Genomic DNA, 72,089 nt, shown 5'->3' with positions numbered 1-72,089 from the left:
TGTCCACAAGTGTCTGCAGAAAATCTAAATCTCCCCTGTCCTATAGACACCTTGTACCTTGTTTTACATTACTATAAAGTTTGTTGGATTTTGTCTACATTTCTACCAAAAATGAGGAAGGCTGGTGGAAGAGGCCATGGAATTGGGCGGGGGTTGGCAGCTGGTAATGATGGTGTTGGTGGTGGATCTGATGGTAGTGGCAAAAGCAAAATAGGACTGAATGCAGGAGGTGTTGAGCCTGCGTCATCGTCTGGCTCCATAAGGCTTCGAAGGCTTAGTTTTCTAGGAGTTGGCAAACCGCTTTTAACGCCAGAGCATCAGGAAAAAGTTTTGTCTTACATTGCTTACTCAGCCTCCAGCTGTCATGATCACGTGTGTCCGGACGCAGATGATACCGCAAGGCTGACCCATAACACACGTGACCCTGGATACACCGCCTCCAGTGGGGCGAATTTAAATAATAGAACGTGCAGGTGGATACGCCGCCTCCACCTGGCGAATTTAGGTATTACACGTTATACATACAATAATCAAATAATAAAGGGGGAACCTGGGAAACTTTAACAATGGTGGGCCCTGCGATAGGGAATGGGGACATGGAGACCTCCTAAGCTCCCCTGAGCCAGTGTCCCTGCACTCCTGACATTCCCTAAACAGGCTCCACACCTGTCGCCGCACGCGTACCTTAACGCCCTTGCTCACCCTGACCCTAAACCCTCACTAGGGAATGGGTCGGTGCGGAGACTAATCCCACCACTGCACTAATAACACACATGAGGAAAGAGACAATACAGGGGAAACACCACTTAGCTTTGCTCTGTTGCGTGCGCTCCTATCAACAGATCCCTCCACCTGAGTGCATCTTCTCCTCCACCTGGATCCATCACCATAACAGGATCCTCCACCTTAGTGCAGCCTTGGAGCAGAGTCCAACACCAGTTGCAGCTGCTTAGTACCAGAGTCCCAAGGAAGTGTTCAGCTTCTGCCACGGAGTCAAGCATGCTTGAGTCCAGCTCAGCGGCCAAGTCCCACATGGTGAGTGCCACTCTCCATAGTAGCCACTCCACCAGACCATGCAGACACCTCCCGCTGACACCATCACTGCGACTCCACCACGCCATGCCAGCCCTTCGTCCAGACAGCATAGCTGAAACACATCCCCCCTGGCTAAGCTGCGCAGGACTCCTCACCAGCTCCATCCTTCCTCCAGGCTCTCCAAAAACAGAGTGAACACACTCTCACAATATCACAGGCAGTGAGTGAACACCCTGAGCACACCTTTATAGGGTGTCACACCTGATCCATAATTAAGTGAACATTAACCTAAAGTGCGATACCATTCCCCACCACCGGGCAACTTAGAATGAACGACACCACGTGATGATTCTAATGGCCACCGGGGGCAATCACGACACACTTTGGAACCAAGGGAAAAAAAGTTCACTTAATGCATTTAATACCGCCAGATCCAACACTGGATCATGACACCAGCTCTATCGCCTCCTCTTCTGAAGTTGTAAAAAGTAAAAGCACTGAGTCGTCATTGGAGGCTCATGTTCATGAACCACACCTTTCCTTGTGTCCTTCACCCCAACCAAGATTGAAGGATGACGCAGGCCATACTACTGATTACTCCATGGAGCTGTTTTCACATACCATGCCTGGATTATCAAGTGAAATGGTGAATTACCCAGGCCAAGATGAATCTGACATGGAGTGCACTGATGCACAGCCGCTGATAGATGATTCTGCTGGTACATTCACTCAGAGCACTACATTGTCCTCGCAGTATACAGAGCCAGATTCTGACCCTGATGAGACTCAGGTGCCCCTTCCCGCACACTATACCACCATACACGGTGACACAGAGGAAGGTGCACATGACATTGAAGAGGAGGTGATGGATGACCCAGTTGTTGACCCAGATTGGCATCCATTGGGGGAAGAGGGTGCTGCTTCCAATAGCTCAGATGAGGAGCATCCACAGCAGACATCGACATCGCAACAGCTGTTATCTGGCAGGCCCGGAGCACTCCAAAGACAGGTTCCAAAAATCAAAAGAGTTGCTGGACAGCTTGTCCAGAGGGTCAAAACATCACAGCGTGCTAGGCCGCAAAATGTCTGCCAAAGTAGGAAGAGTGCAGTGTGGCACTTTTTTGAACAAAATCCTCATGATCAGGCCAAGGTTATCTGTAAGAAGTGCGCAAAGACCTTTATCCGAGGGAAAAATCTGAAAAATTTGAATACCAGTTGCATGCTTAGACATTTAACCAGCATGCACTTGCAAGCGTGGACACAACACCAAACCTCAAGTGCCACATGTGCAATTGATCACAAAGAAGGTAGTCAGCAACGCTACATTGTTTCCCCCACTGTAAGCCCACCGTTTAGCACAGCAGCAAATGTTGAGGTGTCGTTGCAAGGCCACAGCAGTCAGGGAATCCCACTGTTATATCAACGAAATACTGAATCTAGGCCATCAGAAAGAACACCAACTCCATCACCATCATCAACCCTCTCTTAGTCCGCCCTGTCCACCGCTACTTCCACCATATGCAGCTCTCAAGTCCAGCTCACCCTCCCAGACACTATGAGTAGGTCAAGAAAGTACTCAGTCTCTCATCCGCGTACACTGGGTTTGAACGCCCACATTGCCAAACTAATCTCGTTTGAGATGATGCCCTATCGGTTGGTGGAAAGCGCAGCTTTCCGCGAACTCATGGCCTATGCAGTACCACGCTATGACCTACCCAGTCGCCACTTCTTCTCTCGCAAAGCCATCCCAGCCCTCCACCATCATGTGAAAGACCGCATTGTCCTTGCACTCAAGCAGTCAGTGAGTGGAAAGGTGCACCTCATAACTGATGCATGGTCCAGTCGGCATGGCCAGGGCCGTTACGTGTCCATCACTGCGCACTGGGTTAATGTGGTGGATGCAGGGTCCACAGGGGACAGCGGTGGTGGGACAGTGCTGCCTAGCCCACAGTATAGGAAACAGTTGGCTGTAGGCGTTCCACCCTCCTCCTCCAGAAGCGAAAGCTCGTCCACAGAGCGCAGTCGTACGAGCACTCCATCTGCAGCTGCCACTGTTGCACACGAGGTGTCCCCCTATCGAGCAGCTAGTGGAAAGCGTCAGCAGGCTGTGTTGCAGATGATGTGTTTGGGCGACAGACACACCGCCGAGGTGCTGGCCGAGTACTTGAAGCGACAAACTAAGTCATGGCTGGGCAGTGTACATCTTGAGGCAGGCAAGGTAGTTAGTGATAACGGCCGTAATTTTGTGGCAGCCATAGCCCTTTCAAAACTCAGCCACATACCATGATCTAACCTTCATTAAAATGAACCACGCATGGGTTTCCAAGGATTTTGTCCCACCTTCCCCTGATGACACATAGGGTGACAGAAAAATGGCTTGCTTTGGTCCACCTCTTCCTGGGACTTGACCTATTTCACCTTTTGCATCAGCTGAATGTCCAAAATCAACATATGCCACTTTCTAAAACTCCCTAACTGTGCTGCCTCCCCCCCCCATGGCCGGGGTCACCACCTAGCGCACGACACCGTGCGAGTGCCGTTGCCCTGGACAGGTGGGTAGGCCGACTCTTGGGCGCGGGCACTGGCACAGGGTCCCTCATAGTGCAATCAAGTGTCTCTGACGGTGGTGGTGCACACCCGCCGTCAGACACACCGCCGTACTATGAGGGGCCCAGTGCCAGTACCGACGCCCACGAGTGGGCCCCCCTTGCTTGGGCAGGGCCCCAGCATTTGCAATCTTTACCTCTCCCTGCTCCTCCGCTGTGTAGTCTGGGCCGTCAAATCCATACTGTGCCTGACACCGTTTGAGCCTGCCTCCTGATGTATAGACATATATTTTGAATGTGTACGCTATCCATACATGTTATCTGGGGACACTGTACCCTTTCTAACCTTTGTGCAATCACGTGCAATCCATACTGGGCCTAACACCGTCTGAGCCTGCCTCCTGATGTATAGACATATATTTTGAATGTGTACGCTATCCATACATGTTATCTGGGGATACCGTACCCTTTCTCACCTTTGTGCAATCACGTGCAATCCATACTGGGCCTAACACCGTCTGAGCCTGCCTCCTGATGTATAGACATATATTTTGAATGTGTACGCTATCCATACATGTTATCTGGGGATACAGTACCCTTTCTAACCTTTTGTGCAATCACGTGCAATCCATACTGGGCCTAACACCGTCTGAGCCTGACTCCTGATGTATAGACATATATTTTGAATGTGTACGCTATCCATACATGTTATCTGGGGATACAGTACCCTTTCTAACCTTTGTGCAATCACGTGCAATCCATAGAATCATAGAATCGTAGAGTTGGAAGGGACCTCCTGGGCCATCTGGTCCAACCCCCTGATCAAAGCGGGATTCGCTAAATCATCCCAGTCAGATGTCTGTCCAGCCTCTGTTTGAAGACTTCCATTGAAGGAGAACTCACCACTTCTCGTGGCAGCCTGTTCCACTCATTGATCACTCTAACTGTCAAAAAGTTTTTTCTAATATCTAATCTGTGTCTCCTCCCATTCAGTTTCATCCCATTGCTTCTAGTCTTTCCTTGTGCAAATGAGAATAAAGTTGATCCTTCTACAATGTGACAGCCCTCTAGATATTTGTAGACAGCTATTAAGTCTCCTCTCAGTCTTCTCTTTTGCAAACTAAACAATCCCAAATCCTGCAACCTTTCCTCATAAGACAGGGTTTGCAGACCGGTCACCATTCTGGTCGCTCTTTTCTGAACTTGCTCCAGTTTGTTGATGTCTTTTTTAAAATGTGGTGCCCAAAACTGGACACAATATTCCAGATGAGGTCTGACCAAAGAGGAGTAGAGGGAAATAATGACTTCACGTGATCTAGACTGTATGCTTCTGTTAATACATCCTAGAATTGCATTTGCCTTTTTTGCTGCTGCATCATACTGTTGACTCATATTCAGTCTGTGATCTATTAGTATACCCAAGTCTTTTTCACATGTGCTGTCACTTAGCCCTATTCCTCCCATTCTATATATGCTTTTTTCATTTTTATTGCCCAGATGTAGTACTTTGCATTTCTCCCTGTTAAAAACCATTCTGTTAGTTGCTGCCCACTTCTCCAGTTTATTTAAATCTTTTTGAATCCTCTCTCTCTCTTCTCTAGTATTAGCTATCCCTCCTAGCTTTGTGTCATCAGCAAATTTAATCAGTTTACCCTCAATTCCTTCATCTAAATCGTTGATAAAGATGTTGAACAATACAGGGCCCAGGACAGAGCCCTGTGGTACCCCACTTGAGACATTCTTCCAACTGGATGTGCAGCCATTTACGACCACTCTTTGGGTCCGATCACTAAGCCAGTTATGAATCCACCTAACAGTTGCCTTGTCCATTCCATACTTAGTCATTTATTCAATAAGGATTGTATGAGAGACTTTGTCAAATGCTTTGCTGAAGTCAAGATATACTATATCTACAGCATTTCCTTGATCCACCCAATCAGTGATACCGTCATAGAAGGAAATTAAGTTAGTCTGACATGACTTATTAGTTGCAAACCCATGCTGACTCTGTTTAATCACTTCATTCTTATCCAGGTATTGACATACATGTTGTTTAATAATTTGTTCAAAGATCTTTCCTGGTATAGAAGTCAGACTCACCGGCCTATAGTTGCCTGGGTCCACCTTCTTCCCCTTTTTGAAGATAGGAACAATATTTGCTCTTCTCCAGTCTTCTGGCACTTATCCTGTTCTCCAAGAATTTTCAAAGATTATGGAGAGGGGTTCAAAAATTTCTTCTGCTATGTCCTTCAGTACTCTGGGGTGTAATTCATCTGGACCTGGAGACTTGAATTCATTTAGGTTAGCTAAGTGTTTCCTCACTATCTTTCTGTTTATAGATATCCTGGATTCTTCTATTCCCTTAATAGGACAGTGAATAACAGTTGATGTTACATTTCCTTTCTGAGAGAAAACAGATGCAAAATAGGAATTTAAAAGTTCAGCCTTCTCAACATCCTGTCTTACCATTTCATCATTTTCATCCTGTAAAAATCCTATAGCATCTTTGACTTTTCTTTTACTTTTGACATATCCCCAAAATCCTTTATTATTGCTTTTGACATCTCTTGCAAGCCTCAATTCATTTTCAGCTTTAGCTAATCTGATTTGTGCCCTGCAGGTTCTGCAGACAGCATTATATTCTTCTTTAGATATGCCTCCCTCTTTCCATTTTATAAACATTTTTTTCTTCCTTTTTAGCATGTGCTTAAGTTCTGTGTTCATCCATCCTGGTTTCCTTAAATGCTTCCTATTCTTCCCTCTTTTCGGAATTGTTAAAAACTTTGCTTTGAGAATTTCATTTTTCAAGATTTCCCATCCTTCCTGGACATTTTTGTCTTTAAGGATATCCAGCCATTGGATCCCTCCAATTCTCTTTCTGAATCCCTTAAAATCTGCCTTTCTGAAATCTAACCTTGACGTCTGAGTCTTCACAGGTCTTCTGCCTCTAGTTATCCAAAACTCTAAAATAGCATGGTCGCTACCTCCTAGGGTCCCAGCCACTTTTACCTCCTCAACCATTTCCTCCCTGTTTATAAGGATTAGATCCAAGGTAGCAGTTCCCCTTGTTTTCTCCCTTACCTTTTGGAAGATAAAGTTGTCAGCAAGAGAGGATAAGAATTTCCTTGACCTGTTAGTTTTGCCTGAGAGAGATTCCCAACAAATGTCTGGATAGTTGAAATCTCCCATGACAACTATGTCATATTTTTTGGAGAACTTGGCCATTTGATGCATAAAGAGTTCATCCATATCTTCAGCTTGCACAGGCGGCCTGTAGTAAATGCCTACAATGGTGTCCTTTCCATTGTTCTGTCCTTGTATTCTTACCCAAACAGTTTCCACAGAACTCCCAGTCTCTGAAGCTTCAATCTCTGTGCAGATATACGCGTTTCTAACATACAATGCGACACCCCCTCCTCGTTTATCAAGTCTGTTTCTTGCAAATAAGTTGTATCCTTTTAGTCTTGTATTCCAATCATGTGTATTGTCCCACCAAGTTTCAGTGATTCCAATGACATCATATTTCTTTTCCTGTGTTAGTAGTTCCAATTCTCCTTGTTTGTTGCCCATGCTTTGTGCATTAGTATAGAAACACTTTAGTTTGTGATTGGTTTCTCTTTCTCCAATATTTTTATTAATTAGATTCTTTCGTCTTTGTTCTTCCTTTCCACTTCTAATAGCAGAGTTCTCAATAGCATTTGTCAGGTGTATGGCTTTTTCTGGTCTTTTGCTTCCCTTCCCATGTTGTTCTAGTTTAAAGCTCTCCTTACAAGTGTAGCAAGGCGACTTCCAAATACATGCTTTCCAGTCTTCGTAAGGTGCACCCCATCTCTAGCAAGTAGTCCATCGTATAAGTAGTTCACTCCGTGATCCAGAAATCCAAATCGTTGCTGACGGCACCATCGACATAGCCAGTTGTTCACCTGCAGAATCTTATTGCACCTCCTTGTTCCATGGCCATCCACTGGGAGGATGGAAGAGAAGACCACCTGCGCTCCCAGTTCTTTCACTTTCTTGCCTAAGTCTTCAAAGTCTCTGCAGATGGTTTCCAGGTCGCTTCTTGCAGTGTCATTTGTCCCCACATGTAGTAGCAGGAAAGGGTAGTCATCTGTAGGTCTGAAGAGTCCTGATATCCTGTCAGACACATCTTTAATTTTTGCACCTGGAAGACAGCACATTTCTCTTGAAGTTATATCCGGTCTGCAGATAGCGGCCTCTGTTCCTCTCAACAGGGAATCCCCCATGACCACCACTCTCTGTTTCTACTTCACAACATTTTTCTTTCTCCATCCAGGAGGACTCTGAAGGCGTACAAGGTTGCTGTTTGTTGGCAAAGTCTTATCCTGATGTATTTCTTCATCGTTTTCCTGCGTGAGAGCCTGGTACTGGTTCCTGAGCAGTATGGGTGCTGACTGCCTCCTGATCCTCCTGCTTCTCTGGGTCACATGTCTCCAGGGGTGGATTAAGGGTAGCCAGGGCCCGGGGCAGTTCAGACTCTGTGGGCCCCCCTCGTCACGTGACGGGGGTCACGAATCGTAGAGCCACACTCTACATAGAGAATAATGGGGCCTCCAGCACCGACCTCCACCCGCAGAGCCGCACTCCACATAGAGAATAATGGAGCCTCCAGCACCGACCTCCACCTGCAGAGCCCCACTCCACATAGAGAATAATGGAGCCTCCAGCACCGACCTCCACCTGCAGAGCCCCACTCCACATAGAGAATAATGGAGCCTCCAGCACCGACCTCCACCCGCAGAGCCCCACTCCACATAGAGGATAATGGAGCCTCCAGCACCGACCTCCACCCGCAGAGCCGCACTCCACATAGAGAATAATGGAGCCTCCAGCACCGACCTCCACCCGCAGAGCCGCACTCCACATAGAGAATAATGGAGCCTCCAGATCCGACCTCCACCCGCAGAGCCCCACTCCACATAGAGAATAATGGAGCCTCCAGCACCGACCTCCACCCGCACTCCACATAGAGAATAATGGGGACTCCAGCACCGACCTCCACCCGCAGAGCCACACTCCACATAGAGAATAATGGAGCCTCCAGCACCTACCTCCACCCGCAGAGCCACACTCCACATAGAGAATAATGGAGCCTCCAGCACCGACCTCCACCCGCAGAGCCACACTCCACATAGAGAATAATGGAGCCTCCAGCACCTACCTCCACCTGCAGAGCCACACTCCACATCGAGAATAATGGAACCTCCCGCACCGACCTCCACCCGCAGAGCCACACTCCACATAGAGAATAATGGAGCCTCCAGCACCGACCTCCACCCGCAGAGCTGCACTCCACATAGAGAATAATGGAGCCTCCAGCACCGACCTCCACCCGCAGAGCCGCACTCCACATAGAGAATAATGGAGCCTCCAGCACTGACCTCCACCCGCAGAGCCGCACTCCACATAGAGAATAATGGAGCCTCCAGCACCGACCACCACACGCAGAGCCGCACTCCACATAGAGAATAATGGAGCCTCCAGCACCGACCTCCACCCACAGAGCCGCACTCCACATAGAGAATAATGGGGCCTCCAGCACCGACCTCCACCTGCAGAGCCGCACTCCACATAGAGAATAATGGAGCCTCCAGCACCTACCTCCACCCGCAGAGCCGCACTCCACATAGAGAATAAGAGAATAATGGAGCCTCCAGCACCGACCTCCACCCGCAGAGCCACACTCCACATAGAGAATAATGGAGCCTCCGGCACTGACCTCCACCCACAGAGCTGCACTCCACATAGAGAATAATGGAGCCTCAAGCACCTACCTCCACCCGCAGAGCCGCACTCCACATAGAGAATAATGGAACCTCCAGCACCGACCTCCACCCGCAGAGCCGCACTCCACATAGAGAATAATGGAGCCTCCAGCACCGACCTCCACCCGCAGAGCCGCACTCCACATAGAGAATAATGGAGCCTCCAGATCCGACCTCCACCCACAGAGCCACACTCCACATAGAGAATAATGGAGCCTCCAGCACCGACCTCCACCTGCATAGCCGCACTCCACATAGAGAATAATGGAGCCTCCAGCACTGACCTCCACCCACAGAGCTGCACTCCACATAGAGAATAATGGAGCCTCCAGCACCGACCTCCACCCGCAGAGCCCCACTCCACATAGAGAATAATGGAGCCTCCAGCACCGACCTCCACCCGCAGAGCCGCACTCCACATAGAGAATAATGGAGCCTCCAGCACCGACCTCCACCCGCAGAGCCGCACTCCACATAGAGAATAATGGAGCCTCCAGCACCGACCTCCACCCGCAGAGCCGCACTCCACATAGAGAATAATGGGGCCTCCAGCACCTACCTCCACCCGCAGAGCCGCACTCCACATAGAGAATAATGGAGCCTCCGGCACCGACCTCCACCCGCAGATCCGCACTCCACATAGAGAATAATGGGGCCTCCAGCACCTACCTCCACCCGCAGAGCCGCACTCCACATAGAGAATAATGGAGCCTCCAGCACCGACCTCCACCCGCAGAGCCGCACTCCCCATAGAGAATAATGGGGCCTCCAGCACCAACCTCCACCCGCAGAGCCGCACTCCACATAGAGAATAATGGGGCCTCCAGCACCGACCTCCACCCGCAGAGCCACACTCCACATAGAGAATAATGTAGCCTCCAGCACCGACCTCCACCCGCAGAGCCGCACTCCACATAGAGAATAATGGAGTCTCCAGCACCGACCTCCACCAGCAGAGCCGCACTCCACATAGAGAATAATGGAGCCTCCAGCACCGACCTCCACCCGCAGAGCCGCACTCCACATACATGGCTGCTCTCAGTGCTCTGTGCGCACAGGACCTGTGATGAGGTCACAGGAGGGGAGGAGTCAGGGGTCACATGACACCTTACCTCCTGTGATCTCATCACAAGCCTTTGCACGCTACCAGCAGCATCAGCGTTCACGCTACTTGTAGATGCTGCTGGTAGCAGAGCACATAATGCCGCCCCCACGGTCACTCACTTTTAGGTGGGGAGAAGATGGAGTGCCATTGCAGCAGCCAGCAGGAATGTGGTGGGGGCCCCCTTAGAAGCTCTTGTGGTGGGGGCCCCGGGGCTGAAGCCCCGCCTGCCCTGCCTTTAATCCGGCCCTGCGCGGTGGCGGATTATAATGGGGCAATTTACTGGCCTGGGCTGTGGGCCCCTTAACCCCACTGGGCCCAGGGCAACTGCCCAAATTGACCTCATTATAATCCGCCACTGCATGTCTCCATTCCTCTGTTTCTTCAGGTGCACTTCGAATTTCTTCTCTTTCTGTAACATGAAGAGATAATTCCGCTCTGTCCAAGAACTCTTCACCTTCCTTAATGATCTTCAACGTAGCTAACCTCTCTTCGAGATTTTGCAACTTTTCCTCCAAAAGGGACACAAGCTTGCATTTGTGGCATGTGAAGTTTGGCTTTTCCACTGGTAAATCTGTGAACATGTAGCAAGAAATGAAGCTCACCAAATGGCTCCTGGCCTCTTCCATCTTGAGATTTCTTAAAAACGATGAAAGATGAGCCAAAATTTGCGCGCCGACAGGCGCGGTCTTTCCGATTTCCTCTTTTCAGCTGCAACGGCCAAAACCCAGTGATCGTTGAGCTTGCGGAGACTCTTCACTTATCCCAGAAGGCACTGGGAATATGCAAATGATCTCCTCAAGACTCTTCCCCTGGTATTCCGATTTCCTCTTTTCAGCTGCAACGGCCAAAACCCAGTGATCGTTGAGCTTGCGGAGACTCTTCACTTATCCCAGAAGGCACTGGGAATATGCAAATGATCTCCTCAAGACTCTTCCCCTGGTTTTCCGATTTCCTCTTTTCAGCTGCAACGGCCAAAACCCAGTGATCGTTGAGCTTGCGGAGACTCTTCACTTATCCCAGAGGGCACTGGGAATATGCAAATGATCTCCTCAAGACTCTTCCCCATACTGGGCCTAACACCGTCTGAGCCTGCCTCCTGATGTATAGACATATATTTTGAATGTGTACGCTATCCATACATGTTATCTGGGGATACGGTACCCTTTCTAACCTTTGTGCAATCACGTGCAATCCATATTGGGCCTAACACCGTCTGAGCCTGCCTCCTGATGTATAGACATATACTTTGAATGTGTACACTATCCATACATGTTATCCGGGGATACGGTACCCTTTCTAACCTTTGTGCAATCACGTGCAATCCATACTGGGCTTAACACCGTCTGAGCCTGCCTCCTGATGTATAGACATATATTTTGAATGTGTACGCTATCCATACATGTTATCCGGGGATACGGTACCCTTTCTAACCTTTGTGCAATCCATACTGGGCCTAACACCGTCTGAGCCTGCCTCCTGATGTATAGATATATATTTTGAATGTGTACGCTATCCATACATGTTATCCGGGGATACGGTACCCTTTCTAACCTTTGTGCAATCACGTGCAATCCATACTGGGCCTAACACCGTCTGAGCCTGCCTCCTGATGTATAGACATATATTTTGAATGTGTACGCTATCCATACATGTTATCCGGGGATACGGTACCCTTTCTAACCTTTGTGCAATCACGTGCAATCCATACTGGGCCTAACACCGTCTGAGCCTGCCTCCTGATGTATAGACATATATTTTGAATGTGTACGCTATCCATACATGTTATCCGGGGATACGGTACCCTTTCTAACCTTTGTGCAATCACGTGCAATCCATACTGGGCCTAACACCATCTGAGCCTGCCTCCTGATGTATAGACATATATTTTGAATGTGTACGCTATCCATACATGTTATCCGGGGATACGGTACCCTTTCTAACCTTTGTGCAATCACGTGCAATCCATACTGGGCCTAACACCGTCTGAGCCTGCCTCCTGATGTATAGACATATATTTTGAATGTGTACGCTATCCATACATGTTATCCGGGGATACGGTACCCTTTCTAACCTTTGTGCAATCACGTGCAATCCATACTGGGCCTAACACCGTCTGAGCCTGCCTCCTGATGTATAGACATATATTTTGAATGTGTACGCTATCCATACATGTTATCCAGGGATACGGTACCCTTTCTCACCTTTGTGCAATCACGTGCAATCCATACTGGGCCTAACACCGTCTGAGCCTGCCTCCTGATGTATAGACATATATTTTGAATGTGTACGCTATCCATACATGTTATCTGGGGATACGGTACCCTTTCTCACCTTTGTGCAATCACGTGTAATCCATACTGGGCGTGAGAACGGCTGGCGAGCTGTTAAGCAAGCTACAGCACCTGTGGTTTGCACACGTAAGTTTTTCATTTTTTCAGGAATGACGGTTAGGCCTAATTCCGGAACTGCGGTTGACCTGCACTTACTGGGAAATCATTGTTCGCGGGTAATAATTGTAATCAGTGATCCCCATCACTAACGTTGTTCAGCGGGTTATCTGCACCTGTAAGCGACAAACGCTGGCCTTTTCAGTGTAGCGCACATGCAGCCACGGACATGTAAGGGCATGACACACCAGTTATTGGCCAATCTCATGTGCCAGAGCCTCACGTGTGCCTCTAGTAAGCCGGACTCGGACCGCGGGGCATGACGGAGTCTCGTTCGTTAACGGAATTAAGCTTGCAATGTGTGCATCTGTTCTGTAGCTGGCATGGTTGAGGTTTCCCAGGTGGAGTCGAATTTAACCGTAGGCTCCACTCCTGGTGGTGCCCTTCTGGACATTCCTTTAAGGTTCAGCTTTGCAACCATACTGCCCACGTAAAACAAACAATTTGCCTTCATGAACGCTGTTTGGAGGGTCATGACTCGTGGGAATAACGCCGCCCAATCAGTTAACCTGCTAGAGAGATCCTTCGTTGCTCCCAAGCATGACATCACACTCCCTAGGAAGGTAATGCCACTGTGGCGACCGTACTCCTGGGGGCGACACAAGTGCACTGATGCCCAGCCACTGCTCGATGAATCTGCTGGTACATTGACCCAGACCACTACATTCCCCTCGCACGCTACACGGCCTGAATCTGACCCTGATGAAACTCAGGTTACCCTTCCCATATACAGTTCCATCTTACACGGTGACAAAGAGGAAGCTGCAGATGAAAGTGCAGGTTCGGCCCACCCGCCATCAGACACACCACCGTACTATCAGGGGCCCTGTGCCAGTGCCGTCGCCAACGAGTGGGCCCCCCCTGCTTGCTCAGGATCACAGCACTTGCAAAGTTGAAATACTGTGCAGTGAGATGGAAGATGGGGACGACGAGGAGTCCAGACTAGTACAGGGATTCCCTAGCGAGGAGACTTATTTGATTGTTTTCAATGTTGGGACAGCAATTTTTGGGGAGCACTATACTCTGGAGAATGATAGATGGGGTCCACCATACACTGGAACATTCCAAAGGTGAACATCAGACACTGGAGCAGCATTTACAGGGCCCATTATACACTAGAGCATTAGAAATGGGGCCCATTATGTTTGGAGCATTATTTGGGCCCATAAGACAGTGGAGCTTCATCCATGGGGACCAACATATACTGTAGCATTATGTGGAGCTCATCATATACTGTTTCAAACATTATATGGGACCAATGATTCTGTATGGAGAAATAGATGGGCCTCGTCATGAGATGTAAAAAGTGAAGTATTTTTCATTGTACTATACCGCTATTTCTCTGCCGTATCGGAGCATGATGAGTTGTGGTATGTGTTAAAGGGGCGCTCTTTCGCCCAGGGCACATGAATACCTGGAGCCAGCCCTCCCCCCCCACAGTCTGTAGCCAAATAACCCCCATTTTTCAGTGCGTAACTTGTATTATGAAGTTAATTAAGGTTGACAAGCTTAAGTAAGAAGAATTGATGCTTTTGGCATTCAAATGGGCACAGTTGGTGTGTTTCCTGTCCTCCTCTCACTGCCGACTTTTATTCCCCATTGACTTACATTGGGTTTCGTGTTTCGGGACGACCCCGACTTTTCCCTATAATCGGACGATCTTGCTCGACCCGACTTTTGGAAAAGTCGGGTTTCACGAAACGAAACGCGACCCTAAAAAACCAAAAGTCGCTCAACTCTACTCAACACTACTCATTGCTGTACTAGCACAAAAGGTGCGTCTACTCAATACTGAGCAAAGGGTCTGAATACTTATGACCATGTGATATTTCAGTTTTTCTTTTTTAATAAATTTGCAAATATTTCTACATTTCTGTTTTTTTTCAGTCATGATGGGGTGCAGAGTGTACATTAATGAGAAAAAATGAACTTTTATGAATTTACCAAATGGCTGCAATGAAACAAAGAGTGAAAAAATTAAAGGGGTCTGAATACTTTCCGCACCCACTGTATATAATCCTGAAGAATGTTTCTTTGAAGAACTATATGTAAATGACAGAGAATTACGCTATGAAACAGCTCATGTTAAAATCGCATTGCAATCAGATCACATTCGCATAAAAATCGCATGAAACTCATCAAACTCAGGGCTGTGGAGTCGGTAAGCCAAATCTGCGACTCCGACTCCTCAATTTCCCTTACACCGACTCCCACATATATTGCTTATATTTAAGTGAAAAATTTATTGTAGTACAATGTGAACATCAGACATTTAATCATTTCTATGATCCAATAATCAAGATATTTAGACACAACATAATATATATTTATTGGAATACAACTTTAGAACACAAAAAACTGTAAAAAATTGTAAATATGTAATACACTGTGTTATATCGATTACATATATACATTACAGACAAAAGTTTGGACACACCTTCTCATTCACAGAGTTTTCTTTATTTTCATTACTATGAAAATTGTAGATTCACTCTGAAGGCATCAAAACTATGAATTGACACATGTGGAATTATATAATTAACTAAAAAGTGTGAAACAACTGAAAATATGTCTTATATTCTAGGTTCTTCAAAGGAGTCACCTTTTGCTTTGATTACTGCTTTGCACACTCTTGGCATTCTCTTGATGAGCTTCAAGAGGTAGTCACCGGAAATGGTCTTCCAACAGTCTTGAAGGAGTTCCCAGAGATGCTTAGCACTTGTTGGCCCTTTTGCCTTCACTCTGCGGTCCAGCTCACCCCAAACCATCTCGATTGGGTGCAGGTCTGGTGACTCTGGAGGCCAGGTCATCTGGCGCAGCACCCCATCACTCTCCTTCTTGGTCAAATAGCCCTTACACAGCCTGGAGGTGTGTTTGGGGTCATTGACCTGTTGAAAAATAAATGATGTTCCAACTAAACGCATACCGGATGGAATAGCATGCCGCTGCAAGATGCTGTGGTAGCCATGCTGGTTCAGTATGCCTTCAATTTTTAATAAATCCCCAACAGTGTCACCAGCAAAGCACCCCCACACCATCACACCTCCTCCTCCATGGTTCATGGTGGGAACCAGGCATGTAGAGTCCATCCGTTCACCTTTTCTGCGTTGCACAAAGACACGGTGTTTGGAACCAAAGATCTCAAATTTGGACTCATCAGACCAAAGCACAGATTTCCACTGGTCTAATGTCCATTCCTTGTGTTCTTTAGCCCAAACAAGTCTCTTCTGCTTGTTGCCTGTCCTTAGCAGTGTTTTCCTAGCAGCTATTTTACCATGAAGGCCTGCTGCACAAAGTCTCCTCTTAAGGCTCTGTGCACACGGTGCGGTTTCTATTGCGGATCTGCAGCAGAACTGCAGGTGATGCACAGTACCATTGTAGCCTATGTAAAAAAAAAAAAAAACGCTGTGCACACACTGCGGATTTTTCCGCGCGGTTTTTGTGCGGGAAAAAAAAAAGCAGCATGTCACTTCTTTTGTACGGTTTTGCTGCAGTTTTCCACCAGCTCCATTCTACAAATCCGCAGGTGGAAAACCGCAGTGGAAAACCGCACAAAAAAGACAGTAAAACCGCAAAAAAAAGGAAGAAATCCGCAGGAAAAATGCAGGTCATTTGACCTGCGAATTTCGTAAAATCCGAGCGGAAAAATCCGCGGGAGGATCCGCACCGTGTGCACATAGCCTAACAGTTGTTGTAGAGATGTGTCTACTGCTAGAACTCTGTGTGGCATTGACCTGGTCTCTAATCTGAGCTACTGTTAACCTGCGATTTCTGAGGCTGGTGACTCGGATGAACTTATCTTCTGCAGCAGAGGTGACTCTTGCCTTCCTTTCCTGGGGCGGTCCTCATGTGAGCCAGTTTCTTTGTAGCGCTTGATGGTTTTTGCCACTGCACTTGGGGACACTTTCAAAGCTTTCCCAAATTTTCGGACTGACTGACCTTCATTTCTTAACCCCTTCACGACCTTTGACGCCACATAGGCATCATGAAAAGTCGTGCCAGAACGACCCATGACGCCTATGTGGCGTCATGACTTTAAAGCCCCCCTGCGGGTCGGGTGACCTAGGTCACTGAAATGTCACCCGACCCGCAGATACAGGGGGCTTTGTTCTTCGCCACAGGGGGCGTGGCTTCGCCCCCACGTGGCTACGATCGCTCTGATTGGCTGTTAAAAGTGAAACAGCCAATCAGAGCGATAGTAATATTTCATCAATGAAAATTGATGAAATATTACAATCTAGCCATGGCCGATGCTGCTGTAGCATCGGACATGGCTGGAGACACCGATTCCACCCCCCCCACAGGCGATCCCCCCCACGCAACTGAATGACAGCGGCGATCTGCCACCGCTGTCATGATCTGCCCCCCCTACCATTCCCTTCGCTCCCCGCCAGCTTCCGATCCCCCCCTCACCCCATCTCACCTCCCCCGGCACCTTCTAAGTCCCCCCGTCGCTCCCGGTGTCCGGCGGGTCCGGTTCATGGGCGCCGCCATCTTAGAAAATGGCGGGCGCATGCGCAGTGCGCCCGCCCGAATCTGCCGGCTGCAGATTCAATTCTTTCATTTTGATCACTCTCACAGTGATCAAAATGAAAGAAAAAGTAAATAAACCCCCCGATTATCACCCCCATAGGTAGGCACCACTAATAAAATAAAGAAAATATTTTTATTTTTATTTTTCCATTAGGGTTAGGGTTAGGGTTGAAAAGAGGGTTAGGGTTAGGGTTGAAAAGAGGGTTAGGGTTAGGGTTGGAAAGAGGGTTAGGGTTGGAAAGAGGGTTAGGGTTGGAAAGAGGGTTAGGGTTGGAAAGAGGGTTAGGGTTAGGGTTGGAAAGAGGGTTAGGGTTGGAAAGAGGGTTAGGGTTGGAAAGAGGGTTAGGGTTGGAAAGAGGGTTAGGGTTAGGATTGGAAAGAGGGTTAGGGTTGGAAAGAGGGTTAGGGTTGGAATTAGGGTTAGCGTTGGAATTAGGGTTAGGCTTGTGGTTAGGGATGTGTTAGGGTTAGGGCTGTGGTTAGGGGTGTGTTGGGGTTAGGGTTGGAGTTAGAATTGAGGGGTTTCCACTGTTTAGGCACATCAGGGGGTCGCCAAACGCGACATGGTGCAACCATTGATTCCAGCCAATTTTGCGTTCAAAAAGTCAAACGGTGCTCCCTCCCTTCCAAGCCCTGACGTGTGCCCAAACAGTGGTTTACCCCAACATATGAGGTATCAGCGTACTCAGGAAAAATTGCACAACAACTTTTGCGGACTAATTTCTCGTGTTACCCTTGGGAAAATAAAAAATTGGGGGCTAAAAAATTATTTTTGTGGAAAAAAATGATTTTTTCATTTTCACGTCTCTGCATTATAAACTTCTGTGAAGCACTTGGGGGTTCAAAGTGCTCACAGCACATCTTACATACGTTCCTTGGAAGGTCTAGTTTCCAAAATGGGGTCACTTGTGGGGGGTTTCCACTGTTTAGGCACATCAGGGGCTCTGCAAATGTAACATGATGCCCGCAGACCATTCCATCAAAGTCTGCATTCCAAAACGTCACTACTTCCCTTCTGAGCCCTGACGTGTGCCCATACAGCGGTCATCCCCCACATATGGGGTATCAGCGTACTCAGGACAAACTGGACAACAACTTTTGGGGTCCAATTTCTCCTGTTACCCTTGTGAAAAAAAAATTGCGTGCTAAAATTCATTTTTTTTTAGGGAAAAAAAATGATTTTTTATTTTCACGGCTCTGCATTATAAACTTCTGTGAAGCACTTGGGGGTTCAAGGTGCTCACCACACATCTAGATAAGTTCCTTGGGGGGTCTAGTTTCCAAAATGGGGTCACTTGTGGGGGGTTTCTACTGTTTAGGCACACAGGGGCTCAGCAAATGTAACATGACGCCCGCAGACCATTCCATCAAAGTCAGCATTTCAAAATGTCACTACTTCCCTGCTGAGCCCCAACGTGTGCCAAAACAGTGGTTCCCCCCCACATATGGGGTACCAGCGTACTCAGGACAAACTGGACAACAACTTTTGGGGTCCAATTTATCCTAGTACCCTTGTGAAAATAAAAAATTGCCAACTAAAAAAAATTTTTTTAGGGAAAAAAAAAGATTTTTTATTTTCACTGCTCTGCATTATAAACTTCTGTGAATCACCTGGGGGTTCAAAGTGCTCACTATGCATCTAGATAAGTTCCTTAGGGGGTCTAGTTTCCAAAATGGGGTCATTTGTGGGGGAGCTCCAAAGTTTAGGCACACAGGGGCTCTCCAAACACGACATGGTGTCCGCTAACGATTGGAGCTAATTTTCATTTCAAAAAGTCAAATGGCGCTCATTTCCTTCTGCGCCCTGCCGTGCACCCAAACAGTGCCCCCCCCCACATATGGGGTACCAGCGTACTCAGGACAATCTGGACAACAACTTTTTTGGTTCAATTTCTCCTGTTACCCTTGTGAAAATAAAAAATAGCGTGCTAAAAAATCATTTTTGAGGAAAAAAAATGATTTTTTATTTTCACTGCTCTATGTTATAAACTTTTGTGAAGCACTTGGGGGTTCAAAGTGCTCACTACACATCTAGATAAGTTCCTTAAGGGGTCTAGGTTCCAAAATTGTGTCACTTGTGGGGGAGCTCCAATGTTTAGGTACACAGGGGCTCTCCAAACGCGACATGGTGTCCGATAACGATTGGAGCTAATTTTCCATTCAAAAAGTCAAATGGCGCTCCTTCCCTTCCGGGCCCTGCCGTGCACCCAAACAGTGGTTTATGACCACATATGAGGTATCGGTGTACTCAGGAGAAATTGCCCAACAAATTTTAGGATCCATTTTATCCTGTTGCCCATGTGAAAATGAAAAAACTGAGGCTAAAAGATAATTTTTGTGAAAAAAGGTACTTTTTTTTTTTTTTAAGGATCAATTTGAGAAGCACCTGGGGGTTCAAAGTGATCACTATGCATCTAGATAAGTTCCTTGGGGGGTCTAGTTTCCAAAATGGGGTCACTTGTGGGGGAGCTCCAGTGTTTAGGCACACAGCGACTCTCCAAACGCGACATGGCAAGCGCTAAATATTCCAGCATATTTTCCATTCAAAAAGTCAAATGGCGCTCCTTCCCTTCTGAGCCCTGCCGTGCGCCCAAACAGTGGTTTTTGACCACATATGAGGTATCGGTGTACTCAGGGGAAATTGCCCAACAAATTTTAGGATCCATTTTATCCTGTTGCCCATGTGAAAAATGAAAAAATTGATGCTGAAAGAAAATTTTTGTTGGAAAAATTAAAATGTCCTTTTTTTCCTTCCATGTTGCTTTAGTTCCTGTGAAACACCTAAAAGGTTAATAATCTTCTTGAATGTAGTTTTGAGTAGCTTGAGGGGTGCAGTTTTTAGAATGGTGTCACTTTTGGGTATTTTCTACCATATAGACCCCTCAAAGTAACTTCAAATGTGAGGTGGTCCCTAAAAAAAATGGATTTGTAAATTTTGTTGTAAAAATGAGAAATCGCTGGTCAACTTTTAACCCTTATAACTTCCTAACAAAAAAATATTTTGCTTCCAAAATTGTGCTGATGTAAAGTAGACATGTGGGAAATGTTATTTAGTAACTATTTTGTGTCACATAACTCTCTAGTTTAACAGAATAAAAATTCAAAATTTGAAAATTGCGAAATTTTCACAATTTTCACCAAATTTCTGATTTTTTCACAAATAAACGCAAAAATTATCGATCTAAATTTACCACTAACATGAAGCCCAATATGTCACGAAAAAACAATCTCAGAATCGCTAGGATGCGTTGAAGCATTCCAGAGTTATTACCTCATAAAAGGACACTGGTCAGAATTGCAAAAAATGGCCAGGTCATTAAGGTCAAAATAGGCTGGGTCATGAAGGGGTTAAAGTAATGATGGCCACTCGTTTTTCTTTACTTAGCTGCTTTTTTATTGCCATATTACAAATTCTAACTGTCTATTAAGTAGTACTATCAGCTGTGTATCCACCAGACTTCTGCACAACACAACTGATGGTCCCAACCCCATTTATAAGGCAAGAAATCCCACTTATTAAACCTGACAGGGCACACCTGTGAAGTGAAAACCATTTCCGGTGACTACCTTTTGAAGCTCATCAAGAGAATGCCAAGAGTGTGCAAAGCAGTAATCAAAGCAAAAGGTGGCTACTTTGAAGAACCTAGAATATAAGACATATTTTCAGCTGTTAATTATATAATTCCACATGTGTTAATTCATAGTTTTGATGCCTTCAGAGCGAATCTACAATTTTCATAGTCATGAAAATCAAGAAAACTCTTTGAATGAGGTGTGTCCAAACTTTTGGTCTGTACTGTATATATATATATATATATATATATATATATATATATATATATATAAAAGAAGAAGCGGGCGGCACCGCTGTTACCGTGCTAGGATCCGTGGCTTGCAGCAGGCGGTGAGCTCACATGGAGGATTCCCGGGTGCTTGACCTCATAACAAATCACTTGTGGTTTCCAAAGTAAAAAGGTCGCACTCTGCGAGATAATAGTGAAGATTTATTGACACATAATTACATGTCACGTCGGGGATGTGATAACAAGAGTGTCAAATGGCTGACAACGGCCGTTTCGCGCTACTCGAGCGCTTCCACGGGTCAAAGTGCAGGGGGAAATGACGGATTCTTAAGCAAATCATGTCATCCAGTCACTCCTCCTACCTCAGCCGCTGTATAACTAACAAGTAAAACAGACAGGTGCTCAGTGCAAACATATAAAAAACACACATATTTCACCGCTGCAGCGGGAACAATAATCTTACATATAAAGACAAATATTACAAGGACTATTGAGTGATTATCATAGGGGTCCTTTAGTTATGTTGATAATCACTCAATAGTCCTTGTAATATTCAATCCACAGACCACCTCCAAAGACCTGCAGCATCATCTTGCTGCAGATGGTGTCACTGTGCATCGGTCAACAATACAGCACATGCATAACGCCTTTTTGTATGACCAAACAACTCAATCTTTGTTTCATCAGTCCACAGGACCTTCTTCCAAAATGTAACTGGCTTGTCCAAATGTGCTTTTGCATACCTCAGGCGACTCTGTTTGTGGCGTGCTTGCAGAAACAGCTTCTTTCGCATCACTCTCCCATACAGCTTCTCCTTGTGCAAAGTGCGCTGTATTGTTGACCGATGCACAGTGACACCATCTGCAGCAAGATGATGCTGCAGGTCTTTGGAGGTGGTCTGTGGATTGTCCTTGACTGTTCTCACCATTCTTCTTCTCTGCCTTTCTGATATCTTTCTTGGCCTGCCACTTCTGGGCTTAACAAGAACTGTACCTGTGTTCTTCCATTTCCTTACTATGTTCCTCACAGTGGAAACTAACAGGTTAAATCTCTGAGACAACTTTTTGTATCCTTCCCCTGAAAAGCTATGTTGAATAATCTTTGTTTTCAGATCATTTGAGAGTTGTTTTGAGGAGCCCATGATGCCACTCTTCATAGGAGAGTCAAATAGGAGAACTACTTGCAAGTGGCCACTTTAAATACCTTTTCTCATGATTTGATACACCTGGCTATGAAGTTCAAAGCTCAATGAGGTTACAAAACCAATTTAGTGCTTCAGGAAGTCAGTAAAAAGTAGTTAGGAGTGTTCAAATCAAGAAAATGATAAGGGTGCCCATACTTTTGCACCGGTCAAATTTTGTTTAAATGCAGATTGCACATTTTCTGTTAGTACAATAAACCTCATTTGAATCCAGAAATATAACTGAGTCCATCAGTTATTAGATATATGAAACTGAAATACCTGTTGCAAAAAACAAAATTGTTATAAAGAAAAAAGGTTAACATTAATAGGGGTGCCCAAACTTTTACATATGACTGTATATGTTCTATCAAACTATGAACAACAGTGATAAGCAGTTCTGCTGGAGATAGAGACATTTCTTACTTCTTGTGTGTCACTGTTCTCCACTGCCCTTATCTAATCTTATACTTGGTTAACCTCATGCTGCCCCAACCCCCCTACTTACAATGTATGAAACTGAAAGTGAAAATGTGTTGCAAATTCTTAGTAGTAAAGCTCCTCCTCTAGACTAGATCATACTAGGTGTGCGTCTTCCAAACTGAAAGTGAAAATGTGTTGCAAATTCTTAGTAGTAAAGCTCCTCCTCTAGACTAGATCATACTAGGTGTGCGTCTTCCAAGCATCTCACAGCTGCCTGCTACTCAGAAGATGAAGACTGTAAGAAGTATTATCCTTTCAACAAACTTTGCATCAGTTAACTGTGAGTACATGAGGAATAATAACAGTATTAGGCCGGTTTCACATTTGCGCTTTTGTGCGCAGCGCATCGTGCGCACCAGTGCGCATGCGCACTGCGCACCTATGTTTAACATGACGTGCGCATGTTTTTGCGCACACTTGCGTTTTCGTGCGCATGCGTTTTTTTGTCTTTTGCGCCAGGTGCGCCAGACGCAACATGTTGGATTTTTTGGTGCGCCCTGTCTCGGCAAAAAAACGCATGCGCACGCTTGCGCACGGAATGCGCAAAAACAACACATTGAAGTCTATGGTAACGCATGCGTGCGCATGGTCTTGCGCACGGTTGCGTTTTTTTACGCATGCGTTTTTGAGTGAAACAAGTCTAGAATGTTCTCTAGACAATGGAAAAAATGTCACACCTAAAAACGCATGTGCATAAAAAAACGCAGACGCATGCAAAAACGCATGCAAAACGCAAGCAACGCTGCGTTTTTTTGACGCATCAGCATGCGCATGACGTTAAAAAAACGCGCGTTTGTTTTGCGTTTTTCTTTGCGTTTTTTATGCGCACGATGCGCTGCGCAAAAAAACGCTAATGTGAAACTAGCCTTACTGACCACTATATCAGTTGTACGACCTGGCAATAATTTTGTACAATTGTTTTTAGGAAAAACAATTGTCATTTGGATTGTGAATGCAGAATTAAAAACCTGAGAATGTCAAATAAGCATCACATTAAATCAGCTGTATTTGAACATTTCACCATCACTCAAGATAGAAAACATTATGTCTGTCAGTGTATGACAAATGATCCAGACGAAAACAAATGCTGTGAAGCCAAGATGAGTGCATATTCAGGCAAAGATAAAAATGCTCCTACCAGAGCTTCTAATCTAAAGAGACATTTACAGCGCTTTCATCCAGAAGTACTGAAAGCAGTGGATGAGAAAGACTGCATCCAAACCAATGAACCAGTGCCCAGCTCTTCCAGCCAAACAAAGGAGCAGAGAACTTTGCAGCCATCAGTTGCAAGATATTTTGTCAGTGACAAAGTTACTGTGACAATGACAGTAGATACATTTAAAAAACAGATCATAGAGCTTGTTGTAAAGGATAGTGTGCCTATTTCATTATTTTCACTACCAGCTTTTATGTGTCTGAATGGGGAAATGGCCCGCAAGCTTGGTGTTTCTCTGGAGAGAGAGAATATTAGAAAATTAGTAATCGAAGAAGCTTTTAAACAAAAGGAAGAACTTAAAAAAACTCTCAAGGGACGCTTTCTGTTTCTTAAAATGGATGCCTGCACACGTCACAGAGTGAACTATTTTGCCATCAATGTCCGATTTGTTTGTGACAAAAATGAAATAGTTACCAAGACATTGGCAGTAAAAGACACCAAAGCTCATCACACCAGTGAGTTTCTCCAGGTCTTGGTGGAAAAGGTTCTGCAAGACTATGAACTTAAAAAAGAGCAAGTTCTTTCTGTCGTAACTGACAATGCTTCAAATATGATAAGTACTATTAAGCTAATGAATGAGAGTAATGATGGTGACCAGCAGCTAGAAGAACATTCTGGGTCCACAGACACAGAAATGTTTGAAATAAAGGAACACAGTATTGTAACTGAGGAGCAAACTGAAGTTGCTTCAGATGAACAGCAACATGATAGTTTAGATGATCTTGTTGAAACTGTGTCAATATGTTCTTTCATTCATCACATGCGCTGTGTTGTGCATACGCTACAGCTGGCTATAAGAGACAGTCTGCAAGAAGGACATGCTGCTGCACTGATTGGCAAGGTGAGAAAATTGGCTACTGTTGCCAGAACCCCTAAAGTTGACTCAATTTTGAAGAGACGTGCTGGAAAAGGGGAAATTATTGATCAAGCCACACGATGGGGCAGTACTTACTTAATGATTCAGCGCTTGGTTGAACTGAAAACCTTTCTTGTAGACATGGCTAACCCTCAACTGACGCTAAAGGAAAGTCAGTGGAATCAGGTGACTGAGCTGGAAAAATTGCTAGAGCACCCATTTACAGTGACAAAAAATTACAAGCAGAGGACTTAACTCCAGGTATTTTCTTAAAGGAGTGGAAGAACCTGATGTTTCGCCTGTCCCAAAGAGGAGGGTTAATTGCAAGTGGCATTGCTACATCAATGAAACGGAGAGAGGAGCTACTATTACAAAATAACATTCTTTTGGCAGCTGTTTATGTAGACCCAATGCATCGGATTCTTCTAGATGATTAACAGCTAAGTAAAGGAAAAGAAGCTCTGTTTGAAATAGCAGTAAGGATGAAAGGGTTGCAGAACAGGAGGAACAAGAAGAATTTGGTCGTCCTGCCACATCTTCACCCTCATCATCAACTGACGAAGAATTTAATTTTCGAAAAATATTTGGATCACAAGGACCGTGCAAAGCGTTCCCGCATAGAAGAAGAGTCATCCCCATCAAGGAACACAGCCAGTACATTTCAGCAGAATTTTTCATGTGCACTAAAAGAAATTGAGAAATTTGACCGTTCATCAAAAATAACAGTGCAACAAGCGATTCCTCTGTATCCTGACATTGTCAGAGATGTTGCCCGAGTGGTTACTGCTTTGCCACCAACACAAGTTAGTGTAGAGAGGTTGTTCTCTGCTCTCAAAATAATTAGATCAGATTTGAGGGCATCCATGAAGGAGGATCTGACAGAGGCAATACTTTTTCTGAGGACAAATTTATAGATTTCTTCTTATTAACTGCATAAAAGTGTTTATTGCATATTTACTTACAGTTTAGAAAAGTTTATAAAAGTTATTTGCTATATTCTAATTGTATTCTAATAAATGTAGTTTTTGCTCTAAGTGGTCTGATTACTTATATGATGGTGAGAAACTGAATAAGCACGATGTTTAATATTTTACAACAGTAAATTTGTTGTTATGAATTGGCCATTTATGAAGGAGTCGGAGCCGGAGTCGGAGCCTGATAAAATCCAGGAGTCGGAGTTGGAGTCGCAACTGTGGCTTACCGACTCCACAGCCCTGGATAAATGGATATATAGATAGAGCAGATTTCTAATCTGCTTTTGCTATTGAAAACATTATCTATGAGCTCAGAAACCTTTTAGGTGATGCGGTTTTTTAAAGTGTTGATCGGCTTTTGCAACTGAAAAACGTATCCTCAAAAAACGCTGTGTGAATGTAGCCTTAGATCAGGAATAGAACAGCCATTTATAGGACATTTCATAACTTTCCCAAATTCCTATGAAAAAATATTCAGCACATTCTGCATTGAATTACTGTACCCAATTTATTATATATTTTAGGAGTTGGAGTCGGTCCATTTTATACCGACTCCAACTCCGACTCCACAGCCCTGGTCAGACTTTTCAGGACCAAAATCAGACCATTTTTTTCTTCATGGTGATGGGTACGAGCCTAGGGTGTTTCCACAGTCAGTAAATGTTCAATGATCACATGCAGAATCACCGCGCGTACAAAAGCTGGCAGCGCTTTGGATGGAGCGGACATGTGTTGCGTCCAAAGCGCTGCCAATACTGATCGTGGAAACATACGCTTGTACTGAATTTATTACTTTTATCTAGTGCCAGTCTATGGGCAGGAGAACATTTCAATGAGAAATCCATTTTAAAAGACTTGATTGGCTTTAAAACAAACAGTGCCTTGCTTACCCTCCCCAGGTCTGACAGAAAGCCACTAATCTGAGTGATTGGCTGCAGCGCTGTTGACGTTACGTCATCAATATAGCCAAACAACTGGAAACAGGGCACTTGGGGGAAACACGGTGCTGGACCTGGAGAGGGTAAGTAAAGCCCTTTTTGTTTGGATTTTTTAAAGCTAATGGAATCATGACTCCCCAGGTCAGTACGAATACGGCAATACAAAACTAGTATAGGATTCCATTTAAGTGGAAAAAGCAAATATTCCCACTGACATCTCCAAAATCTTGCAGAAAGTGTTTCCAGAAGAGTGGAGGCGGCGATATCTGCAGACTGGAGATCAGCTCCATATTAATGTCTGCTGATCTACTGTACAATGGAAGGACATAAAAACGTATAATGTGTAGGCGTCCCAATACTTTTGTCCATATAGTGCATGTTCTGAATGGAGATTACTGCACCAAACCCTACACTGTGCACTTGTAGCGTGGCACGGGGCAGTAGCCGTGGGAGAGGTACTCATCTCTTACTCCCCAACACGTTACATGTGGGTGGAGGACCTGGCTGGGTGTGTGGACTTGTGCTGTGGAGACGCTACATGCTTGCAGGCTGCATGTAACTGATGATACCGGTTGGCCAGGACCAGATGTTTGACAGTTCAATGCGGGAGACCACCAGTCACAAATAAACTTTGCACTCAACAGTAACTTTGGAGGGGTTATAATCAGGAGATAGCGGGCACGTAACTTGATGAACCTTTCCTATACAATATGGAGCATTTCCACACGATATCAATTCCTTCCTCTTCTCTCTTACCCTCTATCTTCCAAGTTCCTTTACACTTCACCACGGCCCAGCTCAGTACTCCGACCAGTTAGTAAGAGTCCTATTCTCATCCAGCTGTTCCGCATCTTCTTTACTCCCTAGGGAACTATAATGCCAGGATGGCCAGTACTCAGCTGTTCTGTCTCTGACGCTTTGGATCTCCTGCCCAGGGTATCTCTTTGTCCTACATACTCTCTCCCATTACTTCTGTGGCCGTACTGATAGACGGCAACTCCTCTCGATCACTCTGTTCTTTCGGTCACTTCTCTCTCCCTCCGCTAGGATCTCACTATCTTCCGTCTCTGGCTGCTTGAACACCCACATCATGTGGCACTGATCAAACTAGACATTAGGTCTTTTCTCTAAGCACACTAGGACCTTTCTGACTTCCTGACAGGAAACTACCTCTGTTGCTTCAGCTTAGCTCCTTCTACTCTGGGCTAGTCCCAACCATTAACTCTTACTTTCCCTGCTGTCAAACAATTCCCAATGTAGAAGAGAAAATAACCAGCTCAACCAGACTCAGGCGTCCAGAAGCACGGAACTCAAGGGACCACTACAGCAACTAGTAAGGAAAGCCTTCTAGCTTCTTGAATTTTGCAAAAAGTTTGTTCCAGTAAAAAGGATTCCATGATCACAGTGGATACAGAAACGCATTTCATCCGTCTCCTTACACACTATAATGAGTTCCCAATCATATGGACTACGACCTGGCTTCTTGGGTCTCATAGAAAATATGACTATCCACAACCTGTCTCCTCCATACATCTGTGACATGGTCTCCTGGTACTTACCCTTGCGCAACCTTCGATCCTCACAAGATCTCCTTCTCTACTCCCCCCTTATCTCTTCTTCCCACAACTGCATACAAGACGTCTCCCGCGCATGCTCCCTACTCTGGAACTCTCTACCCCAACACATCAGACTCTCACCTACCATGGAAACCTTCAAAAAGAACCTAAAGACCCACATCTTCCGACAAGCCTACAACCTTCAGTGATCCTCAGTCTACTGAGCAGTCTACTGAGCCGCCGCACGACCAGCTCTACCCTCTCCTACTGTATCCTCACCCATCCCCTGTAGACTGTGAGCCATCGTGTGCAGGGTCCTCTCTCCTTCTGTACTTATGTGTCTTGTATTGCTCATGTTTATAGTACTTGTCTATATTTACCCCTTTTCACATGTAAAGCGCCATGGAATAAATGGCGCTATAAAAATGTATTATAATAATAATAATCATCAATGTAATACTTGTCTAAACCACAAGATGGCACTCACCTATGAACACAAATTGTCAATAAATGGTCTGATCCTGACTACTGGTGAAGTTGTCTCCTATCCCAGCGTTCTAACAGCATAACCAACGGCACTTCAGAATCAAGGCGCTTTGATCAGATAGATTCCCCATGTTAACGCCAGTTACCACTTCTGCAATAAGACGCGCTTTATATATACAGTGTTGGAGTGTTCAATCTGTGGACAATCTCGCCTGATGCTCCAATAGTCAGCCATCATAACGATTTATTATAGTTTTCCAATGTGTCTGCAAAATATAATCCGTCAGTAATTTTTTGATAAGCTGTCCAGAAAAAATAAGTCAAATTGTCAACACTGGTCAGTAGCCCCATAACGCTGAATAGAGCAGAACTTGACCATATGGACGGTGGCTCTATTCTCAGCAGGATGATAAGTCCGCTATTCTGTCTGTGGTGGGGGTCCCTGCAGTCAGACCTTCACTGATTCATAAGTTATCCCCCATCTACAGGAAGGGGAATAATTTATTTTCTTTAGAAAACCCCTTTAACTTAAAGGGGTTGTACACTACATACACTGAAGGCACCGATAGGCTGCAGCAGTCAGAACAAAACAATGCCACATCCGTCTCTGGGAACGGCAGTGCCAACAAGGCTGGAGCAGCGCGCTGCGGAAGGTGAATATACCCGGCGGTCATATTCTACTGGGCCTGGTGATGGCGAGGCTGAGGGGTCAGCAGAAGCTCAAGAGAAAAGGGCTCTCATTAAATAATGGGTAAGGCACAAATAAAGTCACTTCTCAGAACCCTGTTTACACTAGAAAAAAGCAGTGATAAATCGCTGCGGAGCTTGTGTCCACACATACACGGCTCGTCCTGTACAGTAATGTTATACACGGAGTCAGATTAGGGCAAACTGGGGAAAAAATAAAAACAATGGGCAAATTATTCTATATACTGTAACACAACAACTGACGGAACGATGAGAACAATGGGAAGAAGTTATTGGTCTTAGAAACCAAAAAACGTCCTGATCCCAAATAATACAGAAATTGGGATAGATACAAAGTAAATATAGGAGATAGCTAGATATAGAAACACAGCCAGCTGACAGCACACACACCATACACCATCCATACACAGTACGCACATCGCACATATACAGCAAAAAGAGCCTGAAGACCTACCTCTTCCGACAAGCCTACAACCTGCAGTAACCAAACCGCTGCACGACCAGCTCTACCCGCGCCTACTGTATCCTCACCCATCCCTTGTAGACTGTGAGCCCTCGTGGGCAGGGTCCTCTCTCCTCCTGTACCAGTCCTGACTTGTATTGTTTAAGATTACTGTACCTGTATGTATTATGTATACCCCTCCTCACATGTAAAGCGCCATGGAATAAATGGCGCTATAATAATAAATAATAATAATAATAATAATATACCCCCTACACACATACAGCGTCCATACACAGCACACACCATAGCAGATATATACTGTACATGAATACACCGTCCATAGCACCCACCGTACACACATACACCGTACACACAGCCTCCGGCGTCGCCCTGGCTGACACTTTATGACAGAACAGCCTAAAACCTATTAATGACTACCGACCAGCTCAGCCAATCACCGGCGACCGAGTTTTACGTCATCGCTTCCGGAGACAGAATGTTGACGGATATAGAGAATATCCAATCAGCAGCCGACTTTTGGCAAACAGCTCCGCCTACTCAATCTGACTGACCTTCTATCTGACCACTACGGCGGCGGGATGGGCGGGGCAGGAAAAGGAGGGGGCGGTTCCTTGGTGGTTGCTGTACGCGCAGGTCGGGCACAGCAGCATGGCGGAAGACGAGAGTGATCAGGAGTCGGAGAGGCTGATAGAAGAGCTGGAGGCTGCGGCCGATGAAGAACTGAGGACACAGGGAGCCGGCGCCTCGGGCAGCCGGGAGTACTGCCGCCGCTTCTGTGAGGTGAGGGCGACCGGGCTGAGAGAGCAGGACTCGGCTCCTGTGCAGTGTTTGGCCTGTCTGCTCCAGCACCGACCGTCCTGATCGGAGCAATTACTGCACGGCCTCACCTACACAGTGTGCAGGGCTGACGTGCCGGACACAGAGGAGGCCGCGGTGTGGGTACAGTGTATAGGGTGTGTGTGGGTACAGTGTAGGCCCTGGGTGTGTGGGTACAGTGTGTGTGTCTGTGTGCAGTGTGTGGGTGCATATAGCGTGTGTACAGGCCCAACAGGTCCCATAATGCACAGTGCCACCTGCTGTGGAGGGTGTAGTGGGCCCCCTAACCTCCTGTACCTCTGTATGGTTGCACCAATTATATGTCCACCTCTGCACTGCCAGTACTGTGTGATGCCCGGCTGTGTCTTCACAGTGATAGCCACCTTTCAGCTGTGTGTCCCGCGCCCTCGCTGCCGTACTCCCCCCCCCCCCCCCCCCCCCTCCTGCTGTGTGTCCCACGCCCTCGCTGCCGTACGCCCCCCTCCTGCTGTGTGTCCCGTGCCCTCGCTGCCGTACGCCCCCCTCCTGCTGTGTGTCCCGCGCCCTCGCTGCCGTACGCCCCCCTCCTGCTGTGTGTCCCGCGCCCTCGCTGCCGTACGCCCCCCTCCTGCTGTGCCCCGCGCCCTCGCTGCCGTACGCCCCCCTCCTGCTGTGCCCCGTGCCCTCGCTGCCGTACGCCCCCCTCCTGCTGTGCCCCGCGCCCTCGCTGCCGTACGCCCCCTCCTGCTGTGCCCCGCGCCCTCGCTGCCGTACGCCCCCCTCCTGCTGTGCCCCGCGCCCTCGCTGCCGTACGCCCCCCTCCTGCTGTGCCCCGCGCCCTCGCTGCCGTACGCCCCCCTCCTGCTGTGCCCCGCGCCCTCGCTGCCGTACGCCCCCCTCCTGCTGTGCCCCGCGCCCTCGCTGCCGTACGCCCCCCTCCTGCTGTGCCCCGCGCCCTCGCTGCCGTACGCCCCCCTCCTGCTGTGCCCCGCGCCCTCGCTGCCGTACGCCCCCCTCCTGCTGTGCCCCGCGCCCTCGCTGCCGTACGCCCCCCTCCTGCTGTGCCCCGCGCCCTCGCTGCCGTACGCCCCCCTCCTGCTGTGCCCCGCGCCCTCGCTGCCGTACGCCCCCCTCCTGCTGTGCCCCGCGCCCTCGCTGCCGTACGCCCCCCTCCTGCTGTGCCCCGCGCCCTCGCTGCCGTACGCCCCCCTCCTGCTGTGCCCCGCGCCCTCGCTGCCGTACGCCCCCTCCTGCTGTGCCCCGCGCCCTCGCTGCCGTACGCCCCCCTCCTGCTGTGCCCCGCGCCCTCGCTGCCGTACGCCCCCCTCCTGCTGTGCCCCGCGCCCTCGCTGCCGTACGCCCCCCTCCTGCTGTGCCCCGCGCCCTCGCTGCCGTACGCCCCCCTCCTGCTGTGCCCCGCGCCCTCGCTGCCGTACGCCCCCCTCCTGCTGTGCCCCGCGCCCTCGCTGCCGTACGCCCCCCTCCTGCTGTGCGCCCCGCGCCCTCGCTGCCGTACGCCCCCCTCCTGCTGTGCGCCCCGCGCCCTCGCTGCCGTACGCCCCCCTCCTGCTGTGCGCCCCGCGCCCTCGCTGCCGTACGCCCCCCTCCTGCTGTGCGCCCCGCGCCCTCGCTGCCGTACGCCCCCCTCCTGCTGTGCGCCCCGCGCCCTCGCTGCCGTACGCCCCCCTCCTGCTGTGCGCCCTCGCTGCCGTACGCCCCCCTCCTGCTGTGCGCCCTCGCTGCCGTACGCCCCCCTCCTGCTGTGCGCCCTCGCTGCCGTACGCCCCCCTCCTGCTGTGCGCCCTCGCTGCCGTACGCCCCCCTCCTGCTGTGCGCCCCGCGCCCTCGCTGCCGTACGCCCCCCTCCTGCTGTGCGCCCCGCGCCCTCGCTGCCGTACGCCCCCCTCCTGCTGTGCGCCCCGCGCCCTCGCTGCCGTACGCCCCCCTCCTGCTGTGCGCCCCGCGCCCTCGCTGCCGTACGCCCCCCTCCTGCTGTGCGCCCCGCGCCCTCGCTGCCGTACGCCCCCCTCCTGCTGTGCGCCCCGCGCCCTCGCTGCCGTACGCCCCCCTCCTGCTGTGCGCCCCGCGCCCTCGCTGCCGTACGCCCCCCTCCTGCTGTGCGCCCCGCGCCCTCGCTGCCGTACGCCCCCCTCCTGCTGTGCGCCCCGCGCCCTCGCTGCCGTACGCGCTCCTTGTCTGTCCTTTTTCAAGAATACTGGTTCTCCGATGCAGTATATTATAAACAAACAATCAGCACTTTACTCCTCCCTGGGTGCGCCGCGCTGTCTCGCTGTAACACCCGGGTTCTGATATCGCCCGCAGTGCTGCTGTTGCGACTGTAGATCCGCTGAGCTAATATTTGGCTGCAGCCACTAGATACTAGAAGCAGTGGCAGCGGCTCAGCACTGGACCTGGGGACCATGAGTAAGTACAGTTGTTTATTTCAATGACAAGCTGCCCGGGGACTGGAGCTTTCTGACAGCGGACACAACCTCGATGTTCATTTACGGTTTTTGTGGACTGGACAACAGGAAGGAAAATCAGTGTTTATAAATAATCCACCATCACAATTCCTGCTTATTACCCTCTGTCCAGGGAGAAGCGAGGTCCTGGTGCACAGAGGGTTGGTGATCCCTCTGATCTCGGTCTGCTAGGGAATGCTTAAAGGGAGTGTGCTTTTCTTTCTCTCTATATGGCAGTAATGCTGTGTGCCACAGTCCCGGTTTGGCATCTTATATAATTATTTGCTGATGGTTTTTTTTTTTTTTTTTTACATTACGTCACCAGGTTGTTGAAGATTATACTGCGCGGTGGCAAGTCCCTCTACCACAGCTCCAAGTGCTCCAGACTGCACTATGTTGCTTCACATCTGCCAGCGTCTCCTTCCCACCTGAGTGTGAACACGTCCAGGATGTGCTGAGCAGACTCGCTATGTAAGTACAAGTCTCTTTTACCTAATTAAACCTGACCCTTCCCTCGGAGTAAACTTGGGGACACTTATGTCACTATTGGACTGTCCGTGATCTCCCTCCCAGCAGTGATTGTGGTGTGTAGGTGAGTTCAGGGCATTGGTTTCTGTTCACACGTCCATTTATCTGTGCCTTCTTGTTTCAAAAGGAATCGGTGGGGACACATTGGTTTATATGGGGTTCAGCTGAAGTCCATTTTGCTTTTGGAACAGGAGAAAAGTCTGATAGCTGCACTTTGTAACAAAAACAACCAACAAGCAGAAACCAGAAGGACCCTATATTAAATCAATGGGCCCCTCTGGTTCTGTTTGAAGCAAAACTATACAGGATGCCACTGCCATTTATCTGCTCCAAGCTTTACAGAAAAACGAGAAAAATAGATGGACATGTGAAAGGAGCCTAATGTTGTCCCAGCAAGTCTTCAAGGGGTTTTCTAGTTTTGGAAAGGCATAATTCCTGACTGCAATTTGTGCTTTACTGGACCTTCCCAGGTCCAGTGCCGAGTCTCCGCTGCTGCTGGTGTCTGTTATTGTCTGCAGCGCTGAAGTTATGTCACCCGAGCCGAGCTGGAGCTGAGCTTATTTTTTTTTTTTACACAAACTGCAGTCGGGGGACAGCGTTTAAGCCACGTGCACACAGCGTCTTTTTCAGGTGACCTGAAAAAAAAAAAAAAAGGCACATAGTGCACAGCAATGTCAAAATCGCAATGCTGTGCACAAGTTCCTTCTTATGTCACTTCTTTTAACCACTTCAAGGTTCGCTTCATAGTGCGGAAGTCTTATGCTCATTTCTTAGGCTGCTTAACCACCAGCAAAGCTGCTTCAGGAATACGACCGTCAACATTTCCTGAAGCGGCTTTATCTAAGAAAAGTCAGTGATTATGCCTGAATCTAAAAGACACACTGTCAGTCATGGCCAAAAGTGTTGGCACCCTAGAAACTGTTCCAGAAAATGAAGTATTTCTCCAAGAAAATTATTGCAATTACATGCTTGGTTATATACTTGTTTATTTCCTTTGTGTGTGTTGAAACAACACAAAATAAAGAATTGGACGTCATTTCACACAGAACTCCCAAAAATGGGCTGCACAAAATTGTTGGCACCCTCAACTTTGTTAGGTTGCACTCCCTTTGGAATAAATAACTGCAATGAGTCACTTGCTATAACCATCAACAAGCTTCTTACACCTCTCAGCTGGAGTTTTGGAGCACTCTTCTTCTGCAAATTGCTCCAGGTCGCCCATATTTGAAGGAAGGCGCCTTCTCCAAACAGCAATTTTAACATCTCTCCACAGGTGTTCAATGGGATTTAGATCCGGACTCATTGCTGCCACTTCAGAACTCTCCAGCACTTTGTTTCCATCCTTTTCTGGTGCTTCTTGAAGTACCGTATTTTTTTGGACTATAAGACGCACCCCAAATTTTTAAGAAGGAAAATAGGGAAAAAAATTAATGTGTCAAATAGGGGTCCGTCTCACAGTCAGAATTCAGCTTACCCTGGGGGGATCAGCAGCGCTGGTGGAGCGGAGTCACAGGAGATGTTCGGTGGTCCAGTGATATGACTCCCATCCCAGGCATGTGCGGTGGCCTCCGGGAAATCCCATCCCAGGCTTGTGCAATTGCGGTGTTGCTTGGGGCTCCGCCGGGATCTTGTGAAACCCCAGAGGCCCCACATGTCCATTGCTGTGATGCGGTGGCCTCTGGGAAATCCCATCCCAGGCTGGTGCGGCAGGTTCGGCGGTAAGGGCACATGCTGAGATAGAGATCTCTTTACCGAGATCTCAATCTGACCATGCGCCGCCCCTGGCGGCCATTTTCCCGGAGGCCAGCACATCACCGCAATGGATGTGCGGGGCCTCTGGGCTTTCACAAAATGCCAACAGAGCCCCCTGCACCGCAGAGCACCACCATCGAACCTGCTGCACTAGCCTGGGAAGGGAGTGTAATCATTGCCCGGGAGAGCGGCACAGACTCGCCCGACTCCTGCTGCTGCCGCAGTATTTGTAAGTATATTCCGACTATAAGACTCACCCCCATTTTCCCCAAAAAATTTTTGGGGAAAAATGCATCTTATAATCCGAAAAATATGGTATGTTTAGGGTCATTGTCCTGCTGGAAGACCCATGACCTAGGATGCAAACTCAGCTTTGACACATTGCTACCCAAAATCATTTGGTAATCTTCAGATTTCATGATACCTTGCACCCAGTGCCAGAGGCAGCAAAACAACCCCAATACATTTTTGAACCTCCACCATATTTGACTGTAGGTACTCTTGTGTTCTTTTTTTGTAAGCCTCATTCCATTTTAGATAAACAATAGAATGATGTACATTACCAAAAAGATGTATCTTGGTCTTCTCTGCCCACAAGACGCTTTTCCAGAAGGATTTTGTCTTACTCGCGTACATTTTGGCAAACTGCAGTCTAGTCAGCAGTGTGGTCCTCCTAGGTCTTCTGCCATAGCGATTCATTTCATTCAAATGTTGATGGATCGTTCTCGCTGACACTGATGCACCCTGAACCTGTAGGACTTGAATTTCTTTGGAACTTGATTAACGAAGATAATCCACCATCTGGACTATCCTGTATTGCAACCTTTGGTCAGTTGTTCTCTGCTGTCCAGACAAAATTAGAAATGTTTCTGTCAAAACCTTACCTTCATCGGTCAGCTCTTTCCTGCACAGCGGTGGATGACGCACAGCTTCACTCTGCGCTGTGCTTTATACCGGGCTGTGGAGTCGGTAAGCCATGACTCCGACTGACAGTTGGCCATATCTACAAGGAAGGGTTTTAGCTCAAGCAATCGCTCAATCTTTAAATTTGTGCTGCCCCACCGAGTGGCTTGATCCACAATTGCCCCTTTTCTAGCACGTCTCTTCAAGATGGAATCAATGTTAGGGGTTCTGGCAGCAAGAGCCCATTTCCTCTCTTGCTAGTCATAGTTCTAGCATGTCCCTCTTGCAGAATATCTCTTACTGCCAGCTGCAGTGTGTGCACAACTCAGTGCATATGATGAATACAAAAGAGGTGTGAAGCAGCTTCAACGAGATCATCTAATTGTAAAGAATCATTTTGCTGTTCTGCTGTAGTAATATCTGTTTATTCCTCCATTATGGGAACAGGACTGTGGCCTTCCATCTCCAACAAACTGAATGTGAAATGTACTTCTAGCTGCTGTTCACCTTCATTATTCTCATTCATCAGTTTAATTGTATTTATCATGTTTAAAGCATTCTCAGTTACCGTAGAAAGAACCTGTTCATAATCTTGCAGAACTTTTTCCACTACGGTCTAGAGAAACTGGCTGCTGTGATGAGCTTTAATATCTTTTACTGGCAGCGTCTTAGTAACAGTTTTTTTTGTCACATATTGAATGTTGATGGCAAAATAGCTCACTCTGTGACGTGTGCAGGCATCCATTTTAAGAAACACAAAGCGTCTCTTGAGAGTCTTTTTAAGATCTTCCTTTTTGGTTAAGGACTACTTCAATCACAAATTTTCTAATACTTTCTCTTTCCAGAGAAATGCCAAGTTTGCGGGCCATTTCTCCATTAACAGCTGTAAAAGCTGGTCATGCAAATAATGATAATGGTACACTGTCCTTCACAACAACAAGCTCGAGGAGCTATCTTATAAACGTATCTGCTGTCATTGTTACAGTAACTTTGTCAATTACAAAATATCTTGTAACTGATGTTTGAGACACTCTTTCCCCCTCCTTTGCCTGACGGCAAGTGCTGGTCAGGGCTGTGGAGTCGGTAAGGCCTGTTTCACACTTCCGTTTTTGACCATCAGTCAAAATCCGCCGTTTTTGCAAAAAAAAACAGATCCGCCATTTTTTTTTTGCGCATCCGTTTTTTTCCCCATTGACTTGTATTACTGGTGGATCTTGACGGATGGTCATCCGTTGGATCCGTTTTTTTGTGGATCCGTCAATTTTTTTGCGTCCGCCGAGATGCCTGGACGGACCATGTAACGTTTTTTGTGGTGAAGGATCCGCATTTTTATACAGTGCATGCCCGGAGGAGTGAAGTCAGGAGTAAACTTAACCCTGAAATCATTTCTGGTGGCCAGAGAAGAAGAAGAAAAAAAAATCTCCCTTTCCCCCATTTTGGCGGATTTTAACTCACGAGAAAAATCTGAGGTGTGAAACAGGCCTAAGCCAAACCTGCGACTCCGTCTCCTCAATTTCCCTTACTCCGACATATATTGCTTATATTGAAGTGAAAAATTTATTGTAGTACAATGTGAACACCAGACATTTCATCATTTTTATGATCCAATAATCAAGATATTTAGATAGAACATAAGATATATTTATTGGAATACAACTTTAGAACACAAAAAACTGTAATAAAATGTAAATATGGAATACACTATGTAAAATCGATTACATATATACAGTACAGACCAAAAGTTTGGACACACCTTCTCATTCAAAGAGTTTTCTTTATTTTCATGACTATGAAAATTGTAGCTTCACTCTGAAGGCATCAAAACTATGAATTAACACATGTGGAATTATATGATTAACAAAAAAGCATGAAACAACTGAAAATATGGCTTATATTCTAGGTTCTTCAAAGTAGCCACCTTTTGCTTTGATTACTTCTTTGCACACTCTTGGCCTTCTCTAGAAGAGCTTCAAGAGGAAGTCACTGGAAATGGTTTTCCAACAGTCTTGAAGGAGTTCCCAGAGATGCTTAGCACTTGGCCCTTTTGCCTTCACTCTCGATTTGGGTTCATGTCTGGGGACTGTGGAGGCCAGGTCATCTGGTGTAGCACCCCATCATTCTCCTTGGTCAAATAGCCCTTACACAGCCTGGAGGTGTGTTTGGGGTCATTGTCCTGTTGAAAAATAAATGATGGTCCAACTAAACGCAAACCAGATGGAATAGCATGCCGCTGCAAGATGCTGTGGTAGCCATTCTAGTACAGTATGCCTTCAATTTTGAATAAATCCCCAACAGTGTCACCAGCAAAGCACCCCCACACCATCACACCACCTCCTCCATGCTTCACGGTGGGAACCAGGCATGTAGAGTCCATCCGTTCACCTTTTCTGCATCGCACAAAGACACGGTGGTTGGAACCAAAGATCTCAAATTTGGACTCATCAGACCAAAGCACAGATTTTCACTGGTCTAATGTCCATTCCTTGTGTTCTTTAGTCCAAACAAGTCTCTTCTGCTTGTTGCCTGTCCTTAGCAGTGGTTTCCTAGCAGCTATTTTACCATGAAGGCCTGCTGCACTAAGTCTCCTCTTAACACTTGTTGCAGAGATGTGTCTGCTGCTAGAACTCTGTGTGGCATTGACCTGGTCTCTAATCTGAGCTGCTGTTAACCTGCGATTTCTGAGGCTGGTGACTCGGATGAACTTACCCTCCGCAGCAGAGGTGACTCTTGGTCTTCCCTTCCTGGGACGGTCTTCATGTGAGCCAGTTTCTTTGTAGCGCTTGATGGTTTTTGCCACTGCACTTGGGGACACTTTCAAAGCTTTCCCAAATTTTCGGACTGACTGACCTTCATTTCTTAAAGTAATGATGGCCACTCTTTTTTCTTTACTTAGCTGCTTTTTTATTGCCATATTACAAATTCTAACTGTCTATTCAGTAGGACTATCAGCTGTGTATCCACCAAACTTCTGCACAACACAACTGATGGTCCCAACCCCATTTATAAGGCAAGAAATCCCACTTATTAAACCTGACAGGGCACACCTGTGAAATGAAAACCATTTCTGGTGGCTACCTCTTGAAGCTCATCAAGAGAATGCCAAGAGTGTGCAAAGCAGTAATCAAAGTAAAAGATGGCTACTTTGAAGAACCTAGACTATAAGACATATTTTCAGTTGTCTCACACTTTTTTGTTAATTATATAATTCCACATGTGTTAATTCATAGTTTTGATGCCTTCAGAGTGAATCTACAATTTTCATAGTCATGAAAATAAAGAACTCTTTGAATGAGAAGGTGTGTCCAAACTTTTGGTCTGTACTGTGTGTATCTATGTATGTGTGTGTATAAACACTATGACTTATCTCAGCTAAGACAAAGCCTAGATCCTCAGGCTACATTCACACCATGGGCGAAGCCAGGATCAAACTTGGGGGGCCAGAACCTCATACTGCACACTTCAGCTGCTGCAGAACCTCATACTGCACACCCCTACATTTGAAAATAAAGCCTGCATCTTAAGAAGATGTGGTGATGAATGCAGTCTATTTATTCCAACTATCAATTGATGTTGATGTGTTACTGAAGACAAGCAGTGCCTGTCCTGGGCGTCCTTTTGGGCAGCTATGAGGTGTAACTTAATGGTGCTTAAAAAAAAAAAAGTGTTAGTCTGTGTGCTACCTGGCTTTCATTCTTTTTGGTACAGATAAGATATGGATAGACAGATATGGATAAATGGATAGATAGATATATAGAGCAGATTTTTAATCTGCTTTTGCTATTGAAAACATCTATGAGCTCAGAAACCTTTCAGGTGATGCGTTTTTTTTTAAAAGCTGATCTGCTTTTGCAGCTAAACGTATCCTCAAAAAATGCGGGAAAATCACTGTGTGTGAATGTAGCCTTAGATCAGGAATAGAACAGCTATTTACAGGACATTTCATAACTTTCCCAAATTCCTATGAAAAAATATTCAGCACATTCTGCATTGAACTACTGTACCCAATTTATTATATATTTTAGGAGTCGGCTCATTTCATACCGACTCCACCAAAATGAGCACCGACTCCCTGACTCCACAGCCCTGGTGCTGGTCTCTGGTTTCTTTGTGCTGCTGTGATCTTTTTCAATCACAGCTTTGTAAACTTCTGGGTGGCAGCGTTGTAAATATCTTTTTAGATTGGAAGCTCTTGAAGTAGCATTTTTATCACTGCCTGAGTATGCACTGATTTTGGCATCACAGCATTTGGGTCACTTATACAGTGAAGTACAAAATGTTTTTTATGGAGTCACTGTGAAATGCTGAAATACAGCTGACTTCTTAATATGCTTCTTAGACACTTTGTAATTATGTAAATTCGCTCTCAAAATAATTTTGTCCTGTAAAAAAAAATAAGGTATATTGAAATTCTTGCAAGACTAAGGAATCATGCACTGTATAATTTAGGATCGAACTTAAACAATCTTTGCATAAATCAATAGGATAGATAAGTATAAAGTTTGTAAAATGTGTTGTTAAATAGCTTTACTCTGAACGTTCAATGTCAGGCTTGTCTAAGGGTACAGCTCACTAAATGCTTCACATCAAACATCATATTTCTTCACAGTCTACGAAGAGGGGAGGAGGGAGGGAGCATGTTTGTGCTGAATCATATTCCAGAACACACACACAAAAATGTATATGTCCTCATGGATCTTGTTACTGTATTTCCGAATTTTGAGATGTTAGAAAAATTTTTCCCCTTATATCCTATGTATAGTGTATATGTCATCAGAGCAGCTAACTTCTCCATGAGCTAAGAGGAAAAATAAACTAAAACATTAAGCATACAGAGACAACATATACTGGACTATAGATTTATGCACAGTTTACTGAAAGTTTAGATATGCTTTAAGAAGTACTTACCTTAATCCTGCTTTCCTCTTCACTCCAGAAGTTCTGAGATGAATGCAGGCATTCCTTCCGTGTGTTTTATTTTTTTTGCCCCTTATTGCCCCTTTATTGTAGAGAAGGAACTTCACTACTTATCATGAACATAAACTGCAGCACAGATTCCTCTCAGCTAAAAGTCTAGACCTTAGATCAGGAATAGGCCAGACATTTCATAACTTTCCCAAATTCTTATGAAAAAAAGATAACCCACAAACTGCGTTGAACTACTGTACCCAATTTATTTTATATTTTAGGAGTCTGAGTTGATCCATTTTATACCGACTCCGACTCCACGACTCTTGACTCCACAGCCCTGGCTATAGTGTTTCATCTGTCCAGCTGACTGATGAACGTCTTTTTGTCTGGATACCTCTACATAATAAAGTTTACATCCATGTCTACAAAACCACAAGAGTGCCAAGTTTTTTGCGTAATAAATAGTTTCGGCCATGACACTGTGTATATCTATAATAATAAATGCGCTAAGCAGCTTCCGGGTTGTAACAACTTCCGTCCAGTTGTAACCGGTGACGTCACAGCACACCTCTTGCCACGTTAACCCTCAACACACCACTCCTCAACACACACTCCTCTCAACTTTCACAATCTCCACTGGCGTCCACTCACTCTTTCACTCCACATACGACCCTTTCTCTCACTCCGTCTCTCATGCTCACGCCGTCATCGCCGCTGCTCCACGATCCCCGACATCTTCCGCCGGTGCCATCCTGGATCCAGACGTTGTTCTTGCGGCGACGCCATCTTGAGTATCGTGAAATCCCGCGATACTCAAGATGGCATCGCCGCAAGAACATATCGCTGGCGTGGACGACGTCGGGATCCAAAATGGCGTCGGCGAAATCTCGCGGGATTTCGCCGACGCCATTTTGGATCCCGACATCGTCCTCGCGAGATTTCGCCAACGCCATTTTGAATCCCAACATCGTCCACGCCGGCGACATGTTCTTGCGGCGACGCCATCTTGAATATCTCGGGATTTCACGATACCCAAGATGGCGTCGCCGCAAGAACATGTCGCCAGCGTGGACAACGTCTGGATCCAGGATGGCGCCGGCGGAAGATGATGTCGGGGATCGTGGAGCAGCGGCGATGACGGCGTTAGTATGTTAAAGTTTGGGCACCCCTATTAATGTTAACCTGTTTTCTTTATAACAATTTTGGTTTTTGCAACAGCTATTTCAGTTTCATATATCTAATAACTGATGGACTCAGTTATATTTCTGGATTCAAATGAGGTTTATTGTACTAACAGAAAATGTGCAATCTGCAGTTAAACAAAATTTGACCGGTGCAAAAGTATGGGCACCCTTATCATTTTCTTGATTTGAACACTCCTAACTACTTTTTACTGACTTCCTGAAGCACTAAATTGGTTTTGTAACCTCATTGAGCTTTGAACTTCATAGCCAGGTGTATCAAATCATGAGAAAAGGTATTTAAGGTGGCCACTTGCAAGTAGTTCTCCTATTTGATTCTCCTATGAAGAGTGGCATCATGGGCTCCTCAAAACAAAGCTCAAATGATCTGAAAACAAAGATTATTCAACATAGCTTTTAAGGGGAAGGATACAAAAAGTTGTCTCAGAGATTTAACCTGTCAGTTTCCACTGTGAGGAGCATAGTAAGGAAATGGAAAAACACAGGTACAGTTCTTGTTAAGCCCAGAAGTGGCAGGCCAAGAAAAATATCAGGCAGAGAAGAAGAATGGTGAGAACAGTCAAGAACAATCCACAGACCACCTCCAAAGACCTGCAGCATCATCTTGCTGCAGATGGTGTCACTGTGCATCGGTCAACAATACAGCGCACTTTGCACAAGGAGAAGCTGTATGGGAGAGTGATACGAGAGAATCCGTTTCTGCAAGCACGCCACAGAGTCGCCTGAGGTATGCAAAAGCACATTTGGACAAGCCAGTTACATTTTGGAAGAAGGTCCTGTGGACTGATGAAACAAAGATTGAGTTGTTTGGTCATACAAAAAGGCGTTATGCATGGAGGCTAAAAAACACAGCATTCCAAGAAAAACACTTGCTACCCACAGTAAAATTTGGTGGAGGTTCCATCATGCTTTGGGGCTGTGTGGCCAATGCCGGCACCGGGAATCTTGTTAAAGTTGAGGGTCGCATGGATTCAACTCAGTATCAGCAGATTCTTGACAATAATGTGCAAGAATCAGTGACGAAGTTGAAGTTACACAGGGGATGGATATTTCAGCAAGACAATGATCCAAAACACCGCTCCAAATCTACTCAGGCATTCATGCAGAGGAACAATTACAATGTTCTGGAATGGCCATCCCAGTCCCCAGACCTGAATATCATTGAACATCTGTGGGATGATTTGAAGCGGGCTGTCCATGCTCGGCGACCATCAAACTTAACTGGAATTGTTTTGTAAACGGGAATGGTCACAAATACCTTCATCCAGGATCCAGGAACTCATTAATAGCTACAGGAAGCGACTAGAGGCTGTTATTTTTGCAGAAGGAGGATCTACAAAATATTAATGTCACTTTTATGTTGAGGTGCCCATACTTTTGCACTGGTCAAATTTTGTTTAAATGCAGATTGCACATTTTCTGTTAGTGCAATAAACCTCATTTGAATCCAGAAATATAACTGAGTCCATCAGTTATTAGATATATGAAACTGAAATAGCTGTTGCAAAAACCAAAATTGTTATAAAGTAAAAAGGTTAACATTAATAGGGGTGCCCAAACTTTAACATATGACTGTATTCATTTATGCATATGAATGCTAATCTGCATGACGGTGGCATTCTACAGGGTCTGTTACAACATCGGTCCCCCTAGCAGAAGAAAGTAATATGTAAAGAAAATATTTATAATATTTTAATATTCTTAATTTTGCAAGAGCATCTGTTTTATAACAGAACTCCTTTGTCAGTCGGATTACCATTCCCTTCCATAAAACATAAGTTAGAGCCAAACCTGTGTGGCCAGAGCTTTGGGGGGGGACAACAGGTGCAGCAATTATATTTCAAAATTGTGGATGATACGCCCCCTACAGTCACATTAGTGACCTAGTCTGATTTATCTGTAATTGGTGACTGTAAGCTAATTATTGTGGCATTTCGCTTGTTGCTTTAAGACAAATCTCAGATCATTGCTGGTTTATTTTAGGAGTCTCTTCGAGTTGCTGCTGTTTTTTGGAAAAGATGAATTTTATGAGGCTCCTCTGAAAGACATCCTCGGATCCGTCCAGGTAATGATGGCTGGCATTGTACTCGCGTTATCGTTGGAATGCTTGTTCCTTTCCTGGAAGCCGGTCAATGATCTGCTGATTGCCACTGGTCTGGCCCGACTAACCACCAGCGACCGGCTGCTTTGTGTATCTGGCTGTATGACGTGGTGTGCAAGGTTATTAGCAGCTCTCCGCTCTGACTCGCCACCATATAAACGTCCATTTAGTTATTACATGATTTTTGATTTTCAGGAATGCCATGACCTCCTTATCCACTATGACAGTGTAGACTTGAGACTAGTTACTTGCATTATTAAGGATGGAGGCCCCTGGGAAGATCCAGTATTACAAGCTATCCTCAAAGGGAAATCTGAACCTCAAGATATCGGTGAGTTTCCTGTACTTATATAAAGAGCAACTTGCGGGTCATATTGCATTAATGGCAAGAACAGGTTGTCCATGGAAGACGCCTGCTCCCGAACACTTTGTGATCGCTGCCTAAATAATGACATGTCACACACACAAGCTGAGAGTGGTCATCTTTTTCCCTACTTAGTGGACAGATACTTGCGGTCAGAGAACCAGCTTTTCTTTGAGTTTCGAGTCAGATACCTCATCGCCTGTGAACGTATTTCAGAAGCAGTCGCGCTAATAACAACCTGCCTGAGCCATCCTGACGTCAGTAAGAACCTGTATTATCATCAGGCCTACTTTACATGTCTGCATATGACCCGACTAACGGAAAAGCTGCTTCCTGAGGTTTGTGCTTTACGTTTTGTGTAAATAGGCCTATATTACTATGTTTTATCAGTATGGCAGGGGATACTCCATAGCATTGTAGTGAATAGTCCTTTGTGTTAAATTAGGTATATTTAAAGAGTTTGTCCAATGAAAACAAGTTCTTTATCCAAAGGATTGGTGATAATGTGCTGATCGGTTGGGGCCTGGACGCTGGGACCTGCACCGATCGGAAGAATTACATTTTTACCCCATATGGGACACTTTTATCCCTGTTGCAAAGTGGATCGGCGGGTCAGGATGACAGAATTCATCTCCATTAATTTTTAATGGGACCACAAGAAAAAGCCGAGCACTACGGTCGGCAGCTCATAGAGAATGAGTGGAGCAGCGATCAACAATGTGCACTGCTCTTCCACACTAACGGGGATAAAAGTGCCCCATTCTGCCGACCTGCTGCAGATCCCAGAGGTCAGACTCCCAAATCCATCAGTAAGTTATCACCTATTCTGCTTTGTTAGAGCTGTTGTAATATATTAACTTAGGAAAGACACGGGATTGCAATGTAATACAAGTCTATATCTTAGGAAAGATAATTCCCGTCTGATTATTTGTAACCTGCTTTTCTATTTTTCCAGCACGTACTAAGAATAGATTGCAGCGATGGAGTTAAAATTATCTGCAATATTGAAAAAGAAGGTAAAACGGCGTTGGCATTACAGCTGAGCGAAGCTTTCCTTATCACACAGCTGCAAACTGGGAAAATGTATTGTCTTTGGTAAGTGGCCAAAAAGAAGCCAAAAAAATGGGGAAAACCGCTTCCTCTTCAGCCACTAAACCTGCAAACTCTCTGCCGATTCAGGAGATCTTGTGATCGCGGAGTTGTACTGATCAAATCCATTGTAAAAATGTCTGCGTCTGTGTCATATCTGCAAGGGCTTTGTACATTCATGCACGTCACTGCGTAATGGAGGAGTATACAATGGATGCTTGTATCACGTCTCACTGCACACTCGGGAGAACATCCCCTCTATGAGCTTATATTAAAGCCATAGTAGGAGGAGACACTGGATTTTCAGTCACCAGAAGCTCAGCACCAACTTATTACAGGAATTAAAACTTCTATACAACACACATTCCTAATAAACTGCACGTGCCTTGTTATTACTGGGAGATGTCCCCAAAAACAAGATGTAGTAAAAGCCTTTTCTGCGTTGTGCACCCCCTGGCTCCGCAGTAGTGCCAACTACGTTGTACAGTGTGTTGTATTGGCATCTGACTACTGACGGCATATTATTATGCAGCACAAGTTGTAGTTTTGTAGGCATTCATTTTGTAGCAAAAAGATTTTGCCAAAAGGATTCATCACATCTGTATGATGGTAGTTGTTTTTTTGTTTTTTATGTAGTCGAGCTGTAGTTTTGTTTTATTTTTGTACCATTTTGGAGTGCATACTACATTTTGATCTCTTTTGTATTACATTTTTTGAAGTATCTGGCAAAATGAGAATTTTAAAATTTTGTTTAGATTTTTGCATTAATTTTAAATTTTGATGAGAATGTTATGCACTTGGCGCTACCAAATATGTTTGCTTTCTTATTTATTCTGGCTGCCTGAGCTTCACAGGAGCTGCACGATAGCCAAGACAGTCATTCAGCATTTCCCCGACTACCAAGGCAAAACAGTGGCACGCTATGGTTTCATCTCTCGAAACCAATGGGCACCCACATGGATGGCCCACCCAGCAGCGATCAGAGCTAGCGACCTGCCCTTTGCAGATCAGACTATGCCCCTGAGCTCGGTCCAAAACCTGTCATGATGGCACGTTGCGGAGTAAGAAATGGTTTAAGGGGTGAGAACTTTTTACTTTTGCCACAGCTCGATTAGATATACCTCTAGGGCATCTTCACATGCATGGAATATACAGTTTTTTCTTGTGTTACAAAATTTTTTCCAAAGATTCTCATCCACGTGCTTCATAAAAAAATCCATTGTGCAACTTTGCCTGTGGTACAGTCCACACATTGTTGTATGCTGAAGATTTTTACTGTGGGTTTCACTTTTTGCAATGGATGGCGTGAAATCTGCAGCAAATTCTGCAATTAGCTTTTTTAACAGTAAATGTCACAATTTGGTGAGGTTTGTTTTGGCCACTGCAGGCTTTCTGTTACCGAGAATTTGCAGTGTCCCATTCTTTATTCTTAGATGACCTGTCCCATTATCCACATTCTGTACTTTATTATCTATATATTTTGCTCATCTGTGTTCTTGTTTGCAGGGATTTAATTTTTATTTGGAGTAAACTTCAATTGAAGGTAAACCCATCCAAGCAAGTATTTGTGGAGCAATGCTTCAACATGCTGAGGATTGCCACCAATGTGAAGGCCATATTCCCCTTCATGAAAACCATCAGAGAGGAGGTGAGTGTGTGTCAGGGATGAATGACCTGCACGTAGATGTGTGCAGAGAGGAAATCTCCATCAGTGCATCGTCACACAGGATCAGGCCATTACCACCCCACAATGACAACACTTTTTGTTTCAGGATCAGGCCATTACCACCCCACAATGACAACACTTTTTGTTTTTGAGGGAAGTTGCATCAAGTACAAGTTGGTGATTAAAAAAAATAAAAAGGATCCATTCCTTTAAATTTTTTAACATAAGAAAGCTTAAAACCCTGCAGTGCAATAAAAGGTTTAGTATTTCACAAGATAAGGTGAGGCCTGAGCAAGGGGAACCAGTTACTATTACAATAGTAAAAGTTATAGTAGCAGACTTGGTGTTAAAGGGAACCTGACAGCTGGTACATCCTGCCTGATCCACAGACAGCAGGTGTCTGACACTGGCTGCAGGATTTTCAGAGAAAAGCATAGTTTAATAGGTGCTGGGGATTAGTCAGACAGGCGGATCCTCACCCGCTTCCCTGGAGTGACAGGTCTCTCCCTGTTTGCCCCTACAGGAAGATGGCAAAAGCAGCGGGCAGGGAGAAGCCTCCGGGGAATCCGCCTGTCTAACTAGTCTACAGCGCAGAACAGTCTCTGTTTTTCTCTGACATGTAACAGCGTTACAGAGTCAAGTATACCTGGCTGAGATCGTACAGCCAGTGCCTGATACATACTACCTGTGGTTCAGGAAGCATGTACCAGCTGTCAGGTTCCCTTTAAAGGGATTGTCCACAATTAAGTGAATTCCAAACTATGTGTCAAACTATTTAATTTATAATCTAACCACTTTTCTAATGTACGTCAATTCAAAATTCCCTACCGTTCCCTCTGTTCTTGTCTGCTGAGGATTTGTTTGTCTCCCAGTATGCTCTGGGCACTATCAAACTGTCATCAGAGGGCTGGGGCTGCTGTCACTTACCACAGCTTCTGTCACCACCTTCCACTGATGGAGTCCGCAGCTTCTCTCACACCGCCCTCATTTCAGTTCAGACTGCTTCTGGTAAGTGACCTCAGCGCTGCCCCAATGACTCTTCAGGACAGACGAGGAAGCAGTGGGAGCGACTGCAGCCACAGCTCCCTGATGACGATCCTATCACAATTCAATGCAGCCCAGATGCCCTGCCAGTCTCTCTACGTCCTGATCAGGTCAGATGATGACTGGCTGCAGCGGTGATGCTCTGGCCTTTGCTTTGGTCAGTGGTTAGCAGAATTTGTTGTTAGACCGGTATGCAGTGACCTAGCTGAAATATCATCTCTTGAGATCTTGGTGCCGAAATCTCCATCTGGGCATGCACCGCCCTCCAGCAGCCATTTTCTTGAAGTCCACCGCACAGGAGACCATGGAACTGCCGGGACTATGGTCTGTCACAAAATCTCGGCAGACCCCCGGCAGTGCTGGACACCCCTGTAGCACCACTGGGCACTGGAGACACCCTGCAGCAGCACCAGACACCCGCAGCGGCGCACGTCGGAACACCCTCCATCCCAGCAGCCACCGTCCCCAGGAAGTAAGAAGACGCATAGATTATAAGAAGCACCACCATTTTATTAAAAAAAAAAAATCCTATTTTTCTCCACAAAATTTGGTTTGTGTCTTATAATCCAGAGTGTTTTATAATCCGAAAAATACGGTAAATGTGTTATTGGTGTAATCGTACTGACCTGAAGAATAAAGCTGCCTTATCAATGTTACCACACACGGAACGGCATAAAAAACAACCAAAAAACAATTCCTAAATTGCTGGTTTTTGTTCATTCTGCCTCCCAAAAAATTGGAATAGACAACATTTAAAAAAGTCATGTGCCCAAAAATAGTACCAATAAAACCGTCAACTCGTCCCGCAAAATACAAGCCCTCACATGACTCTGTGGGCGAAAATATGGAAAAATTATAGCTATTAAAATATGGGGATGCAAAAACTTGTTTTTGCAGAAAAACAAGTCTTTTAGCGTGACAACAGCCAAATAGAAAAAAAACAATATGAATCGCTGTAATCGCACTGACCCGAAGAATAAAGTCACCTAATCACTTATAACGCACGAGGAACGGCTTAAAGAAATATAACCAATTCTTCACCTGCTGTTGATTTAATTCTGCCTCCCAAAGATCACAGTAAGGCTCAGCTCACCTTTACCCTGCACTCTGCGCTGAGCGCTTACACCGGGGTTTCCGATTTAATCTCTGAAGTGCGTGATTCAGATGGAATCCAAATGACACCTTCCCTTCTGAGCCCCAGTGTCCCTAAACCACATTTAGCGTCCACATGTTTGGCATTTCTGTAGCGATGAGAGCCCGACCAATTAAGGGTGCATGTCTCACTGAACACGGGCTGGGCACTGCAATGTAAGAGCGCTATAATGTACTGGGCACTACAATTGAAAGAAATGTACAAAGTGCAATAGGGTCTTACCCAAGTATCCGTGATAGGATAGCAGTGATATGCTCACTTTCAGAGGTTGTGTGTGCCACAACTACTATATAGCGTAACAGTCAGTTGCTTCAATATCCACAGGAATCAATAAGTACATTAAAAAACAGGAACCGTGGATTTCAAGACCCGAAGACAAGACTGTTAATTGAAAGTGGTTTGTCGGTGCGTTTCAAAGTCATTAACGACTTCTTCCTCAGGACACCCACCAACCATCTTATCTTTGGATCTTGGAATCAGCAGCACATTTGAAATCCACTGTTCCTGCTTTTTTCTGGGCACTACAATGGCGTATTTGCAATTTTCACTCAGCAACATCCACTACTGCTTGTTTCTGAAAAACACTTGTAAAATGTCAAATCATCACTATACCTGTAGATAAATACCCAGAGGGGTATAATTTCTAAAATGGGGTCACTTGAGGGGTTGATTCTTCCCTTCTAGCATTTAGGGGTTCTGTATATGGAGTCTACAGACTATTCAAGGAAAACTTGTTCTCCGGGAGGGAAATAACGCTTTTTCCCTCCCGAGTCTCGCTGCGTGGCTAAGCAGTACTGTACAGCCACATATGGGGTATTTCCACATTCGGTAGAAATTGTGGGACACATTTTGGTTTCATTTTTACTCATTTCCTCATGTGAAAATGTAAAATCTAGGGCTAAAACAACATTTTTATGGTAAAAATGTAGTTATTTTTCTTCACTGCACTGATGTCATTATGATCATTGCACTCCTAGATGAATTCATTGAGAGGCTTAATTGGTAAAATGGGGGGTCACTTATGGGGGGTTCTGCTGTGCTGGCACATTAGGAGCTCTCCCGGTGTCATGATACCAGCAAACCATAACTGTAAAATCTGCACTATAATATGGCGCTCCTTCCCTTCTGAGCTTTGCACTGTGCCTGAAAAATAGTTCCTGATTTTATGTAGGGTATGGCACAATAAGGAGAAATTGCACAACTTATGTGGTCCATTTTTTTCCTTTTAGCCATTATAAAAATTAAAAATTTGAGGCTAAAACAACATTTTAGAGCTGAAAATTTAATTATTCTTTCTTCACCGCCCAATGATATAAAATTCTGTGAAGCACATGTGGTGTCAACATGCTCACCGCACCCCTAGATGAATTCATAGGGACTTGTAATTTGTAAAATTAGGTCACTTATGGGGGGGATTTCTGCTGTTCTGGCACCTCAGGGCTCTGCTAATGTGACATGGCACTCTCAAACCATTGCAGCAAAACATGATCCCACGAATCAGTAGGATCCGTTGAAGCATTCCAGAGTTATTGCTTCATTAATTGACACAGGTCATAATTGTAAAATTTAGTGTGGTCATGAAGGTGGAAACGGGCTAGGGGGAAGGGGTTAATGCATAGAAAAACAATAAGCCATCATGCTCACCTTTTTCTCTGCTTGGTGTCCTCTTCTGAAGCAGACAGCTGACTTCAGTGTGTAAGCGACAGGAGCACATGGCGTCCCTGCCATGCACCCTCAGTCACTGACAGCTGCTGGCCTCTGGCCGGCAGTATTACCACGCACATACCCGACAATACACTTAACTGGATGTTTGTCATCGAACGCACATCCACTTGAAATTTCAGCTGGTGTCAGCGGTCCGCTCACCCTTATGGACGCAGTTGTGACCTCTGCGATCGCGGTCTTTACGCCTTTGCCAGTATGGACAGACGTGACTGGTCATCATCTGGACTGAACAGAAAGTATATAGACCAGCCGAGGATGTGGGCAGCATTGGACCTGGTGCCAGGCAGAGTTAGGGCAATTATTACTTTTATTATTTTACAGCATTTGGGACTGTTATTTTCTTTGTGATAGTACAACTTCTGTAATATTTGTTTCTGCCTAAGGATCCTCCAATTGATCATGTCTTACTCTTCTCCTTTTCTTTTTGCAGATTGGTGAAGGTTCGGTGCAGCTGTCGGTTGAACTTTGCGGCTGTGCGTTACAGTTGGATCTTAAGGATGACTCCGAGACAAAATCTTTAATTTATAAGACCATAGCTTACCTTTTACCCACTGACTTGGAGATTTGCAGGGTCTGCGCACTGTCCGTTTTCTTCCTGGAGCGGACCGTAGAATCATACCGAGTTGTTGAGCGGTTGTATAGAAACTCTGATGAGGATTACAATGAGTTTTCCAGCTACGTTGAGAATCGGGTACGCTTTGAACTACTTCCAATATTAAAAAGGGGATTAGTATTTGATCCTGAATTTTGGAATTTCTCCATGATCCAAACAAACTGTTCTGCTCTGCTGGGAAAGGAAGCTGCTGTGCTGGCTTTATCCAACGCTGACCCGCCGGATAATGTTGAACAGCTAAGCTTGCCTGTGGAAAGCGCTGTAACGCCATTACACAATGGAGAACTGAAGCACAAGGAAAGCCGTTTCCGGCTACGAGCCACATCGGAGCCCAAGAAAAACCATACAGTGCTCATCCCCTCGAAGTTGGACACTGTCACACCCAGGCATCTTTGTGCCTTGTGCAATAGACAATTTTTGGGCGGTCACATACTTCGACATGCACAGACTCATCATAAAAGAGGTTGGTTTTCATGCGTTATGTGTGTCCGCAAGTTCAGAAGTAAATTGTCCATGCTCAGGCACCTAAAACATCATCTAAAGAAATTGCAACGTCGTCCCACAGAAAATTCTCTTGACCCTTCATCGGACTCTTTGCAGACATATTCTAATGATGTGAATTCTTCAGAGGAGTCGTCTTCATCCTCGAAGACTGGAAATTCTAACCAGGACTTGCTGGTGAATGAGTCAACCTTTCCTGGGGAAAACCACAACGTTGACCGTAATGAAGGAGATGTCAATTACTCTACGGCTACACAGACTTCATTCTTGACAGATGTCAGTAATTCAGATGACGCTGGTGCACTAGGTGACGTAGAAGAAGGTGCCAGCAACGAACTGAGTCACAACATGAAATTAAACGGCTCTTTGTTTTGTAGAGAAGACCCCGTTGTCCATCGCAAGGTTGATTATCCGTGCCCTGCTCAGGGTTGTCACAGAGTTTTCCACAAGGTAAGGGCCTTGAATAAGCATGCACGAAACGCACATCCGTCTGACGTCAAGGTACAGCAGCACATCATGACATGGAATAAAGGAAAGTGCCGCTACTGCCAGAGAAAGTTTGTAAATTGCACACATTTCATTGACCATCTGAAGATGCACTACTATCCCAACGTCTACTTCTGCCAGCAGTTACATTGCAATGAGCGATACAAGTTCTCGTCTCAACTTGCTGAACATAAGCAAAGCCACAAGACCTTCGAAGTTCAGTGCGGATACAAGAACTGTCTCGAGGTTTTCAATGAACGTTCTTCCCTGTATGAACACGAAGCTCAGCACTATGAACAACATCAAATGGAGAGTAACGCTTCTTTACAGATTGAGGTGTCTGTAAAAAGTGTCCCTGTTTCTCTACAGATCGAGGAGTCTGTAGATAGTGTCCCTGTTTCTTTACAAGTCGAGGAGTCTGTAGAAAGTGTCCCCATTTCTTTACAAATCGTGCAGCCTGTGGAAAGTCTCCCTGTTTCTTTACAGAATGTGGAGTCTGTAGAAAGTTTCCCTGTTTCTTTACAAATTGAGGCATCTGTAGAAAGTGTCCCTGTTTCTTTACACAACGTGAAATCTGTAGAAACTGTTCCTGTTCTGCGCAAGGGTGGTAAAAACCTAGACCGCCGACTGATCACATCTAGCAAAAAAGTACAGGCTGCCCGGAAAGAGGAAATTCTAGACCTGCCCATTCCCATTTGGAAGTCAAAAAAGGATCTAGCAGAACCAAAGACCTATAAACAAGCAGAGAAGAAAATGAATGGGGTTGTGCTTTTACCTGATCAGGCCATCCAGGCAAGCTTCCCCTTTAGTATGGGTCCAATTCATAAAGCCCTCCAGGCTGCTGATGAGGAGCAAAGCTTCAAAGGACAAGGTGCTCCGGAGCCGAGCGTTCTGGTGGAAACATCGGCAACTGTAGATGATACAGAAACGGATAAAACAAAACCACCCGGCTCCGACACGGTACAGGAGACTCCGCCAGCAAAAGCTGCTGAAAGCCCACAGACTCTCGCTAAACCAAATGTGACCGCTTCCTTCACTACGTACGGCTCTGTGGCAGTGCCGTCTTTTCGGAGGCCATTGCCATCCAGCTATCTAGCAGAACAGTACATAAGTATGCCAAAACGTTGGAAAAATGACCAGGGACACACTTCTCAAGACCATGCAGTAGCTAAAACTCCAGTGGAGAAATTTAGATGTGGGAAGTGCCTAACGAATTACTGTAGCAACGAAGCACTTGAGAAGCATCTAGCACAAAAGAAGTGTCAGCTGTACTTCGGTTTTGACTCAGATGATGAAAGTAAGTAATAGAGAAAAATGTAGATGCATGTAAAAATAAAAAAAAATCTTCAAATTTTGAAATACCATTTTTTTTTAATCGTTCATTTGCATCCTTTATAAATACCGAGTGTCTGCAAAACTGATACAAATCCGTAAGAGCTCCTGCTCCAGGTCCTGACTGCTTTCTCAGCTGTCCTCACTCTTCTCTGTTAGGCCTAAATAGAGTACATACCAATTACATGACTATGGTTTTTCGTTTGGCACACTCCGTGTCCTCCCCAAAAATCACAGAGACAATACCGATTTGATCCAACTCATGGATCAACACAGATTGTATAAGTCTATGGGTGTGTAAAAATCGCACACAGCACATGGACGTCATTATACCATTTTTAAAATTGCAATAAGTAGGAGAAACTCTGCAATTTTTCAATTTTTTTTTTTTTTTTTTACTTATGTGCATTTGGGAAAATTACTTTTGATTAAGAAGCATGCTAAAACACTGCTCAGCCTGTTTGATTTTATTTTTATAATGTACAAGAAAAAAATGGAAGTCTGAATTAAGCTTGAGATGACCATAAGGAGGGGGTTATACCGAAATCTCCACAGTGTAGAGAGAGGGGAAAGTATCTACAGCCTCGGGGAGGGCAGAAAACAAAAATGGGCTGCAAAAAAGGAGAGGCACATAATGAGTAAAAAAATTGCAGGATAGAAGGTGCACTAAATGAGCTACAGAAGACAGCACCCTGGATACACACAGACCTCACATCCAGCCTGTATTAAAGTATGTGCCCACAATGGCTTCTTCAGGCGAGTTCTGCTCCAAGACCTGCCTGGAAGAGAATGAACGTATTCACTGTAATGTCAAAACGACTTGCTGTTGATACGTTCCATCTATTTAAGCTTCTTATAGATGATTCAGACTTCGAAAGCTGCCAGGCAACAAAAAGATGTGACCACACCATTCTTCAGACTGCTTCTGATTGGAAGCCACTCACTATTCTATACATAATTTTAAAGCAAAAAAATCCCACACAGGTCTTAATAAAAGACACTTCAAAAATAAAATGTCATGTACACATATCCTTAACCGAGAGGGAAACTCCCACAAGAAAAAAATCTGAAGCTTAAAGGGGGTATTCCCATCTCCCAACATTCTATCCCAATATGTAGTAGGAGTAATAATAATATTAGCAAATACCTCCAATTAGAAATGTAGTATAGTTCTTAAGATTCTCTGTTTCCTCATGCGCAGACATTGCTGGACCTTAGGTATTCCTGGTTGCGTCCACTGAGGTGACATTTAGTTAGCTAGTTGCTAATGATTGTAACCTTGGATACCTAAGGTCCTGCCATGCCTGCAGATGAGGAAAGAGACATAGAGAATAAAGAAAAACTATACTACATGTCTAACTGGAGGTATTTGATAATGCCTTGTACATATTGGTATAGGATCTTGGAGATGGAAATATCCTTTTAAAGGGAATCTCTCATCATGAAAATGCCATCCAGTCTGCTGGCACCATGTTGTAGAGCTGAGTAGTTTTGTGAGGCAAAAAATCAGTTTTACCTGTGTTTTAGTCATTTAATCCTCTGCTCTTTCTGCAAGGTTTGGTCCAGTGGGCGGTCCTAACAGTGACTGACAGCTTTCTATATATAAGCATACATACAGAGGTAGCCAGCAGACTGGACGGCATCTTTATGGTGACAAGTTCTCTTTACATCTGGCTACACACTGAATATCGGGGGGGGGGGCTGCAAATGAATGAAGACTTCATCCTAAAAATTCTGCAGTGTTAACTAAAGGCAAACACTTACATATGCAAGAAAACTCCACCATTATCAGTACAGCTTGAAGGAAAGTGATTAGGGCTGACTGAATAGCTTTGGATAAGCGCTTACCGAAGAGCTGCATTAGCAGCTCGGATACCGGGAGCGCTCCCGATAATCTGCTGTCCGGCGTCGCAGCTGCACGTGTCACGGCTGTGTGACAGTCACCACACCCAGGCTGTCTATGTATGTGTTGTGACTGTCACACAGCAGCTGCGGCGCCGAACAGCTGATTATCGGGAGCGCTCCAGGTTCCCGAAGCAGATATTCGGATAAGCACTTGTCCGAAGGTATTCGATCAACCCTAAAAGTAATGCTTTAAAGGGAAAACTCCAAAAAGTAAAGGTGCCTGTAGACATTATAATTTCGTTGATGAATACGAGCAAAATCAACTAAAGCTATCATTGTCAGGAAAAACACTTTTATAAATAATCCTATTCTTGGGTGCTGCTGGTGTCCACCATGTCAAGGGTCTGGCACTGCAATTAATCTTATGCTGGGGTTATGAACAGATCCCCACACAGAACTGGTTCTCCCGAGTGAGCAGCGCTCCTTGGAGGACCACATCCCATTGTGAAGCCCCACACCATGCGTGATACCTGCCGATCGTGCACACCTCTCAGCAGTTGTGTGGGGCATAATGTCATTGACATTGTTCACTTCTGATACTGAAATTTTGCTCTTTAAACTGTGACGGATAACGCCTTTATAAGGGTGAATGGGATTGGTTTATTCAGATAAGTGGAAGTAAATCTCTTCAGCCCCAAGCCAAGATTTGTAAACATGGATTCATGTACCCCCCCAAGAGGTTGTCCCCATAAGGCCTGTTTCACACTTCCGTTTTTGACCATCAGTCAAAATCCGCCATTTTTGCAAAAAAACGGATCTGCCATTTTTTTGGCGGATCTGTTTTGTTCCCCATTGACTTTCATTACTGGAGGATCTTGACGGATGGCCATCCGTTGGATCCGTTTTGCAGATCCGTCAATTTTTTTTGCGTCCGCCGAGATGCCTGGACGGACCATGTAACGTTTTTTTGTAGTGCAGGATCCGCATTTTTATACAGGGCATGCCCGGAGGAATGAAGTCAGGAGGAAATTTAACCCTGAAATCATCTCTCCCTCTTCCTGGGCAGCGGTTCCTTTAAAATTCTTCATTCGGCGGATCCGTCAACAAAAACGGATCCGGTGGCATCCGTTCACATCAGTTAGGAACGAATCCGCTTTTCCACCCGATTTTAACTGTCACAAAAAACTGAAGTGTGAAACAGGCCTAACCTGTCACAGGAATCTGGCTACTACACTACCAGCTAGTAACGCTGCTGGGGTTCAGCATCTCAATCACATTTCTGTAAAAAAATTGTTTTGTTTTGTTGGCATTAGGTAGTGAAAGGACTCGTCCAACGCTTGGGCACACAAGGCTGAGGACCGTACACCTCATGTTCTAGCTAGTGATTTGAGGCTGCTAGACAGCCTGAATACATGTGGGAGTTGCCTGTTTGTTAGGCTATCCCCTAATGTATTCAGGCTGTCTAGCAGCCTCAAATCATGCAGCTGAGCTGACAAAAACTAAATCTGCAAGCACGCCAAAATACTCGGAGATCTCCCCAGCATGTTCGCTCATCACTAGTCCCAGCTTATGTGTACGGTCCTCTACTCTGTGCACAATACACATGTCCTGGTCTCCTCTCCATGGTGTCTTGGCCCCATCTATCCTTCCTAGTGCACAAACAGCTATTTAGCAATGGCACGTATAGCACGACATACCCCAGCGGCACCAACATAGTGACAGATTTCCTGTTACTCTCTTCATGGCAAACTGCAAAGATGCAGAATCCATTTCACGATGTTACTTTGCCAATGGCACCATAACGTGACAGTCAGTGGCTGACCTCACCATGTGCTATAAGGCCACGTTCGCACTTTCAGTATTTGATGAGTTTTTTACCTCAGTATTTGTAAGCCAAAACCAGGAGTGGGACAATCTGAGGAAAAGTATAACAGAAATGCGTCACCGCTTCTGTATTTATCACTCACTCCTGATTTTGGCTTACAAATACTGAGGTAAAAAGCTCTCCAAATCCTGAAGGTGTGACCATGGCCTTAATATCTGTAGTGAGACGGCTTATATAACGGTGATGAAGCCTCGTGCAGGACGCTGTCCTCCACATACTGATAGATTCCCAGTACTGTCACTTCTGAGGTCCTGCTGGTTGCGTGTGCTGATATTATTTCTGTCAGTAGTTAGTAGCTGCTCCTGAGAACTGTGTGTGGAGCAGTAAGACACCCACTTACTCTCTTGCCATGTGTCGGTTTTTCTTGAGGTAACCGCTGTTCTCCTGAATCTGGGGCTATTTCTTCCTGCTAAACAGCAATAGCACAAAAATAGAACTTGAAAATCCTCCAAAAATTCAAAAATAACAGCAAAAAAGGCAGAGATGCTTACCTGCCAAGGCCTCCAAACAAATGCATGGACCCATATAGTTAAGATGGCGGCAACACAGGTGCAAGAATACCGCTCACATCCTACCCATCCATGGAGGGGGCAGCTGCTTGGTATATAAATGCACAATGAAGACTTGTATATGGTGCTGTTCACACTATGGCAATGCACAGTTCTTAACTATATGCTAACACGGTACAAAGATATACATCTTTCCTTTAGGCTATGGGCCCACGTTGCGTGTTAAAACGCACACTAAAAACCGAACTCCTTCCCAGAAATCGCGTGTTTTTTTCCATGCGATTTCACCGCAATTCTGTTCGCGATTTTGCCGCGACTCTCTCAAGCGCTTTCCAAGCGATTTGAAGCATCACTTGGAAAGTGATTGACAGGTTGGTCACACTCGTCAAACATAGTGTTTGACAAGTGTGAGCAGCTTTTTACTATTGAGGCCGCCTATGCGGCCTCAATAGTAAAAGATAAAATGTTAAAAATGATAAAAAAAATAAAAAATCGGGGTATATTTATCTTCCGACGTCCCGCGCTGCCATCCCGGTCCTCAGCGTTCCCAGCGATGCCTTGCGAGACATGTGATGATGTTGGTCTCGCGTTACTATAGCGATCTCGCGAGACCAACGTCATCACAGGACCTTGCCGCAAGGTATTACTGGGAACGCTGTGGCCCGGGATGGCAGCGCGGGACGTCGGAAGGTAAATATACCCCGATTTTTTTATTTTTTATTCTTTTTTTGCAGAGGTAGGCAGTCTCCTCTCCTCCACACCGTGGGTACCAACCGCACATGAGACACTTAACTTCCCGCATGGTGGGCCTTAACTTCCCGCATGGTGGGCATAGCCACATGCGGGAAGTAAGCGATTCTCATGCATTCCTATGGGTGTGGAATCTTGGCAATTCTTTGCGATTCCGCACAAAAGAATGACCATGCTGCGATTTTTCTCCGCGATGCGATTCCGCCTCGGAAAAAAGCGCAGCATTAGCACAGCATGTGCGGAATACCATAGGAATGCATGGGGGGCGTTCTGTACACTATTTTAAAACGTTTTTGCGCCGAAAATCGCAAAAACGCTTTAAAATCGCTTCGTGGGCGCACAGCCTCAAAGACTGGCACTTCTACCAGGGTCATCCAGACGATCAAAAGTTAAGAACTACAATTGTTCTAAGGTAATAGAAATAATGGGATTTGCCGTTTTCTTGACCACTGATCCGGCACAGACCTTTCTACAGCATCTTGGGTCTTTGTTTACATGCCAACACGTGACCACTGCAGCCAATCAGTAGGTGAATCGGTCACATGTGCACTGCTGAACGGTGATGGTAGTGTGGCAAGTAATGTGTGCAATCCTAATTAGTAGGACCATGGTGTACATCCGGGCAAGTGTGGCCAGTCTTACTGTCCTAGGTGCTGCTCGCCTTCAGACAACCCCTTCACATAGTCAGCAAGTAACTATTAAGGCGCAGTCAGACGGCCGTGTAACACGGACGACGATCGCTCGCAGTGCAGGGACTGGACAATGGCTCTCCTGACCTGAGCGTGACATCATCAAGTATTCCTATGCACCTGTCGCGCTCGGGTCTGTAGAGCCAGCGGCCAGTCTGAGGGTCGCGATGCGATCGTCATCGTGTTATACGGCTGTCTGACCAGAGTTTGTAACTCTTTTCTGTTTCTTACTAAATTCTTCTCAGCTAAATTTATGATCAGATCAATAAATGAAGAGATGAACTTTCAGATGGCCATAAATCAGCACAGAGGAGGTCCGTAAAAGACAGAATTAGGCCACGTGCACACATTCAGGATTTGGTGAGTTTTTTACCTCAGTATTTGTAATCCAAAACCAGGAGTGGGTGATAAACACAGAAGTGGTGACGTGCTTCTATTAGACTTTTCCTCTGATTGTTCCTCTCCTGGTTTTGGCTTCCAAATACTGACCAAATACTGAGGTAAAATACTGACCAAATACTCAACAGGTGCATGTGGCCTTACATACGCCCCCATCAGAACAAGCTCACTGACCGATTCACAGTTAAGTCATTCTGCAGCGGAGAGTGGAAAAAGAGGCTATAGAAGGCAAATGGTGCAGAATATTTCATGGAATCCAGTTGCTAAAATTTTGAGCTCAGTTTTTTACATTTAAGTAACAAAAAATATAACTCTAACTGATGCAATATATTTTACCTTGATGTATAAAATATAATATTAAATTTTTTTTTTTTTTTTGCGTAGGTGCCTGGTGAAGACTTGCACAAGACACAAAATGATTCTTTTTTTGTTTCCCAATTTAAATTTGGCCTTAATCAATGAGACTTTACCAGCTTTCGAGTTTTTACTAAGAATCATGTGGAGTGCTAGATGTGTATATTTCAAGTCCAGAAATTGTTCATTTTCACATTTTAGCAGGAAAAAAATAAATAAATAAAAATAATAATGTGCCATGTAATTTTGAAGTGTGTATTGCCTTGAAGACTGATCAAATAAAATATTTTATATTTATCACTACAGCCTGGATCTGGTCATTCTGATGCACGTTCTCTACAGGTGATGGGATTCTTACAATCTGTTACTTTGACTATTAGTTTTGCTAAAATCCACAGCGTATAAGGCAAAGTGCACCCCTTTCACACAGCGGCTTCCCCTACATTCAGTGCCCCGTCAGGGCTGATGGCCAAAGCACTCAGAAAAATGTCCACTTTGTATAGGACCAAACATGCGCAACAGAGCACATGGGGACAACGCCTGCACCATTAAAGTCAATGGCCCCATTGACGCTCATGCCCGAATTCTGTTTTGCAGGAGGGGGAGGGGATTCGGGCATAAGCCCCCGACAGAGCCACTGAAAGTAATAGTAAATGCTGCGTGAAAGGGGGCCTTAGGCTATGTTCCCAAGGTGAGTTTTTTGATGTTGCAGATTTTCTGCACCTATTGGCTAAATTGGTTTACTTATGTTTTTTCACTGTTTTTGAAAAAGTATGTGTTTTTGACGTTGCTTTTTTTTTTTATCTTTTTGGCGCGTCAAGCATTAAATAACATTTTGCTTTGGTTTTGACACTTGCTTGTAATTGGCTTTGAGAAAGCTTTTTATTGTGCGGATTATGTGCGTCTCCACACCATAAATGCACTATTTATTCAGACTCCCATGACAGCACCACGAGAGAGGGGATCCGCCCTTCAGGAACAGGAAACCTACAGATACAAAAGGGCGGCACCTCTCCCACACATCAGTTGGTTTTCTGTTCCTGAGGGGACGGGATCCTACAGACGAGATGCTGTATCACAGGCCGGCCGGCCGGCCGATGCAGGTAGAGAGGGGGTCTCCTACCTCGGCCTGGTGCGGAGCTCCTGGAGGAAGCCACGGTGGCACGGCGGTGGTGTGTGCAGCAGGGAGCAGGCGGCCGGAGGATGTCCGTCTCCATAGAAGATGCCGCTGCTGGTAAGTATGCCCCCGGGGCTCCCGACTCCGGCGGCGCGCTCGCGGTGGTCAGGGGGGCCGGCACGGCTACTGAGTGCTAAGGCCTGGGAGGGCTGCATATTGGAGCGCTCGGGCGTCCCGCGTCACTTCCGGTGATGTCGGGGGCGGAGCCTGGGGGCGCTTCCGGATCGGCGCCACTGCACAGGCGCGAGGACCCAAGATGGCAGCGCCCATCGGTTAAGCGCCGGTTCACCTGACAATAGCGGCGCCAACGGGGCCCTATAAGGGGTGGAGGGCGCGGCAGGAGGAAATCTGTCCGGAGGAGGGGTATATAGGCAGGACCCTAGATGGGTGCCGTGCCTTGGCCACATTATTGCACGCAGTAATGGAGAGTGATCAGGAGCCGCAGCAAAAGCAGCAGTGACAGTCATCACTGCTGCCCCTGGATGACCTTCGGCATGTCAAACAAAAGGAGTCCCGTGACAGTAAGGAGCGTGCGGGACGAAGTGACCAGTCCAGTCATAAAGGCTCCTCTAGACGGACAGGAGCATCGGCTGAGAAAAATCCCCATCATTCTCCGGTACTTAATTGTGGACTGGTAAGTGATCTACGTGAATGTTCACTCCATGACGGGGCCTCCCTCTATGTTTTATTTTAGGGGAAGAAGGCCACAAGTAAAACCAAACAGAATGCGCACTTTGTGCGTGCCCGTTACCAGACTCATGCCCCAAAAGGTTGTGTCCCCCCCCTGTATCCAGCAGACAGTGGCGGAAGAGTCGCCCGTTGTAGCTGCAAGCTTAAGGGACATAGTCAGGGCAGAGATGAAGGAAACCCTGAAATCCATGTCCCAATCAGAAAGCTTAAGGGGTGGGGACCCTGTGGAGTCTGATTCCTCGGTAGAATGGAGGAGAAGGGCTCCCATGTTTCATCTCCCTCGTCCTCATCAGAAGAAGAGGACTCTGGTCGGTTTTGCCTGCCGCTTGATTGAGTAGACAAGCTGGTAAAAGCAGTCAGAGGGACAATGGAAGTGGAGGAGCCTAAGCCTCAGTTATCCATGCAGGATGTCATGTTCGGGGGGCTGGAGCAGAGGAAGCGAAGAGTCTTCTCATTGAACGAAAAAATTAAAGATCTGATCCGCAGAGAGTGGAAGAATCCAGATAAGAGGGTCGCTACCACCAGGCCTCAAGCATAGATACCCCTTCGATGATCCGACAGTGAATAATTGGGACAGAATATTTAGAAATTTAGGAAGGGGAAAGGGAAATTTGTGCTCACCAAAATAGTCCTGTAAGCCGGTCGTGCCTAGGGATCAAATGGCTGACCACCATGTGTTGCAAACATGAAAAGAGAAGGAAGATCCGGCACTGAAGACTTGATAAAATCCACGATGAGTTTTATTCACATAATTTCATGATAAAACCATAAAGGGGAAAACAGACCCCCACGCCTGACGCGTTTCGAACCTTACACCAGGTTCTTCCTCAGAGACATGAAACAAAACAGTTCACAAAATGATTATAAACATTCCTAATCAGCAGAGGGACTCCACACATGTGTATAATCAAAGAGGCAGACAACTAAGCCCTCAAATCACTGGTGGAGTCACTCCCTTGCAAGAAGAAAGAAAAAAAAAAAAAAAAAAAAAAACCGAAAAGACCTAAACAACAAAGGACAAGACATAGAATATATAAAAACATGTGCAATACACACGTATGAATGCATAAATAGATAGCAACTTTCAAATGACAAAAAAAAATCTCAGCACTCAATAGAAATACATTAGATCATTTCTATAATTTAAACCTTGCGGATATCGTGCATCAAGCTTCCCGACAGTGTAGTAAATGTTCCCAGTCACCCCCTCTGGGGGGTTTCAATACCCGTTCTATTCCCTTAACTTTAAGACTGCATAAATTACCCTTGTGTATTTCAAGGAAATGTTTGGACAAGCCAAACACATTCCTACGACTGGACATAGACTCTGGATTAGAAGCGGTGATGTGCTCACTTAGTCTCCTCTTCAGGCTGCGTGTGGTACAGCCAATGTAATATAAACTGCACAATGTGCACTCTGCCATATACACTAAGTGTGTGGTGTTGCAATTCATGTAGGTTTTAATTTTGTAGGTTTGTTGTGTACTAAAATTAACAAATTTATCTGTAATATCCATATAGCGGCACAAACCACACAATTTTTCACCACACTTATAATTGCCCAAGTAATTTAACCACGTAGGTTTAGTGCAATTAGACAAATACAATGAGGTGGACAAAAAATGACTCAAATTTTTAGCTCTCTTTGGAGCACACCTATGTCCACCAGCCAATATCTGCGATAAGACTGGATCTTGATGCAGTAAGGGAAGATGTTTGTTTATGATTTTAATAACACCCTTGTAATCTGAACTGAAAGCGGTAGAAAAAGTGGGAATATTTTTATTTTGATTAGTGTGTACCATGTCATTCTGCAATAAACTACTCCTGGTTTTGTTATCCACTTTTTTAATAGCCCTATTTAACATCCAGTTCTTATAACCCCTTTTTGATAGCCTGGTGCAAATTTTACGACGTTCGGATTCATAAAGAGCGTCATTAGAGCATGATCTTTTGGCACGGATTAATTCACCCAACGGTAAATTTCGTATCACATGTGGCGGGTGACAACTATCCGCATGCAATATGGCATTACCACTGGTATCTTTTCTATATAGGGAAGTATATATATTCCCCGTTTTGACATCTCCCATAATTTTAACATCCAGATATGTGGCACAAATGCCATGTATTTCGTGGGTGAATTTAATATTCAAAGAATTAGTCTCAATATACTCAAAAAACTTAAGCATGCCAGGAGAGGGAGATACATCACAACGATCAAACCACAATAGGATCACGTCATCAATGTATCTCCCCCACCACAGTACATTGTCTAAATAGGGATTATCCATAGTATACTGTATATATATATTTGTTCTCCCAAAAGGACATATATAAGTTGGCCAGAGTAGGAGAAAATTTTGACCCCATCGGGCAGCCACACACCTGAAGATAGTACTTAGTGTCAAATTTGAAAAAATTAGTGTTCAAAAGATGTTGTAACGCCATAATGATAAATTTTTTAAGATCAGAACTGAAATTACTTTCTTCAGTCAAAATGGTGGAAACAGCAGATAATGCCAAATCATGAGGTATACATGAATATAGAGCAACAACATCACATGTTATCCATGTGTGGTGAGGCCCCCATGCAACCTCCTGAAGTGCCTGCAGAAGCTGCTTGGTGTCTGTAATGTGACCTGGTGTTTTCAAAACCAAAGGTTGTAATTTTCTATCTATCCACTCGGAGAGTTTTTCATTAACCCCTCCAATACCGGCCACTATGGGCCTGAAAGGTGGAGGAAACACGCCTTTATGAATTTTGGGTAAGGCGTGAAATACAGGGCACACTGGTTTATCCACATATAAAAAATCAGCCATACGCTTATCCAATACTCCCAAAGCAAGACCCTCCTGCAAAATCACAGATAAACCCTGCTGAATACAGCTTGTAGGATCATTGTTGAGAGGATGATATGTATTAATATCAGATAACATGGATAAAATTTCATTGCGATATAGTAGTGAGTCTAGAATCACCACTGATCCCCCTTTATCTGATTGGCGGACCACTATATGTTGGTTCTTACTTAGTAGATGAAGCGCATGCTGCTCAATTGCAGATAAATTCATACAAGACTGCACATCTGAATCCAACAGAGATTTAACATCACGTTCTATTGCCCTCTGGAAAGTATCCATAATGGGCACTCTAGATATTAGGGGATAAAAAGTGGGGTTAGATATCTGTACATTTGTGTCACATCGTTCTGCTGTATGTTGATTTGTATTCTCCAAACTAGACAACATGTCAAACAAAATTTGATCTCTAACAGGAGCAGCAAGTGGCAACAAATCAACATTGTTTGAACTCAAGGATGATATATCAGAAAATTGATTACCAATACCAGACTCAGGAGTAAAGAAATGTCTCTTAACTGTTGTTAATCGCACGAATCGATTGACATCACATAATGTTTGAAACAAATCCCCTCTACATGTAGGAACAAAGGAAAGTCCTCTCTTCAAAACGCTCAGCTGAGCTTCACTCAGTATGGTAGCTGAAATGTTTATAACTGTAAACTCATCAGACGCAGCAATGTTACCGTTTATTTCCTCCAATGATTCACATTCCGCAGACCATATTGATGCTTTCTTCTTACGTCGGCGTCCACCTCGCCTTGTTTTCTTTGATCGTTTTTTGGGTGTGATGTTAAAGGTAACACCCGGTTAGAGTCCATAGAACCCTCAGAAGTAGTAGGTGAATTAAATGACTGTTCACATGAGGAAAAACTAACGTTGTTAGTACGGAATGATTGATTCCTCTTGAGAATAGATCTAGGCTTATACGGAGTGAATTGTTTCCAAGCATAAACCATATTAGAGTCATAGTCCCTGCGATCACGCAGGAACTTATTTTTCTTGGACTTGGTAATGCCGCTTTCCAAATTATCAATATTAGCATATAATCGTTCATAGCTCTTAGAAAATGTCATATGATCAGAAAATACATCCAACTTAGACTCCAAATCTTTGATGGAAGCTTCAATGTTAGTCAATTTGACAGATTCTTCCTCCACAATAAGAGACATTAGTTTCAAAGAGCATTCACTCAAAATATCATTCCACTTCTGTAGAAAGGTATCATTATAAATCACAGTCGGTACCTTTTTTAATCTCAAACCTCGCGGTATCATCTTATGACTGACGTATTTCTCAAGAGTCACTGAGTCCCACCAGGTTTTGAGGTGAAAAGTCATCTTTCTCTCCAACTCAGAGAAAAGTGAATGTATGTCCATACTAATCTTATCCTCATTATCAGAGGAAATGCCAAATAATTCATCAGCTTTTTTTCTTCTTAACAAGCAAGTTGCTGTAATATTTTTAGTCCCGGCAGAATGACATGGTACACACTAATCAAAATAAAAATATTCCCACTTTTTCTACCGCTTTCAGTTCAGATTATAAGGGTGTTATTAAAATCATAAATAAACATCTTCCCTTACTGCATCAAGATCCAGTCTTATCGCAGATATTGGCTGGTGGACATAGGTGTGTTCCAAAGAGAGCTAAAAATTTGAGTCATTTTTTGTCCACCTCATTGTATTTGTCTGATTGCACTAAACCTACGTGGTTAAATTACTTGGGCAATTATAAGTGTGGTGAAAAATTGTGTGGTTTGTGTCGCTATATGGATATTACAGATAAATTTGTTAATTTTAGTACACAACAAACCTACAAAATTAAAACCTACATGAATTGCAACACCACACACTTAGTGTATATGGCAGAGTGCACATTGTGCAGTTTATATTACATTGGCTGTACCACACGCAGCCTGAAGAGGAGCCTAAGGCCTGTTTCACACTTCCGTTTTTTCAAATCCGTCAAAATCCGTTGGTTTCCGTAAAAAAACGGATCCGCCATTTTTTTGCAGGATCCGTTTTTTTGTCCCATAGACTTCCATTAACGGTTACCAAAAAAACGGATCCGTTTTTTAAAAACGGATCCGTTTGCATCAGTTTCCGTCAAAAAAACGGAAACGGATCCGTTTGGCGGACACAAAAACGGAAGTGTGAAACAGGCCTAAGTGAGCACATCACCGCTTCTAATCCAGAGTCTATGTCCAGTCGTAGGAATGTGTCTGGCTTGTCCAAACATTTCCTTGAAATACACAAGGGTAATTTATGCAGTCTTAAAGTTAAGGGAATAGAACGGGTATTGAAACCCCCCAGAGGGGGTGACTGGGAACATTTACTACACTGTCGGGAAGCCTTCTGGATACTTGCGCTTGATGCACGATATCCGCAAGGTTTAAATTATAGAAATGATCTTATGTATTTCTATTGAGTGCTGAGATTTTTTTTTTTTTTTTGTCATTTGAAAGTTGCTATGTATTTATGCATTCATACGTGTGTATTGCACATGTTTTTATATATTCTATGTCTTGTCCATTGTTGTTTAGGTCTTTTCGTTTTTTTTTTTTTTTCTTTCTTCTTGCAAGGGAGTGACTCCACCAGTGATTTGAGGGCTTAGTTGTCTGCCTCTTTGATTATACGCATGTGTGGAGTCCCTCTGCTGATTAGGAATGTTTATAATCATTTTGTGAACTGTTTTGTTTCATGTCTCTGAGGAAGAACCTGGTGTAAGGTTCGAAACGCATCAGGCGTGGGGGTCTGTTTTCCCCTTTATGGTTTTATCATGAAATTATGTGAATAAAACTCATTGTGGATTTTATCAAGTCTCCAGTGCCGGATCTTCCTTCTCTTTTCAATAATTGGGACAAGGTCCCCAAATTAGACGCGGAAATCGCGAAGGCGTCAAAAAGATCCTCACTACCCTTTGAGGACATGGGGTCCCTTAAAGATCCCTTAGATAGGAAGGCAGATACCTTCCTTAAAAGTACCTGGGAGATGGCAGCCGGTTCTTTAAGACCAGCAGTGGCATCAACATGCACGGCCAGGTCCATGATGGTCTGGTTGGACCAGTTAGTCGCAGTTAAAACAGGGAACGTCTAGACAGACAATTCTTGGGGCCCTACCAATAATCCAGGAGGCCGCAGCCTTCCTAGCGGATGCCTCTGCTTATGCAGTAAGAATGGCCGCTAGAGCAGCAGGACTCTCTAATGCGGCTCGTAGAGCCCTGTGGCTAAAATGCTGACAGGGAGCCATTCAATCCAGAGCGAAACTCTGTACTATCCTGTGTGAGGGGGAATATTTGTTTGGAGCAGTCCTCAATGAACTGCTTGAGAAAGCTGTGGACGATAAGAAAAAATTCCCAAATCTTTGGTCCGCATCCTACCGACGTCCATTTAATAGGAGATTCAGTCAGGGGAGAAGGCGCAATGCTTCGCCCAATAGAGACCGTCCCAGATGGGAGGATAGAAGAAGAGGTACGGGCTTCATGTTCAGGCGCTCGTCGAGAGAACGAAAGAAACTGAATCAATGACTAGCAATTCCCGTGGGAGGTAGACTGTCATCCTTCCTCCCGGCATGGTTACAGATCACCAATAGTGACTGGGTGCGGAATGTAATATCCACCGGGCTCAGGTTGGAGTTCAGTCATGTTCCACGGGATACCTTTAAACCAACTCCCTTAAGATCTTCGCCCCTCGAACAAGCTGCTTTAGAAGCGGAGGTCTTGAGCCTGTGTCTGAAAGACGTCCTCTTAGAAGTTCCAGAATCTGAGAGAGGTAGAGGTTTCTACTCTCCCTTATTCCTAATCCAAAAATCGGATAAGACATTTAGAACGATAATTAATTTACGTTTCCTTAATGAGTTTTTGGTTAATCGCACCTTTAAAATGTAGTCCATCAATTCAACAATAAAAATGTTGTTTTGAAGGGTGTTTTATGGCACTCGTGGACTTGAAAGACGCGTACTATCATGTGCCTATCCACGCAGATTTCCAGCAGTTCCTAAGAGTGGCAGTTCCGATAGACAGTATAATCCGTCATTATCAGTATAGGGCCCTTCCCTTTGGTCTCTCAGCAGCGCCCCGGGTATTTACGAAGATAGTGGCCGAAGCTATGGCTCATTTGCGGGAGGTTGATATCTTAATTGTCCCATATTTAGACGATTTTTTGATTGGGAATTTGGTGGACCATTGTCTATCCCAGATAGAGAAGGCTAAGTCCAGATTAGAGGGCCTTGGATGGATAATAAATTACGAGAAATCCCGATTTCAGCCCTTAAGGGTCTAGAAGTTTCTAGGCTTACTGTTAAATTCAGAAACTCAACAGTGTCTGTTGCCATTAGATAAATTACAACATATACAGCAGCAGGTTCTTCGGGCAATTAATAAACCCTCCATGACCCTCAGGCAGGCCATATCTCTGTTAGGCTCTCTAACCTCGTATCCCAGCAGTCAGGTGGGCACAATTCCACACTAGAGCCCTTCAGAAAGACGTCCTAGTTAATAGCAGGGCCTTAGAGGGCTCCCTACAGGGTCAGGTATCGATAAGCCCTTTGACTCTTACATCTCTTAGGTGGTGGCTCGACGACAGAAACTTATCCTCAGGGGTGCCCTGGGGGACGCAGGTAACCCACATAATAACCACAGACGCTAGCCCTTTGGGTTGGGGGGCCCATATGGGGGACATAGTGGTACATGGACATTGAGACTCCGATGCTGAGACCTCATCTAACCAGAGGGAGCTGTTGGCGATTGAGTTAGCAGTTAAAGAACTCATTATGTACCTACAGGGTCATCATGTGAGGATACTCTCAGACAATCAGGTAGCAGTAGCCTATGTCAACCACCAAGGTGGAACTCGCTCCGAGGCCCTGATGCAGATAACGGAACGTCTCCTTCAGATAGCCGAGAAAAATTTTCGATCTTTAACGGCGCTCCACATCAGGGGAAAACATAGTAACATAGTTATTAAGGTTGAAGGGAGACTTTAAGTCCATCTAGTTCAACCCATATCCTATCATAACTTGCCCTAACATGTTGATCCAGAGGAAGGCAAAAAAAAACCCATGTGGCAAACAGTAAGCTTCACATTGGGGAAAAAAATTCCTTCCCGACTCCACATACGGCAATCAGACTAGCTCCCTGGATCAACGCAATATTAAGGAAACTAGTGTATATACCCTGTAATACTATACTTTTCAAGAAAGGCATCCAGTCCCTTCTTAAATTTTAGTAGGGAATCACTCATTACAACATCATATGGCAGAGAGTTCCATAGTCTCACTGCTCTTACAGTAAAGAATCCGCGTCTGTGAGTATGTTTAAACCTTCTTTCCTCCAGACGTAGAGGATGCCCCCTTGTCCCCATCACAGGTCTAAGAGTAAAAAGATCATTAGAAAGGTCTTGGTATTGTCCCCGCATATATTTATACATTGTAATAAGATCACCCCTAAGCCTTCGATTCTCCAAACTAAATAACCCCAAGTGTAATAACCTGTCTTGGTATTGCAGACCCCCTAGTTCCCTAATAACCTTGGTCGCTCTTCTCTGCACCCGCTACAGTTCAGCTATGTCTTTCTTATACACCGGAGACCAGAACTGTACACAAGAAGACAACAAGAAGGCAGATTTTCTAAGCCGCAGGGCCCTAAGGCAATGAGAATGGGCTTTAAACACGGACATTTACAACCAGATTGTCCGCAAGTGGGGTCAGCCGGAGGTAGACCTCTTTGCCACCAAAGTAAACAGGAAGGAAATAACATTCTGCTCTCTGAATCCCAGGGAAGATCCACTGGCAGTGGACACCTTCCTGATAAGATGGGACTTCTCTCTGGCATATGCCTTTCCACCAATAAACCTTCTACCTCTGGTAGTAAGGAAGATCAGGGAAGATCGGGAAAGGGTCATATTAATTGCCCCTTTCTGGCCCAGAAGGACCTGGTTCGCATGGTTAAGGACCATGTCGGTATGCGATCCCTGGGTACTGCCGAACCGTCCGGATCTCCTCTACCAGGGGCCAGTCAGCCACCCACAGGTAGCGGGACTTCATTTGATGGCGTGGTGTTTGAGAGGACACTATTAAAGGATAGAGGGTTCTCCAAAAATCTAATGGATACCCTCCTGAAAAGCAGAAAACAAACTACCACAAACATCTACGCTAGAACCTGGAGGCGATTCCTGCCCACTTTTCAGTTT

General features: G+C 45.3%; 1 protein-coding gene across 1 annotated transcript; it reads left to right on the top strand.

The window, feature by feature from the left end:
- Window positions 1-30,683: 30,683 nt before the first annotated feature.
- Window positions 30,684-61,473, top strand: ZNF654 (zinc finger protein 654). The gene is made up of 9 exons (XM_073584435.1): window positions 30,684-30,895; window positions 33,698-33,843; window positions 44,649-44,730; window positions 44,962-45,097; window positions 45,266-45,468; window positions 46,086-46,225; window positions 47,726-47,867; window positions 52,238-54,704; window positions 61,201-61,473. The coding sequence occupies exons 1-9, from the start codon at window positions 30,764-30,766 to the stop codon at window positions 61,209-61,211; spliced, it is 3,459 nt and encodes a 1,152-aa protein (XP_073440536.1). The 5' UTR covers window positions 30,684-30,763; the 3' UTR covers window positions 61,212-61,473.
- The last annotated feature ends 10,616 nt before the right edge of the window (window positions 61,474-72,089 follow it).

The sequence above is a fragment of the Dendrobates tinctorius genome, unplaced genomic scaffold (genome assembly GCF_039654945.1).
Source record: "Dendrobates tinctorius isolate UK_male_01 unplaced genomic scaffold, ASM3965494v1 ptg000084l, whole genome shotgun sequence".
NCBI lineage: Eukaryota > Metazoa > Chordata > Amphibia > Anura > Dendrobatidae > Dendrobates > Dendrobates tinctorius.
This window is presented reverse-complemented; position numbering and strand designations above follow the sequence as displayed.

What these genes read in the sequence shown, in the direction of transcription:
- ZNF654 (XM_073584435.1), top strand. Translation starts at nt 30,764, where the DNA reads ATGGCGGAAGACGAGAGTGATCAGGAGTCGGAGAGGCTGATAGAAGAG. An exon ending in ACATCCTCGGATCCGTCCAG is followed by an intron (nt 44,731 to 44,961) that starts GTAATGATGGCT and finishes TTTGATTTTCAG; the next exon opens with GAATGCCATGACCTCCTTAT. An exon ending in GGGAAAATGTATTGTCTTTG is followed by an intron (nt 46,226 to 47,725) that starts GTAAGTGGCCAA and finishes TCTTGTTTGCAG; the next exon opens with GGATTTAATTTTTATTTGGA.